This window comes from Natator depressus, chromosome 1, assembly GCF_965152275.1.
Source record: "Natator depressus isolate rNatDep1 chromosome 1, rNatDep2.hap1, whole genome shotgun sequence".
In the NCBI taxonomy this organism is placed as follows: domain Eukaryota; kingdom Metazoa; phylum Chordata; order Testudines; family Cheloniidae; genus Natator; species Natator depressus.
In genome coordinates this window covers 196241499-196313587 of record NC_134234.1, presented here as the reverse complement: position 1 = coordinate 196313587, position 72089 = coordinate 196241499, and the positions used below count along the sequence as shown (strand labels likewise).

At 44.1% G+C, this 72089-nt stretch overlaps 1 protein-coding gene across 1 annotated transcript; it reads right to left on the bottom strand.

The window, feature by feature from the left end:
* Window positions 1–45283: 45283 nt before the first annotated feature.
* TBX19 (T-box transcription factor 19) lies at window positions 45284–68601 on the bottom strand. The gene is made up of 8 exons (XM_074947251.1): window positions 68389–68601; window positions 61029–61293; window positions 58332–58466; window positions 57402–57463; window positions 56202–56263; window positions 48903–49091; window positions 46981–47116; window positions 45284–45699 (listed from the first exon to the last, which is right to left on the bottom strand). The coding sequence occupies exons 1-8, from the start codon at window positions 68583–68585 to the stop codon at window positions 45468–45470; spliced, it is 1278 nt and encodes a 425-aa protein (XP_074803352.1). The 5' UTR covers window positions 68586–68601; the 3' UTR covers window positions 45284–45467.
* Between the last annotated feature and the right edge of the window lie 3488 nt (window positions 68602–72089).

Sequence of the window (72089 nt, the reverse complement as noted above, 5' to 3'; positions counted from 1 at the left end):
CTGAGTTCCCATCACCCTGATAATATTGTAATGGACGCAATACAGATACAGATCCAACCAGCGGACCAAATTCAATGATGAATCCTGGTCCCGTGTCACCTGAGGCACTTTGCGCATACGCTAAGAAAACTAAGTCCATTCCCAGAAAGAGCGAAGTCCTTCAGCCTCTAACAAGAGGTAAAGAAGGCAAAAGGTGTGTCTGGAACCTAACCCTCCACCCAGCTTTGGTCAGAAGGTTATGGACAGAGCTTTCCTTTCCCAGCAAGGGGTGCTGCAAAAGGCTATGGTGGGCATACACAAGAGGAGAAAGCCTAAGGACCTAAGGGGGAGACACTGGTGGGAAGGGTGCAGGGGACAGTAAAGTCTACCCAAGTGAAGCGGTCCTCAGCATTCCAAGCACCGAGAGCCATGTCATTACTTCAAGCACACCAAGGTCCAAATCCACAAAGATATTTAGACCCCTTGATTTCAGTGAGAGTTAGATGCTAAAGTACCTTTGAAGATCTGAGCCCGAGTGACTAGAGCAGCGTTGGTGCCTTGAGTGTCTGGGTTAATGTAACATGTGCCTTGCAGGGCTTATCAGTGCCTTCAGTACCTGGGGAAGTATATCATACCCTGGCATCTTGTAGGAGGCTTTCGGGCCCCTAGAGAGCCTCAGGAGGCTCATCAGTCCCTCCAGTGCCTTATGAGCTCTGCAGGAGGTAAACTCAGGCCTGCAGAACTTTGCATATGTGGGGACTTCCGGGAGTGTGTGTGTGTGGTTGAGCGCTCTGGTTTGCTGTAGCTAGGCTTGTGGTCTAGCAAATGCAGTGATGCTCCTTAGTACTTAATTTTCTAAGCATCTTCAAAGCCCCGATGCCTCTTACGGAGGCCCCCAGAGTCCAGCATGCCCCATGTGACATTGCTAGCTCAACATTTAATAGCATTTAAAATCTGATGGCAAGATTCAGATGTTTGTTTCTCTGCCCCTGTAGGTGGGTCCAAGAAATTTGTTTGTAATACTTTCCCGCTTTCCATCCTCAGGCTACAATCCGGCAAAAAGTCCAGCCACATTTTCTAGCTATGGGGAATGCTGGGCTTTGTTTCTTAAAGCCCTTTTAGAAACAGCTCACCTCAAAGGCGGTGAAAGTTCTCCACTGCACACAGACTGAGTTTGAAGCTGGAAAGACTGTTCTTGGGGATTTCAAAGGCAGGACTTCCTAAATCAGTCTTGTGATGGAAACCAAGAGTCTGACTGAATTATGACAAAGCTTCTGCCACCCCAGTATAAAAGAAGGTGGGCTGCGCTGCATCAAACTGGTGGAAGATTCGTGGTGAGCTTGGTTATAAAAGACCAAAGAAAGGTTTCCCTGATCATATAACAGGGCATTGTCAGAGCGAATTTTCTGAAACCAATATGCAAACGTCCAGAAAAAGCTGCCTGAGTCAATCATGGGTTTCTTGTTTGCGGTGCCTTAAATGTACTCGGAGGTTTTCACACCTCTAACTTGGCGGGATGGGATATTTTAACTTGTCTGGTTCATCACTACGAGACGGAGCATGAAGTCACACCCACAATGGTCAGATGTACGGCAAACTCACAACAGCCACAGATGATCATTTCAGTTGGTTACCTGGATCTAACATGTTTCTGACCCACTTTTCACTTTCACTTCACTTTCCTCTTGATGGCTTCTTTACACTCTTTTATTGCAGACACGTCTCTCTGCGTGCAGAGTGACTGTCTCTCTCTGCCTCGGTCTCTTCTTTTATTGCTTTTTTCTCTTCCCTGCCACACGACAGCACTGTCACACCATCAACCCTACCTCCCCCTATTTATTTATGCTGGCAGTAATATCAGTTTAGGCTTGAACTTGCTAAGCAAGGCCTGGCAAGGTCAGTGCTTTGGTGGTAAATAGTTCGGTGCACAAGGAAAATAGGGTCGAGGATTCAGAAAATGGTAGTCTTCCCTCTCCATCAGTAATGATGCAGAAAATTCAGTACGACAAGCAACGCAAATGGAATGGACAGGCTGACAATGTAAACACACAAGAGTCAGAAAGTTAAAGGTTAAAGTTCCAAGAGCCATAACTCAGCTGCGGAGAAGATACTATGGAAAAGCTTCTCTGCTCTGAAAAGTGACTGTAAAAATGGCTCCTTTCAACTCCCCAAATCTGCTCCTTGTGAGACTCAGACTATGATTAGCTGCCTTGTGGCAAAACTAAATGTTTACTGCTTACCACTCCTGTCAGCCCTGCAGATGCAACCCAGCTGGAGTGTATTCCTCATCAACAGATTTGTTTACTAAGTCCCAATCAATTACACCTGTCGAAACCCTTTGACAACAGTGGGTGTCACATGTGCCCAGTAGACCCTTCATTATTATTGGTGATGATGCATGAGAAGAAAAGAAATCTGGGCTGACTCTAATGGCCTAACTTTTAGGTGCCCTACTGCGGAGTGGAATCCATAACCGAGTGGGATGCCCTGGCACCCTATACAACGCATGGGGAGAGTTAGGCACCTAAGAATTGGATTCGCAGAAGCCAGCACAACTCTGACTGGGGAGCTGCTCAAGCTAGCCTGTCAGAAATACTGAGGAGAGGGGTGGGGCTTATGTTTAGGCCCCACCCTCAAAGGGAGTTAGCACCTAGCTCTGGGCCAGAGGGAATCACCAGCCCCACTTGATTCAAAGCAATGAACCCTCTCCGGGAGTTGGGCATTTAAGCCAGGTCAGCTCTTTCTAGCAAAAAAAAAAAAAACAAGGAGGAGGCAACCCCCACTCCCTTATACACAGTAGCCCAGTGGTGAGGGCACTCACCTGCAAAGTGGGAGACCTTGCTTCAAGTCCCTGCTCCAAATCAGGCCCAGCAGGGACTGGAACCAATTGGCCAGTAGACAGGCCACATCCTAAAGAAGAACCTAGCCACTGGGCAGGCAGGCACCAGCCCTATTGTCTTTTGTGTGGGGTAGGTGTGCCCTGGGCATGCCTTCCAGATCAGGCCCCAAAGGCAAGATAGGGAGGGAACACGTCCTTTGTGAATCCTGCTAGGGCTCTGAGCAGCTTGGCAGCATCAGAGGATGTCACTGGTGGAAACTTAGGCACCTAGAGGGTTGGCAGACGCTCAGCAGGGATTTTGTGAATGCCAGCAACATCCATTCTAAATGCTGTATTTAGGCACTGTGATGGGGCTCCTCTGGTGCAACCAGGACCTTGGGACTGCTGAGCCCTCCAAATGCACCAACCTGCCTCTCACTCTGCCTCTCACGCTGATGTCAAGCTACAAACCTCTGACAGGAACTGCACTTCCACAGCCATCCACAGGCAGGCACATACTCAACCGAGTTACATGAGTGACCTCCCAGTCACTCATGAACTGTCAGTAGAGAGGCTCCAGCCAATTCCCCCCAGCTCCCCAGCCTTGCATCCAAGAACTGTACCATCTTGCACTGCTCAAGGTTCCCTTGGACAGTGCAAACTCATTAATAAGTTCACCACTTCTTCATAGAAAGTGGACATGCACCAGCCTTTGTAACCTGAGCTGAGATTCTCTATGCATTTCAATCAAAACCACACTGTTTTAGGTAAAATATAAAACAGATTTACTAACTACAGAAAGATAGATTTTAAGTGATTATAAGTAGCAAGCATAGAGATCAAAGTTTGTTACCCAAGAAATTAAAAATAAATTTGCAGTCTAAATTCTAACTTAAACAGACTAAGCAAGATTTGAATCAAGCAGTGCCTCACGAGAACGGATGGCACAAGCAGTTCCTCAGTACACAGACTGGACTCCCTACGTGCCTGGGACTAAACTTCCCCAGTTCAAAGTCTTTGTCTTCCAGATGTTCTTTCAGGGGTTGAGTGGGAGACCAAGTGATGATGTCACTCTCCCTCTTTTATACTTTCTTCCAGCTGCCAGAAAGATCCTTGCTGTGACGTGTTAGTCCGATAGTGGATGGGTGTTGAGGAGCCATTAACACCTGTCAGGCCGGTGATGGCTACTCCTTTGTTGTAGCTGAAAGGTTGGCTGTGGGTGTCTCCCAAACTCACAAGATATGACAATAACACACACATAGCAAAACTTCATAACTTCCCATACAATTATAGCACATACGATCCAACAGGATACTAAAGCTCAATCAATCACAACTTTTAAAATGATACCTCACAAGGTATACGTTGTACAAAATATATCATAACCATATGACAGTGGTGAATATGGGGGTTCCAGGGTGCTACTTTGGGGTACAGAGTGTCACAGGTACCTAAAGGGGCAGTTAGGTGTCTAAATCTCACTTGTGAATAGCCCTTAGATCCCAGATTGAGTTTGCAGGGATGGCAATTAGAAAAAAAAGCCTTTTCACTTATAAAAGGAGCACATTTGATAGAGAAGTTGAGGAGCAATAAACACAAATCATTATGCCATTATTACAGTAAAACTGCATTTTCAGGCACACATTTAGCAGCAATCACAAAAGGTATGTGACACCCCTTGACTTCTGCAATGGCTGTTGAAAACAGTTTGGATCTGTTCACAGCTATAGACAATTTTTGCATTCAGTTGAGGATGCTCCTGAGAGGACCAATTGCTAATACCAAATGGCAACAAGAAGTAATTTTTCCCAGTGTAGGTGCACCTTTAGGCCAATATCCATATTGACTTTTCCATTACTGCAGGCATAATACTGGACTCCATGGCAAATGGCAGTGTAACAAGCTGCAGCCCAGTATCAAACATCACTGTTTCCAGTATATAGAAAGGCAGACTTTCCAGAAATACTCTGGAAATCGTAGAAATAGCGTTATAGGCATGGAAATCATTCCTGCCACTTTCCAGTGGCTGTCTGCCTCCACTGTGTACTTTGTCGGGAAGACCAATATGGGAATCTTATCCAGGTTTGAACTGGCCAGGCCAAGGTACTCACTGTAGTTGTTCTATTTTAGCAACGTATTCTAGTCATTTTTTAAAAAATCCGATACTTTTATTAAGCCTTGGCCAGCAGAAATAGCATAGCCGCCAGAAATAGCTTCATGGCGAGGCCTCGCATCATACCTCATCACTGCGATTGTTTCTGCCGTGTAAAACTTCTGGCTCAGTTAAGTCAGAAGTCTGATTATCAGTCCTTGTTAACACTGAGAACTACAGTCTAATCAGCCAGTAAGCGCTCCTTGCTCACAAAATAATAGGCATCACCAGCCACACATAGTAGAGGTTTGCCACAATTTTCCATGTCCACAATCAGCTGCAGGTGAGGACTTTGAATGCTCTGTGTCATGTCTCAGATATTCATTAGAAGGCTCCTCCCCGTCCCTCTTTCAGATACCACTGTGTCGTTGCTAAGGAGGCCAGAGTTAAAAGTGACCTGCAAAGGGAATATGAACATTACTTTAAACCACAGAAATACATGCTAAATACTCTCACTAACACAGCTGGGCAGGGCATTCAACACGTTAATAGGTAGAGCCCTGCACGGATACAAAAATTTGGATCGGCATCCAATCTGCATCTGCAATAATTAATTTGTATCCGAGCCCTGGGATCCACACTCCACCTTTTATATGTATATTTATTCACATCTGCACCAGCACCCTATCTCACTGTTAGAGCCCTGCACGGATGCAAAAATTTGGATCTGCATCTGATCTGCAAAGATAGTAAAAATACACCTGCATCCGCAGATGCAGCTATCGGCAGATATAAAGCAGATATCTGTGGATTTGCAGGGCTCTATTAATAGGCTTTCAATTACCTTTGTAAACTATTCATTCTCGCAGGTATTGGAATGCTCAGCTAGAGCACTGAGTCAGCTTATGGGGTCTCCAATGAGTCTCTGATGAGGTTTGGTTTAAATAAAAGAATCTCATAAGAACATAAGAATGGCCATACCGGGTCAGACCAAAGGTCCACCTAGCCCAGTATCCTGTCTGCCGACAGTGGCCAATGCCAGGTGCCCAGAGGTAATCATCAAGTGATGCATCCCATTGCCCATTCCCAGCTTCTGGCACATATCTGACTTCTAATGGCGCCGGTGGGTGCTCAACCCCACCCCTGCCCCGCCCCCTCCCACCCCCATTCCAACCCCTTCCCCAAAGTCCCCACCCCAACTCTGCCCCCTCCCTGCCCCATTCAACTCCTTCCCCAAATCCCCGCCCCGGCCCCGCCTCTTCCCCGCCTCCTCCCCTGAGCGCACCACATTCCCACTCCTTCCCCCCCCCCGCATATATCCAATTGACACAGCTACAGCTGTTTGGCGGCGGCAAGCACTGGGAGGGAGGGAGGAGCGGGGACACAGCGCCCTCAGCGGAGGAGGCGAAGGTGAGGTGGGGCGGGGAGCTTGGCTGCCGGTGGGTGCAGAGCACCCACTAATTTTTCCACGTGTTTGGCAGCACAGCAAGCTCTGGGAGGGAAGGGGGAGGAGCGGGAACATGGCGCACTCAGGGGAGGAGGCGGGGAAGAGGCGGGCCTGCGGTGGGGATTTGGAGAAGGAGTCAGAATAGGGGCAGGGAGGGGGCAGAGTTGGGGCGGGGACTTTGGGGAAGGGGTTGAAATGGGGGCAGGGCAGGGGCGGAAGGGGGCAGGGCAGGGGTGCAGTCTGGGCAGGGCCAGGGACAGATGGGGGTCGAGCACCCACCGGTACGAGCAGAAGTCGGCGCCTATGACCCAGACAAAGGTGGGGAGGGGAAATTGAGTCACGGAGAGGGGAAATTGCTGGTCCAAGGTCACTGAGCAGGCCAGTGGCAGAACCAGGAATAGAAGGCAGGTCTCCTGACTCAAGTCCAGTGCCTCATCTGTCTGTTCAAAGTCACTTTGACTGTGAGTCACCTGCAACGGCCCTGTGCTGCTGGGTGTGGATTTCCAACAGTACGGGGAGGGGTAAGGGGGGATGGAGGGTTCTTGGAAGGTCACTGTAAATGAGGGGTACAGGGATAGGAGAGAAAGGGAGGAGTGCTACTGAGACTTGGCAGGAGATGGGCAGCTGGCTCCAGGCTAGGAAGGGGCATGCCGACCGTTCCTACTGCTGTTCATATGGCTGCTCATCAGCAGCTAGTGCTCCCCACGCCCCCCCGCCACCTGGGTGGCTGGTGCCCTCTGTGCCAACACCCCCCACCCAGGTGCCAGTGCCCTGTCCCGCACCGCACCTCAACAGCTGGCACGTGTGCTCCCGCCCCTGCCCTGGGCTGGTGTCTCTGCCGGAACCCACAGTGGAAGCAGGAAGAGGAGAGCTGTTCCTACATGCTCCCCGGTAGCCAGCCCAATCTCATGCACCACGGCAGCCACTCCTCTGGGGCCCACTCTCACCTCCACAAGCTATTGTGGGAGTAGAAAGCACTCGGGGAGGCAGAAGCATACATCCCCCCCCAAAATATGTCCACTGCGTGGGCACTAGCCCCCCCACGATTCCACCGTGCCTGCCCCTGTTGTAGGGGAAAGGTTTACATCCCAAAATAGCCCCATTGTTATAAGATTGAATAAAATTCCATGACAACGGCATCTTTTCCCAGAAGCTCCCGAGTTGCGACTCGGCTGTGACACTGATTCACCTCCTGGTCTCGGGGCAGGTCATTTGATCCTTTCACCTTACCAGTGCGGGAGGGTGGGGGCGGCCTGAGGATGAACAGCTCTTCGGTGTTCAAATATTTGGAAGCCGAAAATCACGATATTAAGTCTGGGGGGTAAAATTCCTTGGCAACCATCCCTTTAACTCACACCACGGCCACTGCGCTTTGTCAGTAAATGCTTGGGCCCTATGAGTCAGGATGGGGGAGTTGGTTACCTTCCAAGCAGCCGCCTGGAGCCTGGCTTTTGCTTATCAAGGCTTGTCCTTGAGCGCTGCATTCCCAGTGGAGGAGTTCATTGGTGTTTCATTCGCGAGACACAAACCGGTTATTTCTCAGGCAGCGGAGATGCAGCATGTTCCCAGACTGTATTTGTTAATGGTGGGAACAGCGTTAGGGGGCAGGTTTTGGGAAGCTGCCATCCCTTGCTGACAGATGTCGATGTCAGGTCCTAGGCAAAGCAACTTAGCAGGGGAAAATGGGGTTGTGCCCTGTTTATGGGGTGTCAGGGAGGCCTGGAAAGTAATGCTGGTTGGCTGGATTTGAACCAGTAACCAGGGGCAGGTGAGCAGGGCACTCAGCCTGGGGGGTGCCAGCTTCCAGGGGGTACTGCACTGCTGTGCCATTCAGCTTTTTTCCCCCTACACACTGTGTTGGTCAGCTGTTTTTGCTCCATTGATTGGCTGGCTGTTTTGGGGGGGTTTTTTTGCTTGACCCACTTGGAGGCAGGGGGGAACCACAAACATTTTCCTCCCTGGCCAACAAAACAGCTAGGGCTGCTCCTGCCAGTGGCTGGGTGGTAAAAGGCTCCATCACCCATTACCAAGCCTTGGCGCCTTCCAGCCCCTTTGCTCTGGCCGAGGTCATTGCAGCTACAGCCTGCTCATGAAGGAGGTGTGAAGATGCTGTACCACCCCAACCACACACAGACCCCGGCCCAGGAGGGATTTTGGTTCAGTCCGCCAGGAGCCAGAATTCTTCCTGCTACAGAAGCAGCAGTTCCAACCGTCTTGGGGGCGGGTGGCACGCGTACTCACTTCATGCCCAGCCAGCTCCACTGGCCAGTGTGGCGAGGCTCACCCTGTGTCTTTTAGCGCCACCCCTGGTGCTAACTAGTATGCACAGGCTGTGCACTCCCCAGACTGCAGCAGCCCCCGGTGCAAGGGGGTGGCGCTCACTGAGTCCTCTCCCCATCATCCTGGGCAGAATCAGCCACAGCCTCACCCTGCATACGTACGAAACACTGGCATGAAATGCCGTCAGCTCCATTGCAGGCATTGGGACATAGAATGTCTGCTTTCTGTGTGATTTGGAGCAAAATAGGGTCTGGAAACCACACTGTGCAGCAGTAGGAGCGCCTCAAATCTGAGTGACTTGGCCATTTTTTGAATAATTTAATTTAAAATAAAAAAGGGTTAAATGCAACCTTTCAGATAAATTCTTACACACAAAACAACTCCCACACAAACCCCCTTCATTCCAAAGTCAATACAAAGAATGTGTTATAAATGTTCTAAAGATGGCAATCACAAGAACATTTGATATGGCTGGAGAACAACATTAATAAAGCTAAATGGAAAAGCCAGTTCTGACTTAATTATAAAGGGGCCTCTGTAATAATCTCATGCACTCCCAGCAGGCTGAGAGGCTGCATCTGTAGCTCAGTTGTAAAGTGATTACCTGCAAAGAGGGAAATCTGGGTGAGACCAATCTGGGCCATCAGACAACAGCAACCCTCAGTGTGGTCATATATTTTGCATCTCTGATCTGCTGAGTTGCCACCGCACCTGCAAAGGAGCAGGGTGAATAGGGCTGCAACTTCAGGGAGGATTGCTACCAAACCAAAAGGGAAAGCTTGAAAATGGATTCTGCAGTTTAGGAGTCTGCAGGCTGTGTTAGGATCTGACCCTGCAAGGTGCTGTGTGGCCTCTGCTCTCACTGACTTCATAGGAAACTGAAGCTGCCAAGTACTCTGCAGGAGCGAGCCCTTAACGTACATTTCCAGGATATCCCTTAGTTAGAGATGGGCCTTAGAGACCCAGGCCCCTTAATTAGAAAGGAGAGTTGCAAAATTCAGATCTGGTTTTCCAAATTCCCCAAAGCGTGGGAGGGAAGGAGAGAGAGTTTCCACATTCAAGATGAGTTGAAACAAAGTTCAGATGTGAATCTGGATTCTGAAGGAAAAGATTCTGGGCCTGTTCAGTGACTCTTATTTGGCTGGTTTCAGAGTAACAGCCGTGTTAGTCTGTATTCGCAAAAAGATGCTCAAATAAATTGGTTAGTCTCTAAGGTGCCACAAGTACTCCTTTTCTTATTTGGCTGGTACATTTGAGTGCGATTTTTTTTAAATGTTCATTTTGGCTAATTTAGTGCTGATGAAAGGTGCTGGACTAAGAGTCTTGGAAATGGAAGGCTGCAGAGCAGGGCAACAGCAGAGAAGTTTTCCCTCACGCTCTCTCCCTGCCAAGGTGCAGACAAGCTATTACTTTCATTGATGCCCAGTTTCAACACATTAAATTGAGATGAAAAGGGTTTGAAATGGACATTCCAAAATACATTTATTCTTACACCTGAGTGCTTCACAATGACCGGTGGCTTGAGTCACCGTTGGGGTGGAAAAGAGGGACGGACGGATGGGTGGGTGAGGGCTTTTCATGAGTGCTCAGTGTCACAGCCAAAAATAACAGCTGTCACAGCTTAAAGAAAAAAAACACTCTCCTTCACTGAGCTTCCTGGATGCCTTTTCTACCTCTGTTCAGCAGGCAACCACTCAGCTATGACTGTCAGCACCCAGCTTCGCAGTTAACACCCTGTTAAACTGAAGAGAGGGAAGCTCACCGCACTTATGTGGACAATTTGTTCTCAGCATAGGACAAGAGCTGAAGATGACTGAAGACCCCACAGATGCTACTAACTCCTGTGAATATAAATGATACAGTTGATGGTTCATTGCTGGGAAACTGCCCTCCACTCCACCCCACCCAGCCGGTGGAGGGCTCCAGAATCTCCAGTACATGTAAAAGAAATTCTAGCCTGAGGTCAGAGGGGACCAGGCTCAGCGGAGGCTGAGTGAGAGCAGGTGCAGCAGGCAGTCTGAGAACTGCAGCTGAGAGCTGGCCACAGACACTCCCTGCTGCTGGCAGAAGGACCCAGGGCAGCAGTGGGCAGGCGGAAGAACAGCATGGAGGGGTTTGAAGGAGACTCCTGTCATTACACCCCTCTGCTGGACTTCCCCTAGGGACTAGGTTAGGGACTGTGGTTTTGATCTTCAGTGTTATTGTAACAAAGGAACTGTGTCTAGTTTTAGGCCACCCTAGAAAGGGTGCTACTCCCTCAGAGCATGTGAGTGTTTATGGGAATCCACGGAGGGCTAGCACCTGTGTAACCTATTGCTTGGAGTGCCTACAGCACCTGCCTTTGAGTTTGTGGTACCCAGCGCACTCTAGCAGACATCTAGAGGGGACAGGTGTACTGCTGCACTCACAGGGACACCCTGCAGTGAGACTGGTTACATCCTTACTATTATCTTGTCCCCCCCACCCACGAGCCTTTACGCATTTGTCCGCCTGTTGCAACTTGTCATGTCCCTATACTGTGAGCTCTTGGAGGAAGGAACTGTCTTTGTTTTTCTTACTGTACAGCAGCGAGCACAGTGGGGCCCTGACCCCTGAGTGGAGCGTGTAGGCCCTGTCACAATAAGTAAAACTAAGCTGCTCAGCCAGAAGTCCTAAGGTCACATTTTCCCCCTATGAAAGCTTAGATTCTGAAGGATGTAGCAAAATATGCTGGAAGACCTTAAATCCACCGCTTCTCTGGAGTGTCCCCGTTTCACATCTTTCTGCAGGGATAGCTAGTCACCTCCCACAAGATAAGCAGGGTCAGGCTTTGCCAGAACTTCAGTGGCAGACCTCCAAGGAAATCCCACTGGGTTTCAGGAGGTTGTGTTGGGGATTCAGTAGGTGGCATTCTTACCTCTGAACCAATGCCTCAGAATGGTGGGGCATCGAGCACTTACTTCAGAGAGAAAATTAGACATGAATTTACCATGTAACTTGGTAGCCAAAAATGCCAGTGTGCTTTTGGCCTACAAACACAAAGGATTCACGTCACAGAGAAGCATAAAGTTTGGGTGTGACTGCACCTGAAATACTGCATTCCATTCCATGCACCTCAGGACCAGAGAAGTCTGGGTAAGCTAGAGGGAGCTCAAAAATGATCCCTAGCATCATTTCACTTTCTAGGATCTTAGAACCCCTGAATACCAGGGAATCTTGACCACAAGTGAACAGGGCCTCAGTGTTATGTCACCTCCAGAAGAAGAGAGCCCCCGAAGCACTAGTACCTTTTAAATATAAATCTAAAATAAATGGAGAAATAAATCCAATAGATTCATTGAAATTCGAAATGGAATAGTCCATAGCTGGGCTATGGCTTGATCATATGTCTGTTGAAATCAATGGTAAAGCACTATAACGAGAGTGATCAATTAAGGTGAGCTATTATCAGCAGAAGAAAAAAACCTAATTGATCACTCTCGTTATAGTGTGTATGGCAACAGCCCTTTTTCATGTTCTCTGTGTATATATCTATATCTTCCTTCTGTATTTTCCACTGCATGCATCCGATGAAGTGGGTTTTAGCCCACGAAAGCTTATGCTCAAAGAAATTTGTTAGTCTCTAAGGTGCCACGAGTACTCCTCGTTCTAACACGGCTACCACTCTAAATATTATTAATCACACTGTCATGCACCTTTGCTTCACAGCCTACAATCTTAGTCCAGTTCTCAGTGGACAGGCATCCACATGGGAACAACCAATTAGAATTGGCCACTTTCTCCTTGGCAGTCTCGGCAGAGTGGTGCCAGAACTGCACTGGACACGACGAGCACAGGCCCCTCTGATGGCTAGAGGTAGTCCCTGCAGCTGCACTTTAAGACACCTGCGTTGGGGGATGGATATGGGCGTCTGAGGTTCACATTGCTTTGTCTTTTATCTTAAATCAGTGCTGGTACTGGGAAGTGGCAGGTGCAACCAGAGAGAGCTGAATCTTCTGACCGAAGGTAGGAACCTTCAGAGCTCTGTTTTGTTACCACTGTTAGTACACTGTCCTAGCTGAACGCATCTCTGACATGAGTCCGGAGTGTTTACAGAACCATAGGTATGGCTTGGACCACAGAATTCTAACTGTATCTGGATTTAAAATACTCCAAACTATGTGACCGTTCAGGGCTGGGGAGGGCGGTTTGGCCCATTATAAAGAGAGGGGACATTTCTGAGATTCATTTCTAGATCTAGGCTTGGCTTCCAAGTGCCACTTAGCCCCCAGGGATTTGGTTCAGGCCCATCTCACAGCTCTCATGTTATTTAAACCAAGACATATTTCATTTGTGTCAGTTTCAGATAAGAGAATAATAGCTTCTCTACGCCTATTCTGCAGTGTTCCCTGAAGAGATCAATGAGGCTGGAGCTCTGTGGTGTCAAGGGCGGCTACAGATCACGTTCACTACCCAAAAGCTGCTTTGCCAGCTCCTCGCTGTGCTGCAGAACGGGCCAGCTCCGTGGAATGTCACCTTCGCTAGCAGTTGTGATGGATGGGGCTTCTAATCCGCCAGCTTCCAACCTGCCAGCTAGCTGGGGAATCACACACATACTGAACAAACCTGCTCACTGCTCAGAGCAATCCCTCGTCACACCTCTCTCACACTATTGTGCCACCACAAAAGAGGCTGGTTTTCTGTAAATCTGATAAGAACAATCAGACTCAAATTCATATCTGCAATGAGCGGGCACTTTAATGTTAATTTGCACAGTTTGTGACTATGGGTGGGGGCAGGGTACAGAGTCTGAGATGAGGACTTGATCCTTCGCTCCCTAACCAGGATTGGCTAGGAAGCCAGACTACTCAGTCGCTGGGATGTAGAGGGGAGAAGGAACACCTTATCTCACTCTGCAGTGACCCCTCTGGCTGATGCAAGAATTGCTCACATGGGCTTTGAAGGGGGTCATCATTGTCACCAATCCGATACCATGGGTCTGCTGTGATGCAGAATAATCAAATCCAGGGATACTGGAAGGATGTTAGCTGTTAGGTAGGTGCACTGAGAGGGGCTCAGAAAAAATTTTCCCCCAGGGAACAAATAAAATAAAATCCCGTTATATACTTTGAGGGGAAATAGAGGCAAATGTGATTGATTGTCATTTGTGAAGCACCCCAAAGTTCTTGTGGATGGGGAGGGAGGCACTTTTATTAATCATTCATCATTTTTCATGGAATCCCACTTACTAATAACTCCACCTTCTTACAAGAACAGATATGAAGTGAGTGGGAGTCAGGACTGCTGTGTTCTGGTCCCTCCTTAAAAGCATGCTATTGTCTAGCCAGTCCTAAAGAGACCTTCACTGGATGCTCTGGACCTTGCCAATTCTTGCCCAAAGTCAAAACATCCCTTTCCTAAGAAAGCTAATTGAGAACTAACACAGAGCTGCTTCCAAATAATTCCATCCACAGCCAGGATCCTACATCCTTGTCAACCAGGTTTCAGGCAATGAAAAGGGTGTACACATGTATTGTACTGTACATGAGCAAGTCAGCAGATCTGCACTAATAGTAATTTGCAATTAATATTACAGGCTCATTGTTGCATGGGTTCAAGTCATTTTTTAGCATCCAAACCAGAAAGCACTCCCCCGCCTTTCTGGGAACTGTGAAATGCATGTGCTCCTTTGAAGTTGATGCCATTTAATGGTGGCTTGATGCCTCTAAGGATTGTTATATTTTGCTACGCAGATCTTTTTTATAAGTAAAAATCAATGGAGCTATTAGTAAGTCCTCCACGTATTTCACTTCTTTTTCATTTGCTATATCTGCAGTTTCAGTGGCAACATTTCCAGCATTAATCTGATGGAGCGAGCCACTCTCCCTTTCTCTAGGAGACTAGGCACACTAGTCTGGCAGCAAAAGAGCCCTGTCCATGATTTCAGGATGGATGAACCCAAACCTTTGGATCCTCTCCTTTTACTCTGTCCTTGGAGCTATGTGGCACCAATAAATTGCACTTTGCTGCTGGAAGATCCTCCTTATTGAACATCCTGTCTTTTAACGTTAGTCCTTGCAGAGGACTATCACCTGGAACAGTAACAGCACCAGAAGTAATTAGCTTCTGAAACTCCAGTACGGCTTACAAATTGCACACACCAATTATATCAGATTATCTTCTCCTTCTAGACACCCAAAACATGCCAGTCACATATGACAACTGCACAGGGATTGAACCCCAGGACCTTGTTCATTAAAAGCCTGAGCCTGGATTGCTTGAGTTAAAGGAGTAACTCTCCTGGCTAGCAGCCATAGCATCCTTATTAAGTTCTTATGTGATCCAGCCACTAAAAGGGCTAGACCCACACTGGGGTAATGGGGATTATTGTGGCAGCCAGCCTGGAGAAGAATGGCCCAAGCCATGGGCTCTGCATCAGTCTTTAAACAGTTAAACAATAAACAGACTTGGAACTCGGGTATCTGTTCCCCTAGCCTGCACACAAATATAAAAGGTCACTGTTTAGCCACAGCACTTTAAGCCAAAATTCTGGGCTAGCACTGACGGATTCTCCTCCTGTCCCAGCATCACCCAGCATTTCCCCTTCAGAGAAAGCAGGCAAGCTGGCCTGCTAGTTCCCAATTGGTCAGTGCCTCCTCATGGCCCTTCTACGCCTCTGGAGGACTAAGTCTTTTTAGTAGCCTGGCCTGAGTGGATTTCCTTAAACAGGGGGGTGTTAGGAGCTGATGCAGCCAGTCGGGGGCAGAGAAGGCCGGATAGACCCCGTCACAATTATATAGTCATAAACTGGTAACCACCCCAGATAGAGGTAGAAAACAAACATGATGAACATCTTCCTGAGGTACATGATTTTGGTGGTCTGTGGTGGGTTTAGTCATCAGTTAATTACACCTGTGCAGCCAGGTCAACTGTCAGTAGCTCCTGTCTACTGAATGATCTGCCAAAGTTAAACAACCAGGTGCAAGGCTGTATTTTGTGACAAAAGTTGGTGGCTCCCTCCAGTTCCCAGTGGACAGGTGTCCACATTTCAGAAACCATTAACTGCTATCCTTTGTAATCATTCTTATGTATTACTTGTATTGCAGCAATGCCTAGAAACCCCTGTAGAGAATGGGGGCCCGTTGTGGTAGCCGCTGTACCCACACATTGTAAGAGACTCTCCCTATGTCCAAAAGCCTTCAATTTAAGCAGATAAAACATGAGAGAAAGGCAGCATTATACCTATTTTAAAGATGGGGAACCGAGGCACAAAGAGAATAATTTACCCAAGTTCACACAGGACATCTGTGACAGCCAGAAAGCAAACCCAGGTCTGCCAAGTCCCCATCTAGTGCCTGAACGACAAGACCAGCCTTCCGCTCGGCCTCATCACCGTTAATCTCGATGGCAGGGTAACAGGTTGAATGGGACTCCGCTCCACTGAATGAACAAAGAACTGCATTCCTACCCCTAGTGATGGATCCTCTATGTCAAGTTGGAGTGAGAGGGAAGCTGACACTTCTGCTGCCTGTGTTGTATCTGTTCTGGGGTAAAGAGGACATCACTCACCAGCGCTGTGAATCTGATACTCATAGACTTTAAGGTTAGACGGGAACATCATGATCGTTTAGTCTGACCTCCTGCACATTGCAGGCCACGGAACATCACTCACCCCTAACCTCTGGCAGAGTTACTGAAATCCTCATATCATGGTTGAAAGACTTGAAATTACAGAGAATCCACCATTTACACTAGTTTAAGCCTGCAAGTGACCTGTGCCCCATGCCGCAGAGGAAGGCAAAAAAACCCCAGGGTCTCTGCCAATATGACCTGGGGGGGGAGGGGGAATTCCTTCCCAACTCCCAGATACCTTTAATCAGCACTAAAACTTACACCAAATAACAAAAAATCATGCATAAGTGATGAAGAAGGGAGACTACATTGTTGAAGAGCATTTGTTGAATATAGATCACTTTGCCCTAGTTACGTGCCTGTGCTGAATACCGATTACATTCGAAGGTTTCACAGCCCTGATGATTGCTACGAAGGAATGAGGTGACATAGTCATAACATAGAGAAGCCAGTCCAGGGTTATTATAAGAAATGTGATGCCAGTGGTGAGTTTGGGGGCTGGGTTTGGCTTTTGCAGCCTGCAGTTTCTAGTTCTATTTTTACTCTCTTTGGAGGCTCCATTTCACTCCATCGAGTGGCTCATCAGCATTATTCCGAGCTGTCCCTGTGACGCCAGCTGGGGTGAGCACTATGGAAAACTGTTCTCTGCATCACGTAGGGCTGCAGCGTACGTAGGGCTGCAAATGAAGAGAGAGAGAAAAAGTGAGAGGAGGATTTCTGCCTTTCAGAGTGAGAAAAAGAAAGAAAGACTGAAGAGCTGGATTAAGCATCTGGAAAATTACTGCAGCCTCACAGCTTTTGCTGCTTGCTACCCAGGATGAGTCATCTGCCCGTTGTCTAGGCAACGGCTATTTTCCTCCTGCTGATCAATTTAGTTTGCACAAAGCTCCCGTGAAACCGTGAGCTGTGAAGACAATGTAAGCGAGGGAAGGTCTTCCCTGCCATGTAAGCGCAGAGTTAGTAGAACTCAAGTGAGCAGACCCTGGCTTTGTTACCTACGGCTTGAGCACTTGCACTCATTTGTAACCCCAGGTTAGAAATTGTTGAACCCTGGGTCCCAACCTGGGGCTCCAATGTCTACACTGTATTATGCAGGACTGAGTCCTACCACCTACATCCCAGACTTCCTAGCACCCAGCCAATATGTGGCCACTCTAGCCCTTTGTTCATGATGCAGGGTGGGAAAACTTGACTATCCAGAGGACAAAGAAAGTCAGCCCATGTGATTGTGGGATACTTTTGGTGGACTACCAGAGCACGAGTCCAGTGGGGCTGTATCTACATTGCAAAGCAATAGGGCTTGAACCCTCGGTCCCGGCTTGACTCAGGCTTGTCCTGCCCCACCCCACCCCCCGGGATGAGCAAAATTTGTGCTTGAGCCTGGGTTCGAATCCTGGGCTTACATTGCAATGCAGCCATACCCTTGAAAAGTCACAGAAACTCCTATCAAACAACGTTTGCATTGAGAGTGTGCCAAGCTATGGGCTTTTTAAAAAACAAACACACACACACCGCTTCTGGGGATTATACTCATTTTTATCCAGGCTGCATCCCCCGGGGCATGTGACATTGAAGATGTAACACACTGGCTTTGTAATGACAACCCCAGAGACAGGGTCTGGAAATGGAATTCAGCGTTTCATCCTAGAAACTACATTAAGTTTGGCAGCATCAATGCTGGATGTTTAATGGTCCAGTGCATAAGACACTGGTGGACAGGGAGTCAGGAATCCTGGGTTCTACGCCTGCCTCTGCTACCGACAGATCATGAGACCTTGGGCAAGTCCCTGCACTTCAGTTTCTCCCTCTGTGAAATCTAATCTACATGGAGGAAGATGATACTTAGGAACCATCTTTTAAGTGCTTTTCAAACTATAGATGAAAAGGGCTAAGTGCTAAACAATATGAGACTCCCTGGAACTACATTTGTGCATCCTAACAGGGTTTTCCCCCATCCTTCATCTTTCTGCAGTAGATGCATGGAATGCCATGTACTTTCAGATAAAACCTGAAAGCCTGAATTCCTGTCTGCTCTGCATGGATATTCAAGACCCCACCAAACACTTTTCATAAGGTTAAGGGTTCACCCCAGTGTCCCTGGCTAAGTTTTTTCCATTTTGCCGTGAGCCTGGCTTCTAACCTGCACCCCAGAGGTAGCTGAAAACACTAACCTCTGCTGGTATCTGAGTCTCTGACCCAGCTGGTGTAGTGGAATGAATGGTACAGGGCCTACATGTGATTGGAATTTGGAAGAGGGAAAGGTGGCTACGGCTCACTGCAAACAAAAAGGAGGCCCTGGTGGGGAAAGCAGCCTGACAAGTCAATGGGAATGATATCCACACCCTGCCTAAGGATTGTGGCAGCCATTTGTCACACAGGTTTACAGCTAGGGGTCTTATTAGATCCCGAGCTGCTCCTGCGTGCTCGGGTGGCCACTCTGGTTAAGAACAACTACAGTATTTTCCACCTAAGCCTGCTGAGAAGAGTGTGACCAATGCTCTCCAAATACAGACCTTGCTACAGTCAACCATGTACTTGTCATCTTGAGACTGTGCTACTGTAATGCACTCTGTGTGGGGCTACTCCCTGGCACCATTCAGAAACTGAAGTCAAGCAGCTGCATTGTGAGCTGCATTGTATATCACTCAGGGACACCTTACGCCAGAGCTCTAGGGACTTCTCTGGTTGACTTTTAGCTTCCCACTTGGGTTCAAAGTGTTTGTGATGGGCCTATGGAGCCCTAAATGGTTTAGAACTTGGTTACCTAAGGCAGTGATTCTCTACCTTTTATGGCCTGTCGCAACCCAGTAAATAGTCTGGGGTTGGAGGCCCTGGGGTGGTTTCAGTCAGGCCCTGCCACGCGTGGGGTTTGGGTCCTGCCCGGCACTCACCCCACAGTGGTGGCTCCTGCAGCTCCCGTGCTGTTGGGGTGGCTGGGCTTGGTTCTCCACTCTGGGTGTTGCAACCTCCAGGGCTGCAGCGCCACTCAGGTTTAGCCCCCTCCCCCTGACTGGACCAAATTTGTCTGAGTGGAGTTGTGACCTGGCGCATGGGGTTGCAGGGCCACTCACTCAAATTTGGCCTACCCGGGCTCTCGTCTTCATGACAGCTGGGCCAAAGCTGAGTGGCACTGGGACCCTAGAGGCTGCAGTGCCTGGAGCTGGAAGGCAAGCCCAGCCAGCCGCGTGGGAAAGGAGCCACAGGAGCTGCCACGCAACCCTTTGAAACATTCTGGTGACCCAATTTTGGGTCCCAACCCCGAGGTTGAGAAACCCTAATGTAAGGGACCGTCTCACCCACCAATTCCATGAAGCCTACCACTGACAACATCCACACTGACCTTCAGTATCCAACTGTAAGTAAACTCTTTGGAACAGAAATTTTGTTTTGGCTGTGTAGATTTCAATTTACTATAAAGAATGGAGGTGACCTGATGAAAGACCTGAAGCTGAAACATATAGGAACTTTTAACTCATACAAGCTACCTATTAGACATGATTGCTATTTCAATGGAAGGCAGTCTGTTCTGCAGTTTGCTTCCCAAACTGGCCTGAAACAGCCAAGTCCAGTGACCTTCAGGGAATGATGTAAAACACATATCTTAGGTGTTTGCCTATATTTGGGTAGAGAGGATGGGCCGTTTTTCAGTCTGTTAGTTTTTGCGGAGGGTGGAATGTCCGTTTCAGTTTTGCTCTATATATGTGAAATATCATTTGCAGTGGTGTTGTAATCATGTTGGTCCCAGGCTATGAGAATGACAAGGTAGGTGAGGTAATATCTGTTTGTAACACTGCACCTCCATATTCCTCATAGTTGTATTATTATGATACAATTATTACATAATTATGATGCATTTTGTACAAGATGGGTCATGTGAGATATCATTGGAAAAGTTATGATTTGCTCAATATGATTATCCTATTTGTATGCATGTATCATTTTTGTATCTGAAGTTAGGAATATTGAGTAGGTATCTGTATTTCAAATGTGCTGACTCTGGAAAACACCCACAGCTAGCCTTTCAGGTACAACAATGGTGAAGCTAGACAGTGCTCATGGCTCATCAGCAAAGACAATGGACTATGATATGGTTTAGCCTTTCTGTAAACATTTCAGCCAGCCTGTAAGTAATGGCTGCTAATACCCAGCAAGGCCATGTGACCAGACCACATGATACTGAACTCCATTTTGGGTATCTATATTTTTCCACAAACTGGGATAGGAACTGTTTTTGGAACAAAGAGTTCCCACCATATGTTAAAGAGATATAATGTGGGGTGTGACATCATCTAGTGGCCTCACTCCCCACACAAGAACACTCCTGGAAACACCTGAGGACCAAAGACTGAACTAGGGGAAGTGCTGGTCCCCGGCTAAAAGGATTTCTAGCCTGTGTATGGAAACCTGGTGGACTGCTTGTATCATCAGCCAGGGTGATAAATTGCTAATTCATATCCAGTCTTTCTAGTATTTTAGGCTTCGTTTGCGGTTTTGTTTATTTACTAGGTAATCTGCTTTGATCTGTTTGCTATCACTTACATCTATCTTGTTGTAGTTAATAAACTTGGTTTTTGCTTTATCTAAACCAGTGTGCCTTTGAGTGAAGTATCTGGGGAAAAATCTCAGCTTGGTTAACATGGGCATGTTGTATATTCTTCTCCACATTGAGGGAGGAGTGAACTATTTATGAGCTTACATTGTACAGATCCCTGTGCAATGCAAGACGGTATAATTTTGGGTTTATACTCCCATAGGAGGTGTGAGCCTGGGGAGCTGGGAAACTGGCTGGTGTCTCCTGCCTGTCTTTGAGTGCTTAAGTACAGCAGCACACAGGTAGCTCAGTTTAGGTGTATGGCACCACCTACTGTTGTGTTGGGTGATAACAGGGCCTGATGAGGCTGGCGGTATTTCCAGCACAGCAGTGTGGGCAGGGCCAGCCCATCTGTGTGTCTTAGAGGGACGCAGTGGTTCCCACGGCTCCCAGATTGCACCCCAGGGGTGACAACCCCTCACACTGATATTGGACCCACTTCTGATGGTGAGAGAGACAAGCTTTCAAGCTCACACAGAAAGAGCTCTTCTTCAGGTCTAGAAAAGGTACTCAGGGTATCATAGCTAAATACAAGGTGGAACAGATTGTTTAGCATAAGTAGTTAACACATATTCCAAGGGACCATTCAAGGTGAAAAGAACAGGAGTACTTGTGGCACCTTAGAGACTAACAAATTTATTTGAGCATAAGCTTTTGTGCTTCATCTGGTGCAATGTGATATATGCTATCATGTGCCAGCAATGCCCCTCTGCCATGTACATTGGCCAAACCGGACAGTCTCTACGCAAAAGAATAAATGGACACAAATCTGACATCAGGAATCATAACATTCAAAAACCGGTAGGAGAACACTTCAACCTCTCTGGTCACTCAGTAACAGACTTAAAGGTGGCAATTTTGCAACAGAAAAGCTTCAAAAACAGACTCCAGTGAGAAACTGCTGAGCTTGAATTAATATGCAAACTAGATACCATTAACTTGGGTTTGAATGGAGAATGGGAGTGGCTGGGTCATTACACATATTGAATCTATTTCCCCATGTTAAGTATCCTCACACCTTCTTGTCAACTGTCTAAATGGGCAATTTTGATTATCACTACAAAAGTTTTTTTCTCCTGCTGATAATAGCTCATCTTAACTAATTAGCCTCTTACAGTTGGTATGGCTATTTCCACCTTTTCATGTTCTCTGTATGTGTGTGTATATATATATATATTCTTACTGTATGTTCCATTCTATGCATCTGATGAAGTGGGCTGTAGCCCACAAAAGCTTATGCTCAAATGAACTTGTTAGTCTCTAAGGTGCCACAAGTACTCCTGTTCTTTTTGTGGATACAGACTAACACGGCTGCTACTTGAAACCTGTCATTCAAGGTGAAATGGCCCATTAACAGCCTTGCAGCCATAGGACTGAAGATGGGGATTAGTGGTTACAGATTGTTATAATATGCCATAAATCCAATGTGAAAAGGTGGGTGAGGTATTATCTTTTATTGGACTCACTTCTGTTGGTGAGAGAAACAAGCTTTTGAGCTTACACAGAGCTCTTTGAAAAGCTCAAAAGCTTGTCTCTCTCATCAACAGAAGTGGGTCCAATAAAAGATATCATCACATCCACCTTGTCTTTCTAATGTCCTGGGACCTACACAGCTACAACAACACTGCAGAAATCTAGTGTCTTTATTTAGACTGTGATTTTGAGTGCCTAGCAAAGTAATGAATTTAAGCTTCAAGGCTCATCTTTCGAAGATGTGCAGGTTTCCTCTGAAGCCTGAGAGGTCAGATATGAAGTGATTGCTTTGTGAAAATTGTTCGCCCAGGGGTGATATGGTGTTTTTGTCTTTTGTCATTTTTCTGTGTGAGTTCATTTATGGCTTATTACAACAAGTTGTAACCCACTAACCCCCCCCCCTTTTTTTTTCCTCTGACTGCTGGGGTGCGAACGGCCACTTTACCTTGAATAGTCTCTTAGAATATGTGTTAACTACTTATGCTAAACAATCTGTTCCACCTTGTAGTTAGCTGTGACAATCTGAGTACCTTTCCCAGACCAGAAGAAGAGCTCTGTGTAAGCTCAAAAGCGTGTCTCTCTCACCAAAACAAGTTGGTCCAATAAAAGATATTATCTCCCCCACCTTATCTCTGAAATATCATATCTTGTTTCATTTTAAATTAGATTCTGTATTTGTGCTGGAGATGGAATACAGAGTGTGTGTTTCATGAAGACACACACACACAAGGCACCACCACCAATGAATGAAATAAAGTTTCCTTTTATGCTTCACTGACCCTCTCACTTGATTGTCTTTTGCATCCCAAGATCATAACCCATGTGGGTTGTATCTTCTACTGAACACAGGGACTTTTGCCATGTGTACTGTCTTTATAGGCTTGAATAAAGACTGGGAGTGGATGTGTCATTACACAAAGTAAAACTATTTCCCCATGTTTATTCCCCCCCCACACACACAGTTCCTCACATGTTCTTGTCAACTGCTGGAAATGGCCCACCTTCATTATCACTACAAAAGGTTTTGTTTTTGTTTTTTTTCTCTCCTGCTGGTAATAGCTCACCTTACCTGATCAGTCTCATTACAGTGTGTATGGTAACACCCATTGTTTCATGTTCTCTGTGTATATAAAATCTCCCCACTGTATTTTCCACTGCATGCATCCGATGAAGTGAGCTGTAGCTCACGAAAGCTTATGCTCAAATAAATTGGTTAGTCTCTAAGGTGCCACAAGGACTCCTTTTTTTTTACGGATACAGACTAACACGGCTGCTACTCTGAAACCTGTCTTTATATGATTCAGCTTCATATTCTGATCTGTGTTGACAATGTATTACCTAATTTATAGTGAAAAATAAGCAGATCATGAAATCTCCTATGGCATGAGGATGAGGAAGGCTTACAGAATTCTCTCTTGGACTCATACACATTTGGTGAAACAAGCATTTAAAGCTTAAAAAGACTGCTTTGAAATAACAAAACAAACAGCAACAGTGTAAAGAGCTTGTGTGGGTTTTTGGCCATGGGAAGATTGTAAATCAGTAACTTGCTATCACTATCGCCCAGCTGTTGTCCTTAGAATATGACAGCACAAAAGATTGAAATTCTCTTCTCCTCTTGTGTTAACCTGGGGGAATCTGTAGCATATAATACTAAGCAGAAGGGGCCAGAAAACAGCAAATTGAAATTTTGTTTTCTGATACACTTTCCAACTAGCTGTAATATTAAGTATTGGTGCAGCAAAGTTATGAAGAACTAGTGAACTCATTGCCACTCCAAAGTGCATGGGTCTGGTCAGGTCCACTATAGGGTTTGATAAAGAAACCTGGATCAGCAGAGCACAAGAGTACAAGTACATTATATGAAGCCAGGAAAGCAGTTCCTTCTCTAGACCTTGATTAGGTTGCTTTGTATCACTGATAGGAGCAAAGCAGACCTGAAGCTAAAGAACCTTGCTTCCCTGACAAGTCACTCGGCATAGGGCAGGAGTTTTCAACCTGGGGATTATGACCTCCTGCTACATAGGAGGGGGATCCAGGTAGATGGGCGGGGGAGTCCTGAGGAGGTCCTGGTAGGTAAAAGGGGATCGTGGTGTGGGAAAGGTTGAGAACCTCTGGCATAGGACAGTCATCAGGTGCTGCACCCCATGCTGATCCCCCACATAGTGGTTATGGCCAGGGGAAAGAGGACATGGCTGGGGGTACTTGCAGAACACAAAGCCAGATTTGGTCTACAGTGTGCAGAGCACTCTGGGATGAAGATGTAAGACTCCACTGACTAAAATTAAAGATGGACTGTCGGGCCTTATGACCTTGTATGAAGGCACAGATCTATTCTGCTGACTCATCCAGACAGCCGGAACAAGTGGGCCTCATTGGATTCAGCTCAAAAATACAATAATACAAAATTGGAAGGGCTTGCCTACATGGGAAAATTTACCAGCAAAAATATACTGGTATAATTATAGTGCTACAGTTATACCTGTGTGACTCACTGTGCAGAAACTCCTATTCTGGAATAAGAGAGTCTCTTTCCAATATAGCTTATGTCACTTTGAAAGTGGTATAAGATGTACTGGAAAAAGGCACTCTCATTCCAGAACAACAGTATCCACAAAGGGAATTAGGGCTTATCTACACTGGCAATTAACAGCGCTGTAACTTGCTCACTCAAGGGTGTGAAAAACACCCCCCTGAGCGCAGCAAGTTGCAGCACTGTAAAGCGCCAGTGTAGACAGTGCCCCAGCGCTGGGAGCTACGCCCCTCGTGGAGGTGGGTTTTTTTAGAGCGCCGGGAGAGCTCTCTCCCAGCCCTGTGCCGTGACCACACAAGGCACATTAAAGCGCTTTAGTGTTGCCAGTGTAGACTAGCCTTTATACTGGTACAACTACAGTGATATAATTATACTGGGATAAGTCCTGAGAATCTCTCTCAGGACTTAAGTTTCTGCATAAAGGTAAGAAGATGGTGAAGCACTTTGTTGAATAAAAATGGATTTAAGCATGTGCTAAACGCTTTGCTAAATCAATACCATAGTACGTTAAAGTTTGTCACCCTATGTCCAGTTGAGTCAATGGAAAAACTCCCATTGACTCTAATGCACTCTGGATTTGGCCCAAAGGCAGAGGTCCTGAAATTGGAGTCTGTGGTTCACAGAGCTGCTTCTATCCCTATGGTGAACCACCTACCAGTTTCTATGCAGCGATGCCAGCAGGTAGTTGTAGCCTGGTCTGGAAATCTTTTAGTTTCCTAAGGTTTTTCCAGCTAAAAGAACACAAAACACCTACCAAGGCTTTTTGCACCTTGCACACTTAGGGTATGTCTACACTTACCATTTAAAGTGCAAAAAGTCCCTTTTTTGGGCTAAAACTGCGGGAGCTTCTACACTTGTTAATGACTTGTTGCGGTGAAACTCAGAGGTTTCACTACAAAAAGAAAACCACCTTCACGAGAGGCGTACAGCTCTTACCACTGTTCTTTTTGCACTGCTGTGAAAGTGAAGACACGTTCTACCAGCGTAAACACCCTTTGATCTTCGGAGGATATCCCACAGTTCCAAAAGTGACCACTTTGGGCCAGCATCTCCGCTGCTCTGACGCACGGACGTCCGCCCCTCCCTCTATAAGCTCCAGAAAGTTTGAAGCTCCCTTTCCCTTTGTTTGTAGATGTGGTGGGGAAAGCAGGAGGTTTTAAAAAAAATGCCATGGAAGAAACCAGGAAGTAATGGGGCTGCTGGGACATGAAGCAGGGCAGCACGGGGCACTAAGCAGGGACCCAGAATGCCTTCCGCTCACCACCCACTTCCCACAAGACCTATCAAGAGAGCTGCACTGTGGGATAGCTGCCCTACAGCACTGCTCTCCTCGGTGATGGAAGTGCTGGTAGTGTAAACACACTCTGACGCCTCAGGAATTGAGGGAGTACCCAAACCAGCGCTTTGCTTTCACCGGTGAAACTTACAGTGCAAAAACTCTGCAAATGTAGACACACCCTTATTCACGTATTCCTTTCTTGAGTGTATATTTGGTGCAAATATAACTATTATCAAATTTGCAGATGCCAAATGAAGGATGAAGGAACATAAAGCGTACAAAAGGAAAGGACCCAAAGGCAAAGTGACCCCAGAGAGACCAGAGCAATAGGTGGTTTTTCTAACAAAGGAAGAACGAGGAGTACTTGTGGCACCTTAGAGACTAACAAATTTATTTGAGCATTTGTTAGTCTCTAAGGTGCCACAAGGACTACTTGTTCTTTCTGCTGATACAGACTAACACGGCTACCACTCTGAAACCTTTCTAACAAAGGGAGATTCTTTACTAATTATATAAAATTCCTGATCATCAGAGGAAATAAAGAGCACAGGTACAACAAAATGGATGGGGCGTTCCACAGTTGCACCCATCCCAATAAAGAGATTTGTTTTCATCTTCTCTACAGTAACTTAATACAACAGCTGCCACAGGGAAGATGCAGAATCAGGAGGTTAGGAGGGAAATTGTCCACAAAAAAATCTTTGTCTTAAGAAGTGAAGGAAGACTGAAAACCATTCCTTTAAGGCAACCACAATACTCTAAAATAAATCTGTGCAATTCCCTTGAGAGGAATCATGTGAGTGTAGCCAAGAACTGGGACCCAGAGTCAAAGATACAGTATGATTAGAGAATACCCAAAAGACAGCATGGGTTTGTGGTCTGAGTGCACAGCACTTGGAGATAGAAAGTCCTGACTTCTAATCTCATCTCTCTGACCTAGGAAAAAGCACCTTCACACTCTGACTGTATTTTCCACTGAATGCATCCGATGAAGTGAGCTCTAGCTCACGAAAGCTTATGCTCAAATAAATTTGTTAGTCTCTAAGGTGCCACAAGTACTCCTACCCTCTGCTTCAGTTTCCCTACATGTGCAGTGAGGTAATACTGATTTGCCTATCTCACAGGGTGCTTGTGATAATTAAAGGTTGTTTGTAATTTTTTTTTTTAAACAAGTCACTTTATTGGATGTAAGGTGTTACAAACACAAAGAAACAAAGGTATAAGTTTTGGTACAGAATGACATTATCCAACAGTAGATGCATGCACTGTGCAAGGCAAGAGAAATGTGGAGTGAAACCCTGACCTCATTGATGTCCATGGGAGTTTTATCAATGAGCCCAGGATTTCACCCATGGTCTAAGTGCTCTGAGCACAAGAACGGAAACCAGACTTTCAGCTCTGACACTACCCACATCTGTGGGTCCAAGCAAATCACTTAACATTTCAGTGCATCTGTAAAGTGGCAGTGGCAACTCTTAACCAATTAACCCTCTAAAGGTCCCAGTGAGCCAGATAGGTAAGGCTTATAAGGAACTTTGAAGATGAAAGATGTTAAGTGTTATTATCTTTGGTTTTTTGAATAAAGTCAGGACTTAGCTTACGGGTTATGATAAAGGAGATTCAGACTGTAGATGGAACACTGATGTTTATAAATCCTTTATAATGAGCATATGTAAGGGTTATGGATAGAGCTGGGTGAAATTTTTCAAGCAAAACTTTTCTTTGCTGAAAAATGCAGATTCAGTCGACTGAAACATTTTGCAAATTTATGGTGAATTCGCCAGATTGTTTCAGTCAGAAAAAAGTAAGAAATGATCTAAATGTTTTGTTCTGATATTTTAGAAATTAAATGTTTAGATTTTTCAATTCAAAATGACTCTTTTTTTTACTTTTATACAATGTTATACTTTTATACCATTTTATTTTTAAAAGATTTTAAAAACTCAAAAATGAAATGAAACATTTTGTTTGACCCAAAACAATTTTTTGTGTGTGATTTTTTTGGCCAGTGAACTGAAAAAATCAGTTATTTGCACAGCTCCCATTACGGCTTTACACTGCCTGTTTTTGAATACCTAGTACAATATTGATCAGTGAATGGCTCAATTTTGAGAAGTCAAATCCCACTGAAGTCAATTGGAGCTATAGGTGTTCTGCACCTTTGACAGTCAAGCCATGGGTTTTGTGACAGAGCTATCTTCTTCATCCTCTGGCCTCCCTCAAACAGCCCAGACACACATTTGAAAGCACCACTTTGTTATTTATTGAGTCCCCTCTACCAGTACAGCCTTGTGCAGAACCATACAAATGGAAGTAACTTCCCCTTCACCCACTCCTGGGGAAAGGAGAAGGAAAGATCTCCCCATCGTAAGATTCCATCCCCCCGCCCAGCTCTAGGCTCCTAAGCACTCTCTCACGTTTCTAGAATGCGGGAAATTTTAAATAACGAGCAGGGTGTGTACCTTCCACCCCTGAAAACAGAAAGAAAAAAATTCTCTTCCTGTGGAAAATAATGCTTCAAAATATGGGAAATAGCAGAGTTTAGGTTAAGTTCAAGACATGTATACTGTTGAATAATCAAGGAAACGGCTGCATACCCGGAGCAACCAGAAAACATCTTGATTCCTTCAAGACAAAAGCTGCTGATGCCAAAAGTACAATGAAGATCAACAATCCTGTCTAAAAATAAAGCAGGGTCTGCCATACTTGAGCCTTTCAAAGCCTTTTACTAAGCAAAAACTGGCCATTTATGGCCCATTATCAGGATGCTGCAGTCACATTGCAAAAGAAGTAAACATTTAAAGAGACACCATTTAGACGTTTCAGAGCATTACTTACATTTTGCAAAAACAGAACTGTTGTGGGAAGGGATAATAAACCAACACTTCTTGAGCCTTAAAAATCCACTTCTATCACTGGAAGAGAGTTTCTTTTGTACAGGAATCCAATAATATTCTGCTGAATTCAGTCTGAGGACAGGAAATTCCTTTCAATGAGAGATGGACTTTTAAAGTGCCAAAAGTGCAAATAAAACAGAAACATTTTCTTAAATCTGAAACAAAACTCCAAGGGAAAGCAAGTTTTGTCAGTTCAAACCTGCTCTTACTTTCTTGAGAGCCCAGCACAGGAGCATTGGGCTAGTGCATGAGAATCAGAGAGTGAAAGTGACTATAAACAGAGAGTGAAACTAACCAGACTAAATTCACTGGTCCAACTGAGTGAAGAGCAAAAAAATAAAATAAACAGCATAAATGGTGAAAAAAAAATTGAATAATAAAAATTGTTATTAAAGTGACTCAGGGAAGAATGTTATTTTTTTTAAGAATATGGATTTTTATCTTGAAAGAGTCTCTCTAAAATACAGACAGGAAGTATTAAAAATATCATTCAGACTCCTGAGCAATGCCCACATTTGACAGTGTTTTTAAAGGGAGTTTAGTGTTGGTGAAAGATGGCCTGGAGACTGAAGCCCTCCACCCACAGAGTAGATGAAGCCAGGGCAGCAGCTTTACAAGCTCCCTGCATTGCCCTGTCAATATCCATCAGCAAAAGAGGCCATTGTAAGGACTGGTCTACACTAGAAAATTAGGTCAGTTTAACGACATCGGTCAGGGGTGTGAGAAAACTGTCCTAAGTCCCAGCACTAGGCTGATGGAAGAATTCTTCTGTTGACCAAGCTACCACCTCTTGGGGAGGTGGATTACCTTTGTTGACAGGAGAATCCCTCCCATCAGCATAGGTCGTATCTACACCGAAGCACTACATTGGCACAGCTGCTGCACCACCAGTGTAACATTTTAAGAGTAGACAGGCCCTTATGGGTGAAAAGGATGTCCATTCCTTATCAGTCCTTAGCCTTTTTGCTGAGACTGACAACAAGGAGGCCAAATACTGAGGACAGCCTTTTGTCCTCTAACATATGGCCTGAGATCAGCACACTTTTCACATAGGCCACAGAACAGTCAGTGTGTCCTTGGTATCAGCCAACCCAGGCTAGTGCTGAATTGGTGATGGGACGGTTTTAAGATCCCTTAAAGGCTTTGTATCCCTTTGTGAGTCCCTAGCACCATCTAGACCTCCAGATCCCTCAGACGCAATAAGCAGAAATCCAGCACATCGAAAGGGGCACACGAGGAGGCTGGCCTGAGATAGCTCAACTGGTTAAACCCATCTCTACTATCTTGTAACATTGTGTCATGAAGGCAGCTCCCTCTCAAGTTGATAACCTGGGATATTAACACCTACCCTTGAAAATCCCAACCACAGCCTGGGTTGCTTTGTTACCATGACAACAGTTAAAGGGTCATCATACCTTTTTTGCTGTCGCAGCGTAGGCACCATTGCAGGAGGCTCCAATCCCCCTCAGCCCGTACAGTGAACTGCAGGATACTCAACCTATCCACCTTGGAAGAGTGAAGAGCTAAATTGACATGAACAGGATTTGAGCCAGTAGTTCAAGGGAGCCAGGGTACTACAGAGCTACTGCTCAGGTGACTAACCCGTCCCCACAAACTAAGGGCTTGACTGTGGGTGCACAGAATGGAAGAGGGGGTAGAAGCAACCTTTCCTTGTATGTTCCCCCCGCAACCACAGTCACTTTTTTGGGAGAGCATGGCGACAGCCCCCTCCTAGCATAGCGGAGATGCAAACCATCCCAAAGGAACCAGGGGTCAGCAAGGAGGAGCACGGTCATAGCCCTGCCCCTCTCCGTGCCAGACAGGCAAGGAGGCCACTGTACACCACCTGAAGGGATGGCACAGCGTTCCCTATATGGCGCTCTAGGAGGGATTATGCCTCCTGAGGCACAATCCTGCCATGAGTTGCCCCTGGAGCAGCACAGAACCACACTGCCCCCTAGAGGGGTCAGAATGGAACCTGCACAACCTAGAGCAGGGGTGGCCAACCTGAGCCGGAGAAGGAGCCAGAATTTACCAATGTACATTGCCAAAGAGCCACAGTAACACATCAGCAGCCCCGCATCAGTGCCTCCCACCCCCCGCCCCGCTCCCAGCGCCACCCACCCACAGGCAGCCCCTCCAATCAGCACCTCCCCTTCCCTCCCAATCAGCTGTTTCATGGCATGCAGGAGGCTCTGGAGGGGGGGAGGAATGAGGGCACTGCAGGCTCAGGGGAGGTGGGAAGGTGTGGGGTGGGGGCAGGGCCTGTGGCAGAGCCAGGGGTTGAGCAGTGAGCACCCCCCGGCACATTGGAAAGCTGGCGCCTGTAGCTCCAGCCCCAGAGTCGGTGCCTATACAAGGAGCCACATATTAACTTCTGAAGAGCCGTGTGTGGCTCCGGAGCCACAGGTTGGCCACCCCTGACCTAGAGGTACGTAGGGAGATTTGGGTCCCTCTGGGGTGAAAGGTGCTATCTAAACATCAGTCATTCTCACTACTGGGTGTGGATTTTATGTAATATCCGTCATAGCTTACAGGAGAATTACAATCTCCTGTCCAGTCGAAGGACCATGGTAGCAAGGCAAAGTAGCAGTATTGCAGTCGCTGAGGAGCGCTGTTCTGCAGTTCCCTCCTTTTCTGTTCCTCTGGCCATGACATTTATATACTCCTTGTGCTATTCTTGTGCTACCAAAGGGAATACATTATGCCATCATTAAAAGCTGTCACTTTATAAAACAAATTTCTTGGGGTTGCATAAATTATGCCTTTGACTATCATATCAGGGCTGCTCAGCTTATGTTTTCCATTTTATTAACCGTTTAGCACAGAGATGACTTTGGACCTAATCCCTGCATCTAACCCCACCCTCGAGGAATGTGGGGCATTCAAAATCAAAACTTCAAGACCTAGACCCTAGTTTTACAAAGGAGCCCATTTGGACAATGGGCTGGAAAAGAGCTGGGCTGCACCCGACCCATTAACTACAACTCCAAAATCCTGTCATATCATCTCATGAAAGGAGTCCCATTATAGGCTTGTAACCAGAGCTGGGCAAAACAAATTTCAGCTAATAATAAATTAACCAAAAAAAATGCATAATTCCAAAATTATTTCAAATTTGGGTCAAATTCGGTGAGTACTTTCAACCTCCCAAAAACTGAATGTCAAAACGTTTCATTTCAAAAATACTGATCCAAAGAATATTTTGTTCTGAAATGTTGATTCAAATCAATACTTGGTTTCAAAATGTCATTGCGAGTTGACATTTGAAACATTGCCTTTGACCTAAATGAAATTTTTGCTGTATTTCATTTCAGCAAGAAAACCAAAAAAATTCCGTTTAGGTTCGAAATTAAACAAATTTTTTTTTGCATATTTTTTGGTTCACACACTGGACCCAAAACTCAATTATTTGCTCAGCTCTACTTGTCATCCCAGATCTAAAGACTCTAATACTCCCCTCATACAAAATGTTGGTGATGGGGATGTTGGCGGGGAAAGAGGTTGAAATCTGCACTCAAATGTTGCAGCTTGGGTCTCTCTCTGTGATCAATCCATCACATGATCTGCCGCGCTGTCATTCCTATTAATCCATTTGAAATCAATGACACGTAAGCAGGGGTAGTCAATTATTTTTTGACAAATTTCTTGGTCAACGTCCAGACTCCAGAGAAAATATTTTTAAAAATAATAACAATAATGGTAATAATAAGTAAATAAAAAGATTTGGGGGTCCATTCAAAAGTGTCTGACAATCTGGATTTGGCCCGTGGTCTGCCTCTTGACTACCCCAGCACATAAGGATGTGCGTAGCACATTCATCCAGGGGCCATTTACCTGGAACTTCCAGTGGCAATCAGATTCACAAATGGGCGATCTTTGCTATGAAGCATCTGCATTCTGCGATCCAGCCCTATTGAAGGCCTATATGAGAAGCATCCGGGGGCTAACAGTACTGAGTTACCTTTTAGCCAAGCTGGACCCACCTCTGAATCATTGATCTCAGGGTGAGAGGTTCATAGTCTATCACTCGCCCTGTCCCATCTCTTTTCTTTGGGAGCGTGGCATGTGCATTTCTCGCTCACAACAGCACACTGCAGAGGCTGTCTTGCTGTATCACTCTCCCTTCTGCAGGGTCAGACAACTAGAAAACGAACAACCAGGGATTTTTTATTTCTGTCTCCTATTTCATTAGTTACTGTTAAGAATCAGAAAAACGACTATGGCAATGAGAAAAGGTAATGGACAAACAACAAAAATCACAGTCTAAATTAAGGTTACATGAATTCAGTGACTCAAGAGTAACATCATCAAGCTGAAAGAGTGTCCCGTTAACCTCTTGGGAAAGAGACATAAAATGCTACAGAGCCAGGCCCTGGGTCTGATGAATAGCAAAACTAAGAAGCAATCACCCAAAATAGTTAAGCTAGTAGGATGCACACACACAACACAGCTGAAGCAAGAGCACATCTGGGCTTTCAAATTCCACACACATCCTTGAACACTGGCAGCTTTCCTCTAACATCTTTCAGCTCTATCACCAGAATGATCCCTTTTCCTTTTTGAGCCCCACGTGAGTCATTAAACAGCCGTCTGACACCATCTGCTGGACTGGGAGGAAAAAAGTACCAGCAACTGGCTGCCAAGGAGAACAGAAGTAAAATGTGAGGGGTTCCCCCACTTTGAACAATGATTTAGGCTGTGGGATTTGGCATACATTCTCTGTCGACGGCAATCGGTCCTTTGCATTGTATAGTGCAAATTGGATGGGGGGGGGGGAGATACTGTCAATGTAATTACGCTTCAAAGCAGGAGTTTAGGTGGTGGCACACTGTTTTTCCCTTTCCAGGGTGACAAAAGGAGAAGAAAACAGTTAAAACCAGCCTTCTGCAATGTCAGATTCGAATTCCAGTAGCAATGGCAGAGAAGGGAGCTGGGTTTTAAAATACAGTACCTCAGAGCAGTGATGCATCAGCCACTGTGTGGCAAAGGAAGCAGCCATTATACATTCAGCAATAGCTTGCACATTAGACCCTATCTGCATTGTGTGTTGTGTGGAGGATGTGGGTCAAAATACTCAGGTTCTTTTCCCCAAAACACTCTCTCTCTCTTTCTGCATTGTATGTTTTGTGGAGGATGTGGGTATTCACAGTCTCTCTCTCTCTCTCTCTCTCTGCATTATGTGTTTTGTGGAGGATGTGGGTCAAAATACCCGGGTTCTTGTCCCCAACACTCACTCTCTCGCCAGACTACCAGAGGATCTTTAACATCCACTTGGATACCTGCCACCAGGCAGCAGGTTTAACATTTTATTTAAATTAGAGGGGTGCACACTTCATAGCTTCTGGAGGCCAAGTTCATTGCACATGCCAGGGGCTCCTTGCATCCCTCCATTACACCCCACGCTCCCATCCCCCTCTGTTTCAGGGACTGCTTGAAACCCCAAAGTCCTGTATGCCAGGAGCTCAGTGTACACCCTTTCCTCTCATGCCCGGGGCTCTGTGTCCACCATTCCTGCTTCCTCCCTAGGCCAAGGGCTTTGTGTGCCCCACATTCTCTGCCCCTCCCCCATGCCAGGGTGTCTATGTGCTCCCTTTCTCTCACATATTCTTCTCCCCCTCTTCCCCCCCCCCCTTATTTCTTTTCTTTCTGTCTGGGAAATAAGCCATTTAGGGTATCAACATTTGAAACTCCATTAGGACAAAGGGCAGAGCTGAGCGGTGGGAGGGGGTTGTTATGCTGGAAGGTGTTAATGGCTGCCATCAAGCTGTTATTTGATCAGTAGAGAATTATAGCTCTGGTTGCATCTGCTGGGTCTGCTAACCAGATGCCAGGGGCTCTGTGTGTCCTCTGTCTCCCCATTCTGGTTTGCCAATTTTCCTCAGAATTGACAGGCTGTTGCCCATTGTTCCCTACAACATTCCCTGAAAATTTGGAATTTATCAGATGCGGCATTCAAAAGTTACTGCATTACAGCCAAACAGAGAAAAGCTATCAAGTTGAGCATAGGGCCTCACTTTCCTCTTCCCCCCATATCTGGCCAAGTAGAGGGAGAATCCGGGCCCATTGAAATCAGTGGGAATGTTCATATTGACTTCAATAGGGCCAGGGTTTCACAGAGGGCAGGCCAGGGATTTTTTTTAAAATTTGCATTACATTAACTATTCTCCAGTCATCTGATACAGAGTCTGATTTAAATGGCAGGTTACATTCTACAGTTAGAAGTTCTGCAATTTCATATCTGAGTTCCTTCAGAACTCTTGGGTGAATGCCATCTGGTCTTGGTGACTTATTACTGTTTAATTTATCAATTTGATCCAAAACTTTCTCTATTGAAACCTCTGTGTGGGACAGTTCCTCAGATTTGTCACCTAAAAAGAATGGCTCAGGTGTGGGAATCTCTTTCACATCCTCTGCAAGGAAGACCTACGCAAAGAATTCATTTAGCTTCTATATGATGACCTTGTCTTCCTTTACTGCTCTTCTAACACCTTGATTGTCCAGTTTACCCACTGACTGTTTGACAGGCTTCCTGCTTCTGATGAATGTAAAAAAAACTTTTGCTGTTAATTTTTGTCTTTTTCTAGTTGCTCTTTACATTCTTTTTTGGCCTGCCTTATTATACTTTTACACTTGATTTGCCAGAGTTTATGTTCCTTTCTATTTTTCTCAGTAGGATTTGACTTCCTATTTTTAAAGGATGCCTTTTTGCCTCTAACTGCCTCTTTTACTCAGCAGTTTAGCCATAGTAGCTTTTTTTGGCCCTCTTACTGCTTTTTTTTTTTTAATTTGGGATATTCTTTTAGTTTGACATCTCTATTAGGGTGTTTTTAAATAGTCTCCATGCAGCTTGGAGGCATTTCACTCTTGTAACTTCCTTTTAATTTCTATTTAACTCACTTCCTCTTTTTTGTGTAGTTCCTCTTTTTGAAATTAAATGCTGCTGTGGTAGGTTTCTTTGGTATTTCCCCCCAACAAGGATTTTAAATTTAATTGCATTGTAGTTCCTATTACCAAGTAGGTCAGCTATATTCACCCCTTGACCCAGATCCTGTGCTTCACTTAGGACTAAATCAAGAATTGCCTCTCCCCTGGGGTTCCAGAACTAGCTACTCCAAGAAGCAGTCATTAATGGTGTCTAAAAATTTTATCTCTGCACCCCGTCCTGGGGTGACATGTACCCAGTGAATATGACTATTGGTGAAATCCCCCATTATTATTGTGGGTTTTTTTGTTTTTGTAGCCTCTCTAACCTTCCTGAGCAGGTCAGATTGGTAGTATATTCCTACTGCTATACTCATATTATTCCAGCATGGAATTTCTACCCACAGAGATTCTATGGTACTGCTTGATTCATTTAAGATTTTTACTACATTTATTTTACTATGCTTTCTTTCACATATAGTGCCACTCCACCACCAGCATGACCAATGCTGTCATTCCTATGCATTTTGTACCCTGGTATTACTGTGTCCCATTGATTATCATCATCCCATCATGTTTCTGTGATGCCTAGTGTGATCATGGAGGCTTAAGCCAACTTCAGGCATATGTATCATCTGAGAGTCTGTCAGGCTTAATGCAGGTGGAATGTTATTAAAATTAACTTGTTAAAATTACAGTAAAATATGTATTGTTTGGACTTTCCTAAATGCTGGTGAACAGATGACAGTAACACGCAGATGCTAATCTCTGTATTTCTCATGTTCAGAATAATAGCTGTATATGTGTATTACATAACCCTCACATGGCTGGGACAGACTCCATGGTAACTAGAGTCATTAATCATTGCTGAGTTTCACCCCTAAAAGCAGCTCCACCCCTTGGGGAGAGAGTGGTCAACTGATACTCATTAAAAAGCAACATGTCCAGAGGAAACTCCTGGATTCTCAATACAGTAGACAGAAACCAGTACAGCACAGGGGACAATGCAGAAGGGGGAACATGCAGAAGGGGAAACTCCCACCCAGGGATGAGTCACACAGGATGACTTCACTGAATAATTACTTTCTACACTGCTCCCCCCCCCCCCCATCACCTTTTTCATCTGTGAGCTCTAGGGTCAAAACAGTCACATGGCAAGGTTTCAGATAAAAGCTGCCTAGTGGAAGGAAACAGGGTTCTTTTTATCAGATTGGCTCCAAAGAGGCAAGGGCTTTGTCTGCCAGGTACAGGACCCCTAGCTGCCACAGCTGGGATAAATCTCCGAAGTTGACTATATAAGACTTTCAAAAAAAGAAAAGGAGTACTTGTGGCACCTTAGAGACTAACCAATTTATTTGAGCATGAGCTTTCGTGAGCTACAGCTCACTTCATCGGATGCATTCCACAGTATGCATCCGATGAAGTGAGCTGTAGCTCACGAAAGCTCATGCTCAAATAAATTGGTTAGTCTCTAAGGTGCCACAAGTACTCCTTTTCTTTTTGCGAATACAGACTAACACGGCTGTTACTCTGAAACCTATATAAGACTTTGTTACTTTGAACAGAAGTTTGATAAGATAGTAACCTAAGTTCGTCTTTGTGTCTGTCTGTCTTTAGTATTCTTAGAATTGTGCAAATATTTCTTGCTTCGTTTTCATTTAATTAAGAACGCCTAAATATGTTTATTACAGGATCAGACTGAGAATTACATAATTGTATAAAGGAGGAAGATCAAAGGAGGAACTGACCTATAGCATGTGTCCAGTCCTTTGAAAACAGGAACTTGGCATTTCCTTGATATTACGGTGTAGAAGGCCTACTATAACAGGCATCCACTTACTTGGTGTCAAGAGGGACTGGGGTTTTCAAGGAGATTGTTTAAAATCTATATTCAGGCTGGCCAAAGCCTAGGGAGTTAATAAGCAGTGCAGATAGCTGGTGTCTCTAAGGAGTTAGAGTCACAGCTGGTACTAGGTTAACTTCCCTGTTATTGAACAGTTTGCCCTGAAATGGAACTCAGGGTCTTGAAATCCAAGGGGTATGATGCCTATTATATCAATATCCTCATTTAATAACAGGCACTCAAGTTGACCCATCTTAGTATTTAAAGTGCTTGCATTTGTGTACAAGCACTTACAAAATTTGTCAGTATTTAGTTGTCTGCCTTCATGTGGGATGTCACTGAATGGGACTCTTTTTCATTTGACTATTTCTCTTCTCCTGTACTTTATATCATAGTACAGAGGAGAGGACAGAAGTTGATAGAGTATCCCCTTTAATAAATCCTCTCCTAAGGGATGTGTCTGTCCGAACCCATTGGCTTTCCCAGACTTTAGTTTAAAAACTCCTCTACAACCTTATTAATTTTACATGCTAGCAATCTGGTTCTGTTTTGGTTTAGGTGGAGCTCCTCTTTTCTGCATAGGCTCCTCCTTTCCCAAAAGGTTCCTCAGCTCCTAATAAACCAAATCCCTCCTCCAAACACCATTGTCTCATTCACGCATTGAGACACTGCAGTTCTGCATCTCTAACTGACCTGCACATGGAACTGGAAGCATTTCAGAGAATGCTACCATGGAGGTCCTGGACTTTAATCTCTTATGTAGCAGCCTAAATTTGGTCTCCAGAACCTTTCTCCTACCTTTCCCAATGTAATTGGTACCTACATTTACCGTGACCACCATCCTCCCTCCTATTCCACCCTGCACAGCACATAAGTCTATCTAGATGTCTCAAGAGGTTCTCAACCTTCACACCCAGCAGAAAATTCACCATTTGGTTCTCCCAGTCACCACAAACCCAATTATCTTTCTAATAATTGAATCCATTACTATTACCTGGGTCTTCCTAATAATTGGGGTCCCCATATCCTCAGTGTGAGAGGATACCATGACATCATCTGGACGGAGGGTCCCAGCTATAGGATTGTTTCCCTTCACTCCAGCTTGATGTTCTCCGTCCCTGAGACTTCCACCTCCTGAACAGCACAGAGGCTGGCAGACTGGGGTGGAACTGCTCTAGTGTGTCCCTGAAAATCTTGTCCATGTACCTCTCCATCTCCCTTAGCTCCTATAATAGACCCACTCTGGTCTCAAGAGCCCATATGCAATCTCTGAGGGCCATGAATTGCTTGCACTGAATGTACACATATGCCACCTGCCCACAGGGCAGGTAATCGTACATGCTACATTCAGTGCAATAAACTGGATTAGCTCCCACTCTGCTGCTGGACTTCTGCCTGCATTATGTTTTCACTCTTGCGGGGTGGGGGCGGGGGTTGTGTGTGTCCGTCTGTCCTTTGTGGGGGTTTTGGGGAGATGGTCATTGGCCTAAGTTTAGAATATGTTTGCTAGGGATATCTGGCTCTCAAGCTCCCTCTCTAAACTCCCTTGCAAAACTCCCCTGGATGCTAGCTCCTCTGGTTGATTAGGAGCTGGCTTTTTAAACCTCTGTTCTCCATGAGTTAGCCCCACCCCCTTGTCAAAGGATCCTGAAGGGATGAGGAATCAAAAGATAGGGGGCTAGAGCCTCATTAGAGAGCTGAGTCTCACCCTAGCCTAGCCGCATGCTTGGCTTGGCACACAACACACATTACCCAATTGCCAGGCAATGTAGCAACTTCTTTAAAAAATCTGTCACTAGTTTAAAACAAATGTTGAAAGCTGAAATAAGTCATCAAAACAAATTGAGGAACCAGTGCTTCCTTCCATGTGCAGTACCTTATGGCTCCATGAAGTGAGCGTTAGCTAGGAGGCCAAGCTGGCAAACTCTCAGGAGCAGTCCTTATACACACAGGTAAGCCCACTGACGTCAGTGGGATGACTGGCATGAGTAAATCTGATCTCAGCAATCCCACTCATCTTGGGCAGTGATACTAGACTGCTCAGTTTCACTGTTGCTTCTAGTCGGTTTTGTTCGCTCCCCCTCACATTTAATGGTCTTGTGTTTCCAACACAGCAGGGTGTAAGAGACGTGCTGGTGAGAGGCTGAACTTTTCTTTTATTTCCTGTACCCAGTCATATGAGCCGGACCAGGGTTACAAAGTGAGGCCCCCCCTTCAGCAAGGTACTTACACACCTAACCGAAGCATGCACCTATTTTCTACTCAAATGCTTAAAGTTAGGAATGTGCTTAAATACCTTGCTGAATCAGGGCCCTGTTACGTGGCAGAAGTCAGTATCCACTAACTCCAGTGGTTACCAGCACGCAGGGGAAGGTTTAACTCAAATAATCTTGTTTTCATGGAGATGGGTGGCTATTTTTTTTCATGTCATGAAAATACTATACATACACAACTAAACGTTCATTTGGGGCCTGTACTAATTTGAGAGAGTCCCTTTAAAAGACACGATGTTTCCTAGGCAGTATAATGCAATGACAATAACGTTAGTGACATTCAGTACATTTATTATATTGCATTTACAACCAGCAAAACACTTTACTAACACCAATTAAAGCCCCACAACACCTCTGAGAGGGAGATCAATATCCCCTTTTTATTCCTATTTTACAGGCTTAGTTCCTCTATCACCAGACATGTCCAAGATCACAGTGTCAGTGGTAGAGCCACACACTGCTTTCCAGCAATCCCCTGGGCACACGCTGGTAAAGTTGTCCACTTAAATCAACCCTTTTAACAGACAAGTCATTGAAGAGACCTATAGGCTCCCAGAATTACAGTTCTTGCTATGGGCAACCTTGAGAAAATCTGCTCCAGGTTGCTGAAGTCTTAAATTTAAATGGATACAGACGAGGCATTCACTGTATGCTGACATGAGGTACCTAGAGCAATATTTCTCCCCTCTGTAGGATTGGCTGTTCAGCACAGAACTGATAGGCATACAACACCATATGTTACAGAAATTGATTTCCTGTCCTGGTATTTGGTCATACACAGAGGGACTTTCATAGGAAGGGGCAGAGTGGGAACGGGGGACAGTCAATCACATTAGACTTGGAACTGTGTCATTTTCCAGACTGCCAGTTACAGCTAAATGAATGATTAGGAGGACAGATTATACATACACACACACACACGATTTTTGATCTTCAGTGGTTTAAAGGGGAAGAACCTCAGTAGAGGTCCCAAAGTAACAGCTGTCTCCAGATTCTAGGGGCCTGATTCTCTGTTGCTCTGCACATTGCATATTCATTTACAGTGGCGGAAAGTGACTGCAGAGTGGATGTAAAATACTACCATTCTGATGTGGAAGCAATTTACACCCACTTGGCACCAGTGTAAATGACTGCACAAGATCCAGGGCAACAAAAAATCAGGCCCCAAGAAATGCAAAGATGCACAACACAGAAATCAAAACCATAACTGTTACACAGCTACGTACACAACACAAGTAGAGCCGGGATGGAAACATCTCTTACCTGCACACAGATATGTGCAATAGGCTCCCAGAAAATGACTGACTGTGTAATTTAGGTAGTGGCTTTGAAACTGCTGCCATTCCTTTCAAAGTTGCTGCAGTGTGAAAGTTTCTTTAAACATTTCTTTCTGTCATTCATTGCACAGTCACTAGAAAGGAGTTATGCCTCAATAACTGCCAAAAAATCCATTTTTAAAAAATGTACAAATGATCTTCCTACTCCAATTATATATATATATATATATATATATATATATATATATATATATATATATAGTTAGTGGGGAAATAATTTATATTTTAGAAATGAAGGAGTTCTACTAATTGATTTTATCCTTATCAATACATTAATACAATTCTAGCAAACCTGATACACACACACACAACCAGTTTATGGAGACAGTTAATATCTTATTACATTGTTATTAATTTGCTGTGAGCTGCCTAGAGGCCCCACTTGAGACCAGAGTCCCACTGCACTGGGCACTGTACGGACACACACAGTAAAAGACAGTCCCTGTCCTGATGAATTTACAGTCTAAAGACCTACAGTAGACTAATGGCGTGGGAGCAGAGGCAGAGACCTATCCACAGTCCCATTGCAGGTCAGTGTAGAGCCAGAAAGAGAACCACTGAATGCATCCAATGAAGTGAGCTGTAGCTCACGAAAGCTCATGCTCAAATAAATTGGTTAGTCTCTAAGGTGCCACAAGTACTCCCTTTCTTTTTGCGCATACAGACTAACACGGCTGTTACTCTGAAACCTAGTTCTTCTGAGCCTCTCAACTGAGGGCACAGTGCAAATTCCGCATCTTATAAGTCATGATGAAATTGATTTGGGGGACAGTCATCTTCCCGAGCAGGGGATGGATTCCATCATGTAATGGGACTTTTCTATATCTATTATGATCCTACCACTCCAGTTACATATGATATGAGCACCCTCTTCACCCAGTACCTCATAATCAAGTACAATTTAAAAGTCTGGCCATTCTGAAGACCCAGTTAACCTTTCTGTACATATGTACAGACAGACAAGCATGAAGTTATTCAGAACAGCACCAGGATTGCATTGCTCACTTACCACAGGGACAAACACAGTATAAATAGATAGAGCAAATGGCTAGTTTATGCCATATTAAACCATAAGCCACAATATTTCAATGTGATTTCTGCTAACCTCTTATCATCAGGAAGTTAAAATTCTATTTTTTGTCCAGGCCATGTTCGTCCCTTTCTAAAAAGAAATCTTGCAACAGGAAAAACACACAAACAAATGGCTGTTACAAATCATAGCAATCAGTAAGCAACAGTTCAAAGGCAATTTTAAAGGGCCACCAAGTTTGTTAGAGCCAGAGCACCATCTACAGCTTTAGATGATATGGTAAAAAGAAAATACAAGTGCTTTTTGGAAGGTCTTCCCTCAGTGTCTGATTCAAGGTGTTTTGGTATTCCGGCTGTCCCCAGGATGCCTTTTGGTTTCCATGCACATTCTGTATCCTGTTTGTCATGGGCAAACCCACAACATCACAGAACCACTTTTCCCCTATTACACTGTAAGCTGAGAGACTGTCAAATAGTATAAAGTAAAAAAATGGGACTTTCTAAGGACAGACAGAGCACTGCCTGCACTCCAGCACTGCAGAGTTCCTAGCGACTCTTTGTTTCCTTCTACGTGTCCTCCATCGAGAATTAGGAGATTTCCACACTGGGAGAATAAAATAAAAATCTCACTTGCAATAAATACGGTATCCCTGATTCTAAATAAATAATCATCTGCCCATGGGAGCACGTGCTTCAACTGTCTCACCACACCCACAAAAAAAGTTTAGTCTTGGGAAATAAATGATCAACATGAGAACTTAGGAACTGAACGTCTTATGGTGTGGGTTTGATGAGCCGTGTCTCTCACGAGTGGGGAAAGGGGCAGAGGGGTGCAACAAGGAATCACCAGTGGCTGAGTTGATACTTGCACAGTGCACACACTACAAACTGATGCCAACACGCACTTGGAGTCACAGGCTGGGGGAGAAAGCAAGGCACTGCTGGAAGTATTGCTGGCCACTCAATAGCTGGTGCTTTTCCATCTCGGTCAGCACTTAGGCAATGCCCCCAGATGGTGTGGAGGGCACTGTGCAGCTAAACAAAGATGCTTTGTTAGCTGCGCCCTTCCCTCTGTAGCCCCGGCTACAATACAAGTGTAACCTGTTATGTTCACAGCATACACATAGAGAAGTTGGATAAAAACATAAAATGTTCTTGCTGGAAGTTGCAATGTAACACTACTTTATTTCTTAGAATTCAGAACGATAACACACAAGAACCAAAACCAGAGCAGACACACAAAGCAGGCTGCTCCCTAAAACAGAGAGGCACCACTCACTCCAGCTTATTCTAGGCTGGCTGGCTACAGACTGACTGCTGGTCACATGCCTCCCTACAGAGCTCCTGAGGCTGGATGCAGGACCAGGAAACCCTCCTGCTCTTAAAGTGATAGTTTGCAATTTCAGCACAGTCCTCAATATGCCACATAACCATGCTTCTGGAACCAGATCCTGACATGCTCATCTAAGCCAGTTACAACAAGCGTGGCTGAACTGTGCCACCACACAGCTGTTCCCACAACAGAGCCATGTGTCAGTCATGACTCCATATCCATGCTTTTCATGGTGCCATGCCTGCCTATGTTTGATGAGTGCATTCTGGGAAAATCTGGGCACCCATCCCATTGTACCTCGGCAGAAGATTATGTCTGCAGAACACACACACACACAGTGACATCAGCAACACTTGACAAGATGTAGAACAGAGGTCCTGACCAATTGTAGTTGTTCACACTCTTCTCTTGAGTTGCCTTTAAGAGCAAGTGCCACTTCAAAATCCTCTCCGCATTCGCACATTTCCCTGAGGAACACCACACCTCGCCTGCTGGCACATTTAACCCAGCTGATATGACTGGGGAAATCCATTCTGTCCATTGTGTGGGAAACGGATGTCCTTACACAAACTGTACAGATCTCCCAAGTAAAAGAGGGCTACCCCCTGCTTGGCTCATGTCTTATCTTCCACCAAATATTACATCTTTTAGAAAATGGCACCTCAGTCCCATGATGCCAGCTGATTCCGGATCACAGGGCTCAGGCTAATGGTATGTTTAATTGTGGTATAGATGCTCGACTGGGACCCTTCCACCTTGCAGGGACTTAGATGGGAGATAAGGAGGCAGCCATGTGCGTGCCCAGAGGCAGCAATTTAAGGGCTGAGTAAGTTTAGGCTCCTACAGGATTTTGTGGATCACAGTGCAGCCAGCCCTGGGACTTAGGTGCCTAAGTACCTTTTGTGGGCCTGGGCCTATATGTACATAATCACTCTGATCCATTTTTTTCTCCTCTCAGTCCTGTAGAGCTAACACACCTATGGGGAAGTTCACTGCATTCTGTCCCCACTTCCATATCCGTGAAATAAAACTGCAGTTCGCATAACTTCTTGCTAGGTTTTCTTATAGCATACAAAGACTACACAACAGCTGTAGGAGAGGAAGGGAAGAATACCACTCTATGCAGGTGAAACTAGAGGGGAGTGTCTTAGGGAGACAGAAGGCAATTTCCTCCACATTAGCTTCAAGAATTTTAAGAACTTCATAAAACAAGTATTAAAGAACACTAGGGCATTTCCGGGCAGCATTTCCACTTTAAAATGCTGCTCAGGGATTATATGAGGATGTCATGGTTTCTGGTTGTTGTTATTATGAGGTCCCTGCCAGCAATCTAACTGCGACTGGCCTAAGTTACAATAAACATTCCTTTGAAATCCCATTAAAATACCCAGCTGCCACTTCTGTTCCATTGGGACCTGAATCTCTGGCCTTTTTGCTTTGACATGGAAGCAAAGATGACTCTAAAGACTTGGATCAGTCATAGTCTGCTGTAGCGCTGAATGGTACAAGAAGAAACCAGCTCCCCTCTAACTCTTCCCCCTCCTTTGCACTAGGCCTCTTGACTCAATCTTTCATTGCTCATTTGGAAATGGAGAGGTGCAAGGTTTATCCTGGAATCTGGTGCATTACTGAAATAGGTTCCTTGTGTGCATGTCCCCTCCCTGCCCTGAACTGTGATTGCAGGAGGTGTTTTTGTCCTGTCAATCTTGCTCGGATCCTGCTGAACATTCCTAGAGAGCTTCCCGCCCATTAAAACGAATGCAAAGATGTCCAGGCAGAATCAGCTAGTCTGGCAAGAGTGGGTTCCCCTGGTGTTTCCATGTTGCTGATGGCTGCTCCCTGCAGAGGCATCGAGGCAGATGTGGTGGGCAAAGGGATGTTACCTCGCAGGAACGTGCCTGGAGCGCTGCCATTCACATCACTCCCCGGGTTGGCAACATTAAGGGCACTGTTGCTGACTGTCCACAGACAGGGATAGTGGCTAGAACGAAGCAGTGTAAACCATAATAGAACTTAAAGAGGTATTTCAAAGTAGATTAACATCCCACCCCACCCCCGTCCCCATGGCACAACATGGCAAAGTAAAGTGCATTACCCAGTATTGGCTACTGTGATAGCATACCAGACACAGCAGACCATTGGTCTCAACTGGCAACTCCTATGTGAAAACCCAATAAGAACCAGGGCTGGTTTGGGGGAAAGGGGAGGAAATGTGAAGCTAATTTTGAAATTTGAAAAGATTTATAGTTCTAAATTTTGAAAAAAGTTCCACTAGCTTGGCAGCTGATCAACAAAGGAGAGGACTTTTTTTTTTCAATGTTTTCTCCAGTGACTTTCAGAATTTTAAAATTAAAATCTTCATCCAAACTTCTAGAACGTTTCAACTTCTCTGTTAACAGTACTTGATATCTTTGTAACATCTTATGAACTGGATTTCACAGTGCCCCGGAGAGGCAAGTATTATTATTCTCATTTTACACAGAGAGATTAAATCCAAAATATTTCAGTGTCAACTAATTTTGGATGCCTGAGTTTGTGTGTGTTGAAAGAAGACATTGCCTTTCAGAGCTGCTGAACACATGCAGCTCCCATTGATTTCAGCTGGAGTTGAAGGTGCTCAGCACTTCTGAAAATCAAGCCAGGATTTTCAGGTTGGGCACCCAGAAAATAAGGAACCCACAATTAGTGAATACTTATAAAAATGCAGGCGTGATTTTCTTGGGGTCAATCACTAAAGCCAGGCATAGAACTCAAGAGTCCTATCGTCCAGTCCCATTTATATAGCCATTGGATCAAATGCCTTCCTATTGTTGGAAGGAGAATCCAGATGTCCTGACTCCCATTCCTACACTAAGTACTGGCTCACACTCGCTCCTCTCCTTCCCTTGACTAAGTATTCTCTTTTAAAGGTTAAAAAAAAGACTGACAGGACCAACTGTGCACTAGATAAAGGGTGGGGATAATACTAATTACCATTTATTTAGTGCTCTACATTTTCAAAGAACAGCACAAAGATTAACTCTTTAGGCCTCACAAAACCCTGCTGGTAAACATTATTGTCCTCATTTTACAGATTGGGAAACTGAGGTAAAGTTATTTGGGTAAGGCCATGCAATGTGGCGGTGGCAGAGCTAGGCTTGGCTGGGAAGTCTTGAGTTCTAAACCTTGTTCATGCTTCCAAGCCATGGTGCCTAATCATAGTGAAGGAGAAACTGCTGGGCTTGTCCCGTCTCTAATATCTATGGTTCCACTGTAACCTTACCTAGGACCAGCAGTGGCAGTTCCCTTGGCATGTGGTACTGAAAGCAAGTTGGCATGTGGAGTGGATGGTAAGGAAGTCCAGCTATCGTGTCCTGGAAACATCTGCACATTATTGCTGGAGCTCTCAATCAGATTCCCTTTGGAGGAAACACAAAAGTTTGGTGACTATACCAAGTTATTGCAAGGCAATAAAGGAATGTAGAAAACAGGCAGGACTGAGAGAGAATCGAATTGGCTAATAAAGGCTTCTCCCCATAGGCTTGAGACGACAAGCACACAGGGAAGAAAAACTTACTTTACTCATGTTTCCTTCACTTAAAAAGTGAATCAGAACACTCATCTGGATGGCAGAGCAATGGTAACAGGACCAGAGCTGGCTGAATGATTTTGAAAGGAACATTTTTCCATTGGAAAATGCCGTATTGTTGATATCAAAACTTTCCATGGGAACATGTCGATTTTGACTAAATTTTGTTTGGAAAAAAAATGGTGAGCATTTTGAAAAGGTTGATGTGTTCCATGCTGACCTAATCGCAACAGAATGGCTCAAATTTTCATTTCAGAATGATTTTTTGCTTAGAAATGTATTTTATATGATAAATAGAGCTGAGTGAATAGCTGGATGTCCCAGGGCTTCCAGGCTCATAACAGGACCAGAGCTGGGAAACTTGGTGGAGCTACTGTGGGGCTATGCACCCTGAAAGCTCCAAGGATCCAGGCTCTGGGCAGTCTGCCTGGTGGGTCTGCCCCGGAGCTGTGGAGTGGAGACCCTACCAGCCCAAGAGACCCAGCTCCAGCCAGCACGCGAGGGCTGGCGGGCTCCCAGGCACGGAGCTGTGGACAACAGAACACCAGCTGATTTCCAATGAAAACTTGCTTGCGTTTTGGCAATCTGCAAGAGATTTGGTGAAACGTTTTGGTCCAGACAATTGGCATTTTCCAACAAAGCCAAGTTTCAATGGAAAATTTCCAACCAGCTCTACTTATGACTAATATTAAAATTTTTAAAAAGTCAAAATCTGAATGAAATTTTAATTTTATCAAAAAATGAACATTTTGGCTGACCCAAAACAAAAATCAAAAATTTTGTTTTGTAGGAACTTTTGATTTAATTTTGTTTTTCATTCTGATTCAGAATGAAACCAAATTTGGAAACGTCAGCATTTCCCATGCAACAGAAATTCTGAGTTCTGACCTGCTCTGAATGGAATGTAGAACCTTTCGTCGCTAGCGTTGTCAGTTCAAATGCAGCCTAAGCCGATAATGAGCAAAGTTACCACCAGTTGCTGATTGTTCAATGACCTACATGAAACAAACTGATGCTCTCAGTCCCGTTCTTTGTGAACATGTATCCGTATCAGAGAAACTGCCACCATGATTGGTATTAATTGGCAGTCACAACAGGAAGATAAAGGACTGAATAGGACACAGTAGAGCACCTCAAAGAATTTTCAGGCAGAGGGGGCTCTAAAGACATATTGACAATACAAAAACCTGTTCCCAAATCAGCTCTTAACATTCTCTTAAGTGCTGCTTTTGACTCTGGAGGGACACTGTTTCATTACTTGGAATAAAAGGAAGGTCTGAAATGGTTCTGGGAGTTTTGATATAATTAATAAGAAGTAATTTAAACACAATTGCTCTCCTTTCATTCTCATCTATCTTCACCTACTTAGCCTTTGTGACATATCTACCTCTAACTTTTATACTTTTGTTTTCTGTGAACTGCACCTTTAAATTTCTGAATACTCTCCTTGTGTGTGGAGTTCAGGAACTATTTTGTTCTCAGAGTTCAGTGCAGACTGTTACAGAAGAGACACACACTGTGCTCTCTCCACTGACTTGTTTTTTCTTGCTTTGCTGTTTCTTTTAATGTAAGGAAGAACTGTGCAGGCAGTGTGTGAGGAGACATTGCAGCCTTACCCGTTGGGGAGTGATTTCTCTGCATGTATGAAGCAGGATATGGTGCAGCCCGATGCCCTCGAAGGGCTGCATAATGCTCACAGCCATGGTGGGAATGTGGGGCAGGCAGAGACAAAGCTCCTCCATACTGATAATTAGAGCTTCCTGCTGCACACACTGCATCTGCATTGGAAATCAACCAGCCACCTACTGCGAGGGGAAAGGAAGAAACAGGAAGCAAAATTAATAAAATTTGAATAAGGAGAGTAACCAGACTTCCCAGAAATGTACCCTGCCAGATTACAAGAATTCCAGACAGTAGGAAACCTGCTTGTTGCCTGGCGTTTGTTTTGTACCAAAGAATGAGTCCCAAGCCACAAAAAAGACATTTAGACACCAGATAACAATATTGCTAATGCTTAGATAGCATCTTCATCCCAAATGATCCCCAGCACTTTACAAATTTTAGAAAGGAAGCCGTTCACTCCCCCAGTGAAATGCAACCTAGGATGGAACATGGCAGCTTCTCATCAGCAAAGAGCAATACTACACAACAGTTAAGGCAGAATGTGAAGAATACTACAGAATTCAAATGAAGCGGGGGCAGATTTAGGAAAACAAAGTTAGTTGCCTACAGGTGTAATTTGGCCTGCACACAGAGTTGATGTCCTTACTCTTATGAAAAGTACTAGGGGATCTTTAATGAGCATAAACGGTCAGCACCTCAGTTTGCCCTCTTATTTAAAAGATGATAGCAAGGTACCAACCCCTTCAAAGTCTGCCAAGATTACAAAGCAAGAGATCTTGGCTATTAACCTGGCACTTCCATGTATTGATTGTCCACTCAGATTTTAGAGGGACACTTGTTAATTCAGAGAATTTTTCAAACCCTGGAGTTCAAATAGCCCAAGCAGAAGCATGTACCCTATGTTAGTTGTACATTATGTGTTATGAGCAAAATTCATACAGGCTACAAGTCAAATTTAATCCTCAGGGCCAGGGTAAACATCAGGAGATGGGTTTCATTTGTCTTTTTTTTTAAATGACACCATTCATGTAATTATAATTAACAGGCAATTTAGTTTTAGTCAGACAAATCAATACCTATATTGAATAGAAAAGGAGTACTTGTGGCACCTTTCTGGACAGTCTCTACGTAAAAGAATAAATGGACACAAATCAGATGTCAAGAATTTTAACATTCATAAACCAGTCGGAGAACACTTCAACCTCTCTGGTCACTCGATTTCTGACCTAAAAGTGGCTATTCTTCAACAAAAAAACTTCAAAAACTGACTCCAATGAGAGACTGTTGAATTGGAATTAATTTGCAAATTGGATACAATTAACTTAGGCTTGAATAGAGACTTGGAGTGGTTGAGTCATTTCACAAAGTAAAACTATTTCCCCTTGTTTATTCCCCCACCCCCACCGTTCCTCAGACGTTCTTGTCAACTGCTGGAAATGGCCCACCTTGATTATCGCTACAAAAGGTTTTCTACCCCCCCCACTCTCCTGCTGGTAATAGCTCATCCTAAGTGATCACTCTCCTTACAGTGTGCATGATAAACACCCCTTTTTTCATGTTCTGTGTGTATATAATTCTCCTCACTGTATTTTCCACTGAATGCATCCGATGAAGTGAGCTGTAGCTCACGAAAGCTTATGCTCAAATAAATTGGTTAGTCTCTAAGGTGCCACAAGTACTCCTTTTCTTTTTGTGAATACAGACTAACACGGCTGCTACTCTGAAACCTATATTGAATAGAGTTGTCTTCTAGGATCGCTTCCTGACCCCTCACTCCAACTTTCACTTCCCTCAAAAGCCACACAGAAGACTCATCTATTCCTTGGTCTGAGGAGAGCTGGATTTGCCTCCTTCTGGAATCCACCCAAACTGCACCTCAGTTTGGCATTTCTCTAAAGAATGATGTAACTTGACGCCTTTATGCCTATCCACAATGCTGAGCTCACTGCCTCTCAAGCAATTCCATATGCTGCACATCAATGGGTTACATATTCTGTAACACTCACCGTGTGCTGTACATACAATTACCATAGTTGCCAGCTACCCATATGTATGGTAAGGAAGACCGTGAACCTGGGGCCTTCTGGCACGCAAACAGATGGACCTACTACTGGAAATAAAGAGGCTCTTCTTCAATCAAACTGAAGTAGAAGAGTTTTATTCTGTAGGCCTCCAGACACTGGAGGGCCATGATGCACAAAACACCCACTATTAATACTGAGCAGATAGCTGTGACTTTCTTGTGAACTACTGAGCAAATTAAATATCTTCTTGTTGTTCGCTATGGATGGGACCTCATAATGCAGTCTGTTCATGGACATTTGTACAAACAATTTCATTAGTGAACAAAACAAGCAAGATGGGCAATCCAAAGTTCATTTAGAGATGGGAACAGAATTGCCAGTGTGACTGATTATAAAGTACATGGTGGCAATTAGAAATAATAATGGGAAATGAAATCAAAATAGTTTGTGGAATGGGCAAGAAGCAAAAAATGTCAGTAAAAATGTTTCAGTGAAAAATCTGGAAAGAAAACATTTTTCACCAATACCAGAGCTTATGAATGGAAGAAAAGCCAAATTTCAATAAAATAAGAACCACCACCTCTCCTATATTTTATGAATCATTCACCCAGCGATAACGATGGGACATTTGTAGGGATAACAAGAGTTTCCAGAGTTATACTACTAAACCAAAAAAAAAAAAGAATACAGCTTTGGAAAGGTTATAAGTCTCAAACTGCCAGGCTCAAGCAAACCTCTAAATACCGGGGATTATAAAGAAAATTTCCTTGTGGGTAGATTATCCCATAACTGCCTACTACAGGGTTTCTTGAACCTTCCTCTGAAGTATTTATAGTACTGGCTTCCATCAGTGACAGGATTCTAGACTGGATAAGACTAGTGACCATCTAGTCTAGCACATCCTATGTCCATAATAAGAACATAAGAATGGCCATACTGGGTCAGACCAAAGGTCCATCCAGCCCAGTATCCTGTCTGCCGACAGTATCCAATGCCAGGTGCCCCAGAGGGAGTGAACCTAACAGGTCAAGTGATCTCTCTCCTGCCATCCATCTCCACCCTCTGACAAACAGAGGCTAAGGACACCATTCCTTATCTATCCTGGCTAATGGATTTATCTAGTTCTCCATGAATTTATCTAGTTCTCTTTTAAACCCTGTTATAGTCCTAGCCTTCACAAGCTCCTCAGGCAAGGAGTTCCACAGGTTGACTGTGCACTGTCTGAAGAACTTCCTTTTATTTGTTTTAAACCTGCTGCCCATTAATTTCATTTGGTGGCCCCTAGTTCTTATATTATGGGAACAAGTAAATAACTTTTCCTTATTCACTCTCTCCACACCACTCATGATTACATATATATCTCTATCATATCTCCCCTTAGTCTCCTCTTTTGCAATCTGAAAAGTCCTAGTCTCTTTAATCTCTCCTCATATGGGACCCGTTCCAAACCCCTAATCATTTTACTTGCCTTTCTCTGAACCTTTTCTAATGCCAGTATATCTTTTTTGAGTTGAGGAGACCACATCTGTACGCAGTATTCAAGATGTGGGCGTACCATGGATTTATATAAGGGCAATAAGATATTCTCTGTCTTATTCTCTATCCCTTTTTTAATGATTCATAACATCCTGTTTGCTTTTTTGACTGCTGCTGCACACTCTGTGGACGTCTTCAGAGAACTATCCACGATGACTCCAAGATCTCTTTCCTGATTAGTTGTAGCTAAATTAGCCCCCATCATATTGTATGTATAGTTGGGGTTATTTTTTCCAATGTGCATTATTTTACATTTATCCACATTACATTTCATTTGCCATTTTGTTGCCCAATTACTTAGTTTTGTGAGATCTTTTTGAAGTTCTTCACAGACTTCTTTGGTCTTAACTATCTTGAGCAGTTTAGTATCATCTGCAAACTTTGCCACCTCACTGTTTACCCCTTTATGAATAAGTTGAATAGGATTGGTCCTAGGACTGACCCTTGGGGAACACCACTAGTTACCCCTCTCCATTCTGAAAATGTATCATTTATTCCTACCCTTTGTTCCCTGTCTTTTAACCAGTTCACAATCCATGAAAGGATCTTCCCTCTTATCCCATGACAACTTAATTTACACAAGAGCCTTTGGTGAGGGACCTTGTCAAAGGCTTTCTGGAAATCTAAGTAAACTATGTCTACTGGATCCCCATTGTCCACATGTTTGTTGACCCCTTCAAAGAACTCTAATAGAGTAGTAAGACATGATTTCCCTTTACAGAAACCATGTTGACTTTTGCCCAACCATTTATGTACTTCTATGTGTCTGACAATTTTATTCTTTACTATTATTTCAACTAATTTGCCCAGTACTGACGTTAGACTTACCGGTCTGTAATTGCCAGGATCACCTCTAGAGCCCTTTTTAAATACTGGCATTACATTAGCTATCTTTCAGTGACTGGGTACAGAAGCTGATTTAAAGGACAGGTTACAAACTATAGTTAATAGTTCCTCAATTTCACATTTGAATTCTTTCAGAACTCTTGGGTGAATACCATCTGGTCCCGGTGACTTGTTACGGTTAAGTTTATCAATTAATTCCAAAACCTCCTCTAATGACACTTCAGTCTGTGACAATTCCTCAGATTTGTCACCTACAAAAGGATGGCTCAGGTTTGGGAATCTTCCTAACATCCTCAGCCATGAAGACTGAAGCAAAGAATTCATTTAGTTTCTCCACAATGACTTTGTCGTCTTTAAGTGTTCTTTTTGTATCTCAATCGTCCAGGGGTCCCACTGGTTGGTTAGCAGGCTTCCTGCTTCTGATGTACTTAAAAAACGTTTTGTTATTACCTTTTGAGTTTTTGGCTAGCTGTTCTTCAAACTCCTTTTTGGCTTTTCTTATTACATTTTTACACTTAATTTGGCAGTGTTTATGGTCCTTTCTATTTACCTCACTAGGATTTGACTTCCACTTTTTAAAAGATGCCTTTTTATCTCTCACTGCTTCTTTTACATGCTTGTTAAGCCATGGTGGCTCTTTTTTAGTTCTTTTATTGTGTTTGTTAATTTGGGGTATACATTTAAGTTGGGCCTCTATTATGGTGTCTTTGAAAAGTGTCCATGCAGCTTGCAGGGATTTCACTCTAGTCACTGTACCTTTTCATTTCTGTTTAACTAACCTCCTTATTTTTGCATAGTTTCCCTTTCTGAAATTAAATGCCACATTGTTGGGCTGCTGAGGTGTTCTTCCCACCACAGGAATGCTAAATGTTATTATATTATGGTCACTATTTCCAAGCGGTCCTGTTATAGTTACCTCTTGGACCAGATCCTGTGCTTCACTCAGGACTAAATCAAGAATTGTCTCTCCCTTGTGGGTTCCTGTACCAACTGCTCCAAGAAGCAGTCATTTAAAGTATCGAGAAATTTTGTCTCTGCATTTCGTCCTGAGGTGACATGTACCCACTACAAGAAGGATGTGAAAAAATTGGAAAGCGTCCAGCAGAGGGCAACAAAAATGATTAGGGGACTGGAACACATGACTTATGAGGGGAGGCTGAGGGAACTGGGATTGTTTAGCCTGCGGAAGAGAAGAATGAGGGGGGATTTGATAACTGCTTTCAACTACCTGAAAGGGGGTTCCAAAGAGGATGGACCTAGCCTGTTCTCAGTGGTGGCAGATGACAGAACGAGGAGTAATGGTCTCAAGTTGCAGTGAGGGAGGGTTAGGTTGGATATTAGGAAAAACTTTTTCACTAGGAGGGTGGTAAAGCACTGGAATGCGTTACCTAGGGAGGTGGTGGAATCTCCTTCCTTTGAGGTTTTTAAGATCAGGCTTGACAAAGCCCTGGCTGGGATGATTTAGTTGGGGATTGGTCCTGCTTTGAGCAGGGGGTTGGACTAGATGACTTCCTGAGGTCCCTTCCAACCCTGATATTCTATGATTCAGTATGGGGATAATTGAAATCCCCCACTATTATTGAGTTCTTTATTTTGATAACCTCTCTAATCTCCCTTAGCATTTCAGTCACAATCACTGTCCTGGTCAGGTGGTCGATAATAGATCCCTACTGTTATATTCTTATTAGAGCATGGAGTTACTATCCATAGAGATTCTATGGAACATGCGGATTCATTTAAGATTTTTACTTCATTTGATTCTACATTTTCTTTCACATACAGTGCCTCCAGAGGGTATCTAGTACTTAAAAGTGAAAAAGCCTTCCAGTCTGCCAGACCTATTAGCACAACATTGAAACTGTTAAAAACCCATTCAAGTGGTAATGAAGCCATTTAACAGGCATTTGCTAACCCCAAGGTATATATGGTCAGTTTCTGAATTTACTAACAAAAACAGTTGTGCATTACTGTAATATTTACTCAGAACATGTTAGCCTACAGGACCTTAGTTTAAAATTTGCTTTTAAAAATATTTCATTAGTGTGTTGCTGAAGATTATAAAATCACATCTCTAAAAAATCCTTGCATAGATTTTTAGATGCACAATCTGAGTATTCATCTTTAGCCTTAAATGCTTGGATCTTCAGACATAGTTTTTTAAATAAATCCTTCAAAAGATCACCCTTATCTAAAATACACACGTTTCAGAGTAGCAGCCATGTTAGTCTGTATTTTACAAAAAGAAAAGGAGTACTTGTGGCACCTTAATTTGTTAGTCTCTAAGATGCCACAAGTACTCCTTTTCTTTTTGTAAAATACACATGTGAGCCTGGGCTGCCGTCAGGCATAGGGGCACCAGTTTAATAATATTGTATAGGGCCCCATAAATCCTAAGGACGATCCCGCACATGCTCCTCTGCAGCAATCGGCTTTCCCCCATATCTTAGTTAAAACACTGCTCTGCAACCTTTCTAATGTTAAGTGCCAGCAGTCTGGATACACTTTGGTTTAGGTGGAGCCCATCCTTCCTGTGTAGGCTCCCCCTATCCCAAAAGTTTCCCCAGTTCCTAATGAATCTAAACGCCACCTCCCTACACCATCCTCTCACCCACGCATTGAGACCCTGCAGTTCTGCCTGCCTACCTGACCCTGCGCGTGGAACTGGAAGCATTTCAGAGAATGCCACCATAGAGGTCCTGGATTTCAGTCTCCTTCCTAGCAGCCTAAATTTGGCCTCCAGGACCTCTCTCCTATCCTTCCCTGTGTCATTGGTACCTACATGTACCACAACCACCGGCTCCTCCCCATCACTACACATAGGTCTATTATTATATATTACATAATACTTCAAGTTCCCATGAGTAAAATTATGTTGGGAAACCTTACGGTGAGAATATGTCATATGTTGACCTTCCGAAACATTTTCGGGAGTATCCTTGGGATGGTTTCTGAAAGAGAAAATAATGAGTGGTTACGTTGTGCTGTATTCAAAGAAGGCAAAAGGGTTAGGGAAATGAAAATTGGAAAAAAAAAAATGAAAACTGAAAATTGTTCAATTTTAGGTTTCATCAACTGAAAAGACAGAAAGGAAAATGAAGATAAAAAAGAAATTCCACCATCTTCAACTGATCGCTAGAGAACTGTAGAAAGCTCTGTACTATCCAAGATGTGCAGTCAAGGAGGCAGGAGCCCTTGCCTCATTCCATGTGCAACAATGTCCCTGACTCTGTCATCTGCGGAGATTGAACCCTAGCGCTCTGGATCTAAGTACATGAGCCCTTTTTGTTTGAGTGAAAGGACCAAGGCCATTGACTTCAAGGCAGTAGTAGACTCAAACCTCTATACATGGTCCAGCCACCAGAGGGGGACAAAGCCATATTTTGTTAGCATGGGTGGCACATACAAACCATTTAAAGGTGACAAATAAATACACTTATTTTCGGACAGCGCATGTCTCTCTAACTTCTTAAATACAGTGATCTCCTATGGAGACTATTTTAATTAAATGGATCACACTTTACCTTAAAGGTATGGTAATTACAGTGTAGTTACATTGCAATTTCACTGTGGTTATGTTGATCTCTGTGGTTACTACTTATTCATATAACTGGATAGTTACATGAAATGAGAATATATGAGAACAATTAAAGTATAAATACAATGGAGCTAACATACCTAAAATCTAACACTATGTATATGAAATGCAACACTGAAGGGTTAATAAGAAGTACAAACAGTCAACCTGTTAAATTTCTATTTATATGAATTAGTAGTAATTATATACTGAAAAGCAAAACCAAAGATAACCATAATGTAATTATAGTAGTCTTATTATAAAATGTGACAAATAAATTATATTTCAGCATTTTGTATCAGCAGTGCACTCACCCATGTAGGACCAAAGTGTGATGACAAATACCGTGACGTAAATCTGACATTAACACCACTGACCTCAATGGCGTTACTTTGGATTTATAGCAATGGAAAGGGGGGTCAGGATTTGCCCCTTATCTTTCTCATAGTATTGTTACAATTTTAACTGTAACAGCAGCAAAAGTCATCAAGCTGAGCAAAAGTCAAACTCACCTTTCCTTTGCATCCAGGAAGGCTTTGGCAAAGGGATTATACTTGATTTTGAGAGCTGTTATCTTGGGTTTACAAAAAACAAGGCATGTTAGTGAAGGTAATTTTAACAGAGACTTGACATAGCATTGTCCAGCGTAAACTGAATGGACTCAGTTCTGCCTCAGTTAGTGAAACAAAAGACAGGCATTGTATTTACCATGTGGCTATATGTAAGCCAGGTGCATTGTGCGGGAGCATTGCTCTCCTCCGAAGCATACAGACATTAGTCACTGCCAAAGGCAGGAAAACTAGAACTGATGGACCAATGGTCTTATTCAGTATGGCAAATTCTGTATTACTGTGAATACTTCTCCCAAAGCTGCTGAATTGCATATAAATATGAATAATAGCTGTAGTGACATTAACTAGGAAAAAAGGGACAAGGGCCACCAACCTTCATGCTTCAGGGCACTGCCTGATTGCAGTTTGAGGTCAGGAAGAAATTTCCCCAGGGTCTAGTACAATAGTCTGGGTGCATTATAGGAGGAGTGGAGGGGTTATATTTTCCACAGAAATATCCAGCACTGGCCAGTATTAGAGACAGATGCTGGACAAGACAGAAAGTCAGTCTGTTCCAGCATGGTAAGGGGATGGGCTACTGTTACAGATAGACCAATCCAGTATGGCAGCAGGCAGAATACCAGACTAGCCTGACCACTCATCTGTACTCGTACTGCAGTCAGATTCTAGACAAGGTGGACCAAGGGTGTATTTTGTTCCAGCAAGGAGACAGAGTACTCAATTAGATGGGCCCTCAATCCGCTCTGGACCAACAGGGAGACAGGATGCTGGATTATGTTCACCATCGGTGTGTGCTGATCTGGCAGGTCTTAGGCTTTTAATATTTCTCATCAGCGATGACCAAATTGTGTGACATTATTACCCACCTACCTCTTCATTTTGATAAGCAGTGACAGCTATGAACTGAGTCTCCGGAAAGGAGCAGTTCATTACCATCCTATGTTGGCCTCCCACACGAACGATGTGAACCTGAGGCTCGTATTTATGCAAGGAATTCAGCATTATCTGCAGAAAACAAGGAAGATAGACAGAATTAATAGGCAGCAAGTTTAAAACAAACCAAAGGAAGTATTTCTTCACACAACGCACAGTCAACCTGTGGAACTCCTTGCCAGAGGACATTGTGAAGGCCAAGACCATAACAGGGTTCAAAAAAGAACGAGAAAAAAGTTCATGGAGGATAGGTCCATCAATGGCTGTTAGCCAGTATGGGCAGGGATGGTGTCCCTAGCCTCTGTGTGCCAGAAGCTGGGACTAGATGATAGGGGATGGATCACTTGATAATTGCCTTGTTCTGTTCATTCCCTCTGAGGCACCTGTCATTGGCCACTGTCAGAAGACAGGATACTGGGCTAGATGGACCTTTGGTCTGACCCAGTATGGCCGTTCTTATGGAGTGTCACAACTACATCAGTGATGCCCAGCCTGAAACAGCTGAAGAGCTACGTTTGTCACCAAACAGAGCCACAAAGGAATTATGAGTGATGACCTGACTTTGCCTTGTGGTATTTGCATCATGTCATTGATACTTGTTGTCAGTCCCATATTGAGGGGACATCACGTACCAACATCAATGTCAGCAGAGTGCAACCCCAATGTCAGCAGAGCTCTCCAGGGTCATTCTCTCTCTGATTCCACACTACCCTTTATCCCCTCCCCAATTCCTGGCTGCTGAAAGAGAGAGAGAGAGAGAGAGAAGGATTTCTCCTTTCCTCCCTCCGTTCGAGGATGGACAGGGACAGACTCCAGCTGAATTACATTAGATGCTTCTGATGCAGCAGTAAATATTTATATTTTGATAGTGCCCAAAGAAGACCCCAGTCAGAATGGAGGCCTCACTGTGCTGGAAGCTGTACAAACAGATAAGAGACAATCCCCACCCGGAGGTGCTTATGGTCTAAAAAGCACTGGGACCATGATCTTTTTCTGTGTTTTACAAAGTGCTGAACACACAAGGGGTGCTCAGTGAACAATACAATTATTTGTTCTTATTATAAAATACCTTCCTCCAAGGATCACATTTTGATTAAGAACAAAGAAGGGGAAGCAGAGCCCCAGACAGGGGATATGACTTGCCTAAACACCCAAATTTGTCCATAATTTTTTCCCACCCTTCAAAAATATCCTCCCTTCTGGGGATTAGGAAGGAAGGATGGTCTTATAGTTAAGATGCAGAACCAGAATGTGGCAGCCATTGGATTCTGTTCTTAGCTCCGCTACTGACACCCTGTATGACCTTGGGCAAAGCATGTCACCTGTCAATGCCTCTGTTTCCCCATCCATAAAATGGGGATAAACAATTCCCTACCTCATAAGAGTGCTCTGAAGCTAAATTTTAAGGTTTGTGAGGTGCCTAGATGAGCATAATAGAAATGACGACAAACAAATTAGAAATACTACAATAAGGAGATACTACTCAGGGCTAAGGTTAAAGTAAAGAACCTTATATTTATATATATTTATAGTTTGACAGAATTCGATTTTTTTATACCTATATATAATTTTGACAGATAATATTGATGTTTATTTTTAAGCATTTTTTCTAATTTTTTCTATATATATAATAAAAGTTCACAATTGCACAAAATTATGGGCATGACAGACAATGGGTGGGCGGGTCAGATGATTATTTAATGACCGTAGATGTTGAGATTTGAAAAATTAAAGCTTTATCATTATTAAAACACAAATTGTCAACATCACGTCAAACTATACAAAAATCAGTATCCTTAAATCAAACCCTAATATGTTCTCAAGCAGCGTTTTTCTTACTTTGCCTAGCTGCACGTTTTGATTATCATCGATGGAAATATTTTTTGTCAGCTTGTGTGTAGATGGTAAAATCGACATTTACTGATAAAAATCAAATCCTTCCAAGCCTAAATATTTACTTGAAAGAAATTGACTCCAGGCTGACAAGTAGCATCCAATATAGGAGTTTTGTACAAAACAAATATGCAAACAAAAGATCGTGTGCAATATTTTACTTTCAGATACATCTTGCAAAAAAACAGTCCAAACCAATTTTTCTGTTTGTATTTTTAAGGGGCTCAAAGTGAATGTCACTTATTTCTAGTACATGCAGTTTCCTCCCAAAGACCAAAGCTGACTCAATAGAATATTGATAATTATCATGAGGCAGAAGCAGACATAGTAATTATTTCATTTAGGAGCAGCCTTTTATTCTGGTATCTGACTCTTGCCAACATTCCACTTACACCAGAGAACATGGGGGAAAACAACAAAAACCTAATACCCACAACCATTTTTTCCCCTTTCTCTAAAGTTTTATGTAAAAAACCCAGCACACAAGACAAACTATGAAAAGCCCCGATGATTAAATAACCCACAGCACTCTCTATCTCTCTTAACATCAAGAAGTCCATTAAAATCTGAAAGTGCCAATTAAGACCTGTTTATTCCTGTTTACATTTGGGCTCCAGAGAATAAATGGCATCTGTGGGTGAAGAGAGCCCCTCTAATTGCATAAATGCACCCTTGATATTTCTTGATTGGTAGGTGCTTGCAATGGAAGACAAGAGGTGTATGGGAAACATCGTGCTGTACCTGCCCGCTTCCATTGAGCTTGTTGGTAAGTTTCACTTTGCTGAAGGAAACAGAGGCTTTCATCCAGTGCGCCCCGAAGTTGGGAGAGTCTGGGTGGATGTAGACGCAGCTGTGGCTTGGTGGCTCTGGTTTCCCAGCGGGCACCCATTCACCATTCACATACTTCCAGCGGTGGCCGTCGGTTGGGGCAAAGTCCAACAGGAAGGAGTACATGGCGTTGGGATCCAAACCTGACACACTGATCTTTAAAACTGGGAACATCCGTCTGTAGTGGAAACAGAAGGCAGAAGTGGGGAAAGCAACATTAGTCCTGATATAAAAGAGGCTTGTTGGTATGTTTCTGCAAAGACGCTCCCTGAGTTGCTCAAAGAACAAATTACCCTCACGGTGGCTGAAACAGAGATGATGTTAAAGGACTACCATCACTTTGTTTTCATTTCCTGTTGGTCAGTCAGAACCAGCCACAAAATGCTTTCATGTTTCACCTGAAATATGGAATTTCACCCCAAAATGACCCTGGTTGATGGGACCAGGACTGATAATATTGTCCTGCACTAATCAGACTCTTAGGGCTATCAACCTTATTCCACTGGAGAGGTGGATGGAAATCCCTACACCACAGTAGTACAGATCTAGAAGACAGCGAGAATTCAGATCTTACAATTGTAACATCTTGATTTGTAGAAAACTATTCAGAAATCATTCACACATCCCCATCTTTATCCCTCACCAGCCAATGGGGAGCCATAAACAAGATATACCAACACAGGCAGATTAAAATTCTTCCTTTACTACACAGACATTTTGGAAAAATCACTAACATGGGTGGGGTTCTTCAATCTAGCAGAGAAAGGTATAATACGATCCAATGGCTGGAAGTTGAAGCTAGACAAATTCAGACTGGAAATAAGGTGTACATCTTTAATGGTGAGAGTAATTAACCATTGGAACAACTGACCAAGGGTCGTGGTGGATTCTCCATCACAGACAAATTTTTAAATCAAGATTGGATGTTTTTATAGAAGATCTGCTCTAGGAATTATTTTGGGGAAGTTCTTTGGCCTGTGTTATACATGAGGTCAGACTAGATACTCACAATGGTCTTTCTGGCCTTGGAATCTATGAATTATATACGACGCTTGAAGGCACATATGCAACATACATACATAAGAATGGCCATACTGGGTCAGACCAAAGGTCCATCCAGCCCAGCATCCTGCCTTCCCACAGTGGCCAATGCCAGGTGTCCCAAAGGGAACGAACAGACCAGGTAATCATCAAGTGATCCATCCCCTGTTGCCCACTCCCAGCTTCTGGCAAACAGAGGCTAGGGACACCATCCCTGCCCATCCTGGCTAACAGCCATCGATGGACCTGTCCTCCATGAACATATCTAGTTCTTTTTTGAACCCTGTTATAATGGAATAAGGCAAGGCTTTAAAGCCACCTGCGTATCTGTACGGTTGATTAATGTGCACAGTGAATGAGGAAAACCATTTCAATTAAGGCCTGATCCAAAGCTCGTTGAAGTCAATGGAAAACTCCCATTGACATTGGTGGGCTTTGGATCAGGCCCTTAGTGCACAAAAATGCACACTTGTTGCATGTGCATCTTGAGCGGGAATTCATTCTACTGATGTCTAGCAAACAGCTTTGCATCATGGAATTTTTGTTTTCTCGTTTTATGTGTGGAGATTGTTGGTTTTTTTACATTGTATACATCATACGGTTTTACTTACACACACACACACACACACACTTTATCCATGTTGTAAATAAGCCTACTCTGGCCAGGGTCCCGCAAAACACATATTGCCCCCTTGTTTCACCACAGCCCCACTCATTAACACACTCCCCGCACCTACATCGTCACTCCCCCTTGAGGCCCACACTTCTCTCATTCAGCTTGTAAACTGTGAGATGCGCCAACTGTTAGCCGTGTCAGTGATACACAGAAACCTTTAAAAGCTGCGGGTGGTAGGCAAGCAGGGAGGCTGTGGTAGGGAGAGGGGCTGTGAGGGGAGCATGTTGGCAGAGAGTAAGGCTGGGGGTGATTGGGAGAGCGCAGGGGTGGGGAAAAGAGGATTTGAGGGCAGCACTCTGGCCTGTCCATGGGAAAGTGCCATGGTGGTGGAGTGGTGTTCTGAAAATGATCAGAAGGGGAAGCGAGCCTGGGGGTAGATGGTTGCGGGGTGAGAACTCAAGTTTCTGTAGGGATAATGCAGATCAGCACCGATAGCTGTCCATGGGAATGACTCTCCATGTTGATCCATATTAACGGAAAATCTGGGAAACGCACACAACCTCCTTCCCCCCACCCCCAGTTTACTTTGAGGAAAGGTTGCTAGACCATATGTCCTACCACTGAAAACCTTAGAAAGCAAGCGGTGAGGTTGAGAACAGGGGCTGCAAACTCTGCTTCTTTGTTATGTTTGGGAAAAGCTGTATGACAGGGTGATCTATGGGGTCAGTGGGAGGGGTTCTCCCATTGCTGTAGTTAATCCACCTCCTCAGTAGGCGGTAGCTAGGTTGATGGAAGAATTCTTCTGTCAGCCGAGCACTGTCTGCACCAGTGGTTAGGTCAGCATAGCTGCACCCTTCAGGGATGGTGATTTTTCACATCCCTGAGAGATGTAGCTATGCTAATGTAAGTTTTCAGCATAGACCAGCCCTTAGTCTCTGTGCCTCAGCTATAAAACGAGGATGATAGCACTTCCCTACCTCACAGGGGGGATATGAAGATAAATACTTTAGCGATTCTGAGAAACTCGGACACCACAGTGATGTCGGCGCTATACCTTAGATAAAACTTTTGAAATCAGGAGTTAAGGTATGGTTAGGATACTGAAACAGCTCTAACATAAATAGCAACAGAATAAAAACAGTGGTGAGCCTCACCGCATCAGCATCACAGCCCAGCTGTGTGTTTCGTACCATCAAGAAATAGGATTAAGTGGAGTATCAGTTTAACAACTGGTATGTCCAGCACCTTCTTGCAGTAATCAGAGTGCAGATGCCCCAAGGAGAGAACAGATGCATTAAACCCCAGAAATGAATGGTTGATTTAACTGAGTGTAGACAATGATATTGTACTACAAAAACATATTGAGTAAGGTCTTTTATGAAAGCTTGCAATGTTCTGAACTTGATGGTCATTAGGAGATGTGTGTACACACCACGGTTAGGAATGTATGTATGTGTATAGATAGAAAGCGGCAAATTGTAACTGTGATGCAACTTGAGCATCACCGCACAACAGGGCCTAGAAGCAATCAGGCAGGCAGGGGCTACCTCCCAAGCCAGCTGTGTACATGAATCCAGCTTCATGTACCCAGCCATTGTCCAGCCTAGAAAAGGACAAAGGTGAACCATTAAAGCTAATGGAAAGACTTTGAGACAACTGGGGACAGGGGTGCAAGAACAATTTGTATAGTGGGGGTGCTGAGAGCCATTGAACCAAACTGTAAACCCTGGATATGACGGGAACCACTTCAAGCCAGGGGGCGCTGCTGCACCCCCAGCACCCCTAGTTCCAGCACCTATGACTGGGGATTTCCCCAGTCTGAGTAACCATGAATTACCCTAGTCTGAAAGAAAAAAAAGGGGAGCAGGGGCAGGGAAGCCTTTTAAAAAAGAGAATTGAAACTGAAGTTTTCATCCAGAAACTGAGAGAGAGTTGGTTGGCAGGTGCTGTCCATGAAACACTGGACGCTCCTTATGGCTAGGGTGTACACTGGGAAACTGTTCAGAGGCACAAGGAATCTTGTATTAGACAAGGAATTTTATCGAATATGGAAATGGAAAGCCTGAGGTTGCATCTTTCTGTTTATTTTCTGTGTAACTTGTATGTTTGTTTCCCTTCCTCTTTCATCTTTGGAGCTGTGGCTTTTCTATTAAATAAACCTTTTGTTTAGTTTTACCCCAAACAAGTTTTACCCCAAACCACGTGGAGTGTGCATGCCAAAATAAATTGCTGTCTGAGAGCTGCATGCCTTCATTCATGCTTTCCGCCGGGAGGAGCCAGAGGGGGAAGCCCAAGTGCGTGGAATTCATGAAGGAGAGATCTGGGGAGTCTCAGGACTGTTCATGTCACCCTGCAGGGAAGAACGAGGCTGGTGGAAGCCAAGGTGAGACCTTGTGCTTGTGGGCAGGCGACTGGTGTCAGGGGTCTGAGCCATCGCATCACAGCATAAAGACACCCCAGGATACGGAGCAGGCAGTGACAGAACTCCTACCTGGGCTGTGAGATCCCCAAAACATCACATGTATCTACCTCTACCGTCTGTGATTCTCTGTATACTGCTATGCCAGTTACATTATTATAACGGAGCATCACATTGTATCGGATACATATGTCAGCTATAGTATCAATGTCTCTAATTCTGATATTCACCGTGGGCCCTTGAAGTCACTATGATTCAAGCACGTTTGGAGAAACATCAGTGCCTACTGGAGACTAATCTACTAGACCTTGTTAAATTGTACATGTCATAGAATCATAGAGTTGGAAGGGACCTCTGGAGGTCATCTAGTCCAACCCCCTGCCCAAAGCAGGACCAATCCCAACTAAATCATAATGTCATAATTGTGCTGCTAAGTCCTAAACTTTAAGGCCATGCAGCCTTACATTTTTCTGGTTCTGTTCGGAGCGCTGCCTTTGATTTGGTAGATGACCCTGGCCAAGTCACTTCACCACACTGGGCCCCAGTTTCCCCAGATGATAACACTTACTGATTTGATGGTGTGTTGTCAGGATTAATTTGTGGGCGTTCATAAAGCTCTCAGGATGGGATTTTAAAAATTGCTTTGTGTTCCTCCCTTTGAAGTCAATGGGGGTTTTAACATAAACTTCAATGGCAGCAGGGTTAGGCCAGTGCCAGGAACTTTTGACACTCCCACCCGAAAAGCCCATCACAAGTATTTTCTTGTTATTTAAGATTCCCCAGCCTGCAAAAGGCCATGAGTCATAGAAAAAAAGCTCCACCAGGTCTCACTTTGTCTGTCCCCTTGGATTCTTCAGGGCCTTATCTATATTTCTCCAGCTTGCACTCTGGTTTTAATTAAAATACACTTTTAGAAATGCAAAGAGAGGTCTTTTTACAAAAGCCTACATGATCTTATAGTAACAGCCCCAAACCCTCTAATAACATAACTGTGCTTAGGACCATAAACCATAGACTACTGTACTTTAGCTTATTTATAAGGCAACTTACGTTTTCTATTATAGAAGGGACCCAGTCCTGCTTCCACTGATGTTAGTGATAACTCTCATTGACTTCGGGGGGGGCAGGATCAGGTTGATAATGAATGCAGAGTTTAGAACAAAGCAAAAATATTGAGAATTTGATCAGTGGAAAGCTATCCATAGCCCACCCAAAAGTAACCATGAACACTAGGGTGACCAGACAGCAAGTGTGAAAAATCAGGACAGGGGGTGGGGGGTAATAGGAGACTATATAAGAAAAAGACCCCAAAATCGGGACTGTTCCTATAAAATCGGGACATCTGGTCACCCTAATGAACACCTGATCATAACAGACCCATCGACCTCACTCTTCCCCATGGCAAAAATAGTTATCCACACATACTCACTTGTATGCTTTACCTCTGGTAAAATACTATTCTGTGTAGGGATAAGCAGTATAGTCTACATTGATTGTTTCCCAGCTGGTCTACAAAAGGAAGTTGTATTAGTTTAACTGAGGGTGTGATTTGTAACCGATTTAGTTAAATCAATGCAAAGCCCTTTTATTTGAGTTTAAACAGGCTTGCCTGGGTTTGGCTTAAGTTGATTAGGAAACAGTTTAAGACAAACTGAAATAAGCCATTCTTACAGCAAAACAAATGCCCACACAGGTGTTGGCTCTGCTTTAACTACATTAATTTAAAAACCAACTGAATTTAAACAGGCACAACTTCTGAATGTAGATGAGGCCTTAGAAGAAACAGATGTCTGTTTCTCCATACAGGTCACTACTGGGAATGAATCCAATACTAGTGTGGTATCAGTTCAATATCTGATAACTCACGAATATCAGCTGTTTTTGCAGTGGGATAGGCTTCCTGAACTAATAGATCTTTTTGATCCCTATCTGCTATGATCCATGACAGGTGCTAGCAGCTCGTACCACAGTTCAGCCGATGTCCCCTGTTCTGCATCAGAAAATTGCTGATCTTAATCTCTTTCTGCAAGATTGACACACATCACCCCTTCCATTTGGCTTTTTCTCCCTCTTTGTTCCAATCCTTCCTTAATATGCATGTCTTCTATGAAATCTCCCAGTGACAATCCAGCAAAGGACGAACTGTGTGCTCTTAAAAACAGAAATCTCTGCCCTGCTTTGTGACTGGACCTTCCTCTAATCACCCCTATGTGTCACACATCTAATGGCACGGTCTGCCCAGTTTAGAGTGGGAGTACCTTGGGTGGACAGTCCTCACTCCCAGCTCAGCAGAGCACTAGACTTTTCCACTCAGTAAGGCCCCAGCTTTAGCATTGTCCCCTCCTTTGCATTTTGTAGAGTGCCACACACACTGATTGTGCCCAGCAGCTAAGAAGAATCATGAGCAATGCAAAGGACACTATTTTGACTTCCTAAGATCTTGTAAATAAATCATTTACCAAAGTTCCAGCCAAGTTTCCAAGTTCTCTGCCAAAGACGATGGAGCAGCAGCACTGCTGAATCTGTACCACACCAATATGCTGCCAACCGGCTTGTCTTGCACCCATTTCTAGCATAAATTGTTTATACGGCAGTGCATATCAGGGCAACAAAGACAGGAGAGAGTGTGGCTGGGTCAACAGGTTGGGAGACATGAGTTCTAGTCTGAGATCTACTACTGACTTGTGTGATCTCAGGCAGGTGACTCACTTTCCTCAGCTGTAAAATGGGGATAATGACACTGCTCTGCCTTTGTAAAGCACTTTCAGCCCTACAGACGAAAAACTACCATCTAAGCACTGAGTATTATTATAAGCGGTGTTCAGAGGGAATAATTTGTAAAGCCCTTGCAGTGGGGTTGGGAGGTGGAACTATCCTTCCCCTGGGAAATGTTCTTTACTATTTTGTTCAGTCCCAAGACAATAAATATCTTCTTGCAGTGTCTCTTACAATCAGGGCTAAAAGGGCACAGGGATAGTTTGTCAGTATTCAGAAAGGAACATGAACCCCCTCCTTAGTTTGTAGGCTGTCTCTGAGACTGCCTTTCCCTCCCTGCACAGGATATGTGGATGCACACACAGCACTAACAACATTATACCATGGCTACAATTTTCTTTAGCCTATGTAAACAGCAGTTGATAATATTCCCCATATACCGTAGGATACGCTAATTACACTGGGGACAGTACAGCACTCACCTGCCGTTCTTGGTCACAATCATCTCATTAGTGACTTCCCTGAACCTCTGCCACAGCGCAGCCTCCTCCAAGACAACCTGGAGTTGTTTCTCAGTCGGGTCCCCTCTGTCTCTGCCAGCTTGGAGCTCACTCTCCACGACATTGAGCAGCCTGGATACGGTGCAGTCACTGGGCTTCTTACATCCCAAATCAGTCATGGTGTACTGTCAGAAACTTCTCAGCTGGCTTTAAAAAAAAAAAAAAAAAAAAAACCCTAAGCATACCAATTAATTAACCACACTAACAAATCTGCTCTCCCTGATCTTTGGCCATCTACTTGTTCTTCCCCCCTGGAAGTCCCAATGGGACAATGACACGAGTGTGTTAAGGTTGACACACATGCACATACAAAAAGAGGACTATCTCCTAATTACTCATCAAGTCAGGTGGGAGGCAGCCTGATTACACAATTGGCTGCCTCGGAAGAAGAGTTCTCCATCCAAATTAATGGGCTTTTATCTTTTTTCAATCTGAAGTGGGTCTAATTGTTCTGCTTGAGAACCAGGTTTCCATTAATGAAAATTGTTTCATTTCCAGACTGAAAGAATGCATGGAAATTGTGCTTGTGCTGATGCAAACCGCAGCCAAAGGGGGAAGAGTCAGCTAGCAACATTCAAGATTGGGATGAAGAGATGCTAGTCTTGCAAGCTTTCCATCAGAAATCAAAATGTTCTCACCCTGCTCCCTTTTCTTAAAATAAAACAACAACAATAAAAGGCCCCTCTGTGCTTAAATTTTGCCCATGTGGTCTTGTGCCTGGAGGACAATTTAATGCATGTTCAAAAAGTCAGGAGCCAAGGACAAGCCGCAGTTCAGATATATGGGATTTATTTTAAAAGTACAGTTCTCTTTTTGGAAAGTATATTAATTTCTGGTCACCCAAAAGTGACATGACAGAGAACCTTATGCTTGTTTAATTCAATAGCCCTTGATGCACTTTTATGCTTACAATTTTTTCTGAGAAGATGGAAGGGCTTATTTTTGGAGTTATTCATTTCATTGTAAGAAACACATTCAGCCCCTGCATTGATAAAAGTCCGGTGCACTTTATAATGAGTGTTAAGGGTTTGGCAGACTTTCGACAGTCTGCAGGATTTAGTAAGGTCCAGCAGACCCATGGCATGTTAACAAAGTCCACCAAACTTTACAGGACAAGAAGTCTGATAGGTGTTGTGCTCCTAAGCACAAAGGGCTGGATTTTGCACTCCTTTTTTGTGTTGAATAGTACCTCATTCTGCAAGTAGTCCCTTTGATTACAGTAGAGCCATGCATAGAATGAGGGTATTGGAATCTAGCCCCAAAGGAGTGGAGCTCCAGTCTTGCAAAGATTTCATGCTGTACCAGACTGGAGAGACTTGTTTACACTAGAACAAATTAGGACTCACAATTCCCAGCAGTGGTAGCAACGGAGGAAGCTGTAATTTAGACAAGGCTCAAATGTTTTTACCACTGTGCAACTTAGCCCTGCTATTTTCAAACCTTGGTTTTGTAAAGTATTTTGCTTCCTGTAGATTCTTTTCAGCCTTAATGTACCATATTCTGATCAGCTTTCTCTGTGATAAAGAAGTGAGTTAGGTTACCCTGTCAGTTCCAATAAATCAGCTTTCTTTCTCAGTTGCAGTATAAGGGCCTATTACTGCAGTTAATACTACCCACTATACCCTGATTTTAAGCGTGCTGGATTCCTGCAATGCGTGTTGAAGTCAATGGGATTTTTGGGTGCTCAGCCCCCTCTGAAAATCAAGCCAGGAGGCTTTTGATGAGATGGGTGGTGATGAGGGTTAGTGTATTTGTGTAGGGTAGGGTACTTATAAATTAATATTTTGGCTGGTTGTTTCTGTTGCACGGAGAGGATAAGAAGTTGTTCTTTTTGTATGCACTGCACAATGTCAAATGTTGTAACAAGCACCTAGAGGACAGGTCAGGTGGATTTTAGTTGTTTATATATAGACATGGGTAAATACAATAAATAAAACTAGTTGAAATCTTTTGAAAATTCAACATCTGAGACAAGATTTTGTGAAAAATTATCAGTTTTTCAACCAGCTCTAAAAAAATACATACAGATTTCCTGCCATTTTTCTATTTATCTTTCTTATTTCATGCCAAGGAGATTAAATGCAAAAATTATTTAGATGCAGCCTTAATGTTAGGAATTCAGTTGCTCAGAACTCAGGAGAGTCAAAGATGGGGACCTGCAGCAGTGATGACTCAGCCACATAACGACAGTATTATTTCTATAGCTGTAATTTGGCATGTCCCTTCAGCAGACAAAGAAGACAGCACAGGGACTTGATGTTCAGAGATACTGACCGCCCACCAGTCCCACTGGTTTCAGCTGGAGTGATAGCTGCACCTTTGAAAATCAGAGCCAAACTCCCAGCATCAAGTTGCTCACATCTCAAGGCAAACCAATGTACACACAAAAATAACAGACCCCAGTGGCTGGAAAGGGAAGGAAGCAGGACAGCAGTAGGGGATACTGTCGCTGAATCCCTAGAGGCTAGTTATTTGCTGGTCACAGGCAGAGGATGGACTTGATTAATGTTTAGCAGGCTTATTTGTGACACTGGAACAATTCAGGGAGTAGGAGGAGAGGTTGGATTTTTTTGATGCAGCAAGTTAGTTTAAGCAACTTTCTTTGGTGTGTTATATTAAAGCAAGCATCATATACAGTAGTGCAAAATACTTTGGGGGCATTAACACAAAGATCAAGGTTGTCAAACTCAGATGCCTAGAGCCAGCACCTAGATCCATATTTAGGCCAACTAAACCACTGGCCTGATTTTCTGAGGTCTTCAGCATCCAACACTTCCACTGAAAACAATAGAAATTGTGGGTGCTGAACACTTCCATAGCAAGCACTTTAAATGGATCCTCAAGGTGGATCGCGGTGCCAGACTTTTAGTACCGACATTTGAAAATTTCAGGGAAATACACTTCAATTGCTCAGCTGTCCAGACATTTGCACAAGTAGAATCTCAATCTTATAGCTGCATTAATATAGTTTTGTGGTTATTGAACCATCAGCATTTTCCAAAATGCAAAGCATGTCCCTCCCTGACTAATTGGAAGGGTTGGAGTGGGACAGATAGATCTCTCAATTAGCCTCCATAGTCCCAGCTTTTATTTTAACCTTTTAAAAATTAGTCTCCAGCTAGTATGGTTGCAAAACAAACAAACAAACCAGCAACAACAACAAACCCACCAAGATGTGGAGTGAGTGTAACTGAGCTAGCAAGTCTGCCTGAGTTTGCAGACAACCTGAAAAACAACTCTGAGGTATGAACTCCTGCGACTGATCACAGGGATCAAACTCAGATGCCCACAATGATACTTTAAATGTCAATGTTGTTAATTATTTCACGGCTCATCAATGCATATAAGAAAGGAGCTGCAGGGACATGGTAGGAAGATCTACACCGAGGTATGTGGCACATCCCCCTCCCTGGAAGAGCCCAAAGGACAAGACAGTGTGGGGGCACTGAGGATGTATTAAGATGGATGGCCTTTAGCAACATAAGGTTTCTGGGTGGGGCAGTGATCGGTTTCATTTTTGTGAAGCAGAACTCAACTTTTAGATGTTTGGCAAATGCTGCGTTCAATGCAAAAATAGAACATTTTTCTTCTGTATCCAGTCCTCCTGCAACTTTCTCATTCTC

Coding starts and splice junctions, on each gene's coding strand:
- TBX19 (XM_074947251.1), bottom strand. CDS start 68,585: ATGACTGATTTGGGATGTAAGAAGCCCAGTGACTGCACCGTATCCAGG. Junction 61,294..68,388: donor ATTGTGACCAAGAACGGCAG/GTGAGTGCTGTA, acceptor TTTCCACTACAG/ACGGATGTTCCCAGTTTTAA. Junction 47,117..48,902: donor GAGAAATCACTCCCCAACGG/GTAAGGCTGCAA, acceptor TTTCCTCCAAAG/GGAATCTGATTGAGAGCTCC.